Source organism: Ursus americanus, chromosome 5 (genome assembly GCF_024610735.1).
Source record: "Ursus americanus isolate L20-20 chromosome 5, mUrsAme1.1.p, whole genome shotgun sequence".
NCBI lineage: Eukaryota > Metazoa > Chordata > Mammalia > Carnivora > Ursidae > Ursus > Ursus americanus.
In genome coordinates, this window is record NC_142131.1 from 84969757 (window position 1) to 85041845 (window position 72089).

At 36.1% G+C, this 72089-nt stretch overlaps 1 protein-coding gene across 1 annotated transcript; it reads right to left on the reverse strand.

Moving 5' to 3' along the window:
* Nucleotides 1–15340: 15340 nt before the first annotated feature.
* Nucleotides 15341–16273, reverse strand: LOC123791165 (olfactory receptor 14A16-like). The gene has a single exon (XM_045795804.2). It carries the CDS (start codon nucleotides 16271–16273, stop codon nucleotides 15341–15343), a length of 933 nt encoding a protein of 310 aa, XP_045651760.2.
* Nucleotides 16274–72089: the final 55816 nt, after the last annotated feature.

Consider the following 72089-nt stretch of genomic DNA (forward strand, 5'->3'; position numbering starts at 1 on the left):
ACTTTCAATATGCAGGTGTCTTTAGGTCTAAAATAAGTCTATTGTAGGCACCATGAGGGTTGATCTTGTTGTTTTTTTATTTGTTTATTTTTAAATCCATTTGAATGGAGTATTTAGTTGATTTACATTCAAAGTAATTATTGATAGACATATTTATCACAATGTTATTACTTGTTTTGCCATTGCTTCTGGAGATTTTCTCTGATCCTTTCTTGTCTCTCTCACTTTTGGTCTCTCTCCTTTTCACTCAAACAGTCCCCTTTAAAGATTTCTTGCTGGGCTGGTTTAGTGGTCATGAACTCGTTTTGTTTTTGTTTGTCTGAGAATCTCTTTATTTCTCCTTTGATTCTGAATGATAGCTCTGCTGAATAAAGTATTTTGGCCACAGGGTTTTGTTTTGTTTTGTTTTGTTTCCGTTTAGCACTTTGATTATACCTTGCCTCTCTTTTTTGCCTTCCCAAAGCCAGAAGCAATCTGCAGCTAGCCTTATGGGTCTTCCCTTGTAAGTGAAGGACTATTTTTATCTTGTTGCTTTTAAGACTTTTTTCTTTATCAGTATATTTTTACAAATTTAATTAAAATATGTCTTGGTGTTGACCTTCTTTTATTGATTTTGTTGGGAGTTACCTGTGCCTCCTGGATCTGGATGTTTGTTTCCTTCTCCAGATTAGGGGAGTTCTGCTATTATCTCTTCAAATAAATTTTCTGCTCCCTTTCCTCTCTCTTCTTCTGGGATTGCTAAAATACAAATGCTATCATGTCTGATGGCGTCTTTGAGCTCCCTAAGTCTATTCCCTTGTTGTATAATTCTTACATCTCTTTTGCTCAGTTTCATCACTTTCCATTAGTTTGTCTTCTATGGCACTAATTTGTTCTTCTGCTTCTTCCACCTGTTGTTCATTGCATCCAGCCTTTTTCAATCTTATTTATTACACTCTTCATCTCTCATGGATTATTTTTTAACTCTTTATCTGTGTGGTAAGAGTTTCATGTGGTGAAACACATGGAGAAGAGCCTACAGCAGGCCTGTGAGCTGCTGACCACATAAAAGAAGCAGCTGACCCAGGATGACATGGAAACTGAGAATGGCCACACCCTAGAAAGCAAGAGGCTGGAGCCAGTGGCCCTGGCCTCTGAGATGCATTCCTGTAAGTCCCTACTTGGTCAGGTGGAATAGAACCTGCTGGTAGCCAAGCAGTGTTCAAGCTCACTGAACAGCTACTTCCAGGAGCACTGCCTGTATTTTGAGTGCCAGGAGGCTGAGGTGCACGGGATGGGCCAATGTTCTGACACCCTCCACCAGCAGTTTAAGCCCAGGGCCAGAGCGCACAGTGCACCAGGAGTGATGTGAAGACTACTATAGCAGCTATGACCACATGCTCCAGTTCTTGTCCCACATCCATGACTTCAAGCCCCAGGAGACAAACAGCCTCAACCAAATGGAGACCGAAATGAAGAATAAGAAGAGCATGCTAGATGAATTAATGAGAAAGGAACAGGTAGTACAAAAAGTCAATTCGCATTCCCAGCAGTACCTTAAGCTATCAAGGGCTATGAGTTAGAAATGGAGAAACTAATGTCCCTTCTTGGTTTGGGAAATGGTAGGAACAGCCATGTAAGAAAGCGAGCCAGGCTCCAGTCCCCTACTAAGAAAGCGAGGGAAAAGGACTTACTTACTGCTAAGTTTGCTGAAGTTAACACCATCAACAGACAGAGGCTGCAGAATCTGGAGTTTACAATGATTTTCCTCCTCAGCTGGAGGTGGGAATGAGCCTTGAGACCCTGCCAGGTTCAGAAGGAGCTGGATGAAAAGTTCAAGGAAATGCAGCAGCTGGAGAAGAGGATCAAAAGTGATTGGGAAGAAATCCTCACTCTACAGAATCACACCCCTCAAAAGGCAGTGGTGAAGAAGGTGTGAGACTCTGCTCAAAGAGAGTTTCCAGAAGATGAAAAGGACACTGGTGGAGGAGCAGCAAAGGAATCAGCTGATGCAGGAGGAGCTGGAGGTGCTGCAGCTGGGGCTGCAAGCTCTGGAATCAGGGAGGGAGGGCAAGAGTACATGGTCAAGGAAGTTTTGTTCATCAAATGGGACAGAGATCAGATAGACAAGGTGTTGAAGCTGAAGAAAGAGCTGGAGGAGCTGAGGTGGCATTAAGGTATCCAGGAAGCAGAGTAGGCCCTCCTGCAGCATCACATCTGCTGTTGTGTTTAGCAGCTCTATCCTTCAGACCAGTCATCTGCAGAGGCTCTCCTTGCCTGCTCTGTGTAGTGTTTGGTCCCTGGCCTGAATGTGCTGAGTTTTAACTAGGTGTGCTCTGGTCTGCTTGTTAAATGAAATCTGATCCCAACTCCACTAGAATTGGGGCCCTGCAGAACATTCTGGTCAGGAAATGTAGTGTGGGCAGGGATTCCTGTGGTCTTCTGGGGGAGGAGCCCACCATGCTGAAACCAGGCAAACTTGAATGAGAAAGGATGTCCAGCCAGATTGCAGGGGGGGGGGGCTTGATGTATGCAAGTAAGGCAGCAGATATCAGTGTGAGCTACTTCCCACAGGTGACTCTGTGTTTGTGCTCAGGGGAAGGTGAGGGAAATGGCAGAACCCAGCTCCTTTATTCAGGGAGAGGTGTCTCCATGACTGCTGCCTCTCAGGGAGGTGCTCCAAGATGAGTGAATAATCTCCCCACTGTGTGTCCAGGCACTCTTCAGATAGTTGTTTCCATATTGTCTGGTGCTGAGTTGTTTGTCTGACTTCTCTTCAGGAATAGCAAAGTGCCCTCCAGGTTGTATCCCAGCCAATCCCACTAACCTGTAAAACTCTAGGCTTTAAGCCTCACTGCTTACAAGAACTCACAACATTCGGTCCCTCTCATTTTTCCAGCAAATGGCTTTGGAGAAAGTTTTTCCTTGTCCTTTCCCCTGTGTACTCCTCTTTCTCCTGCCTTTCTCTGTGATCATGGCTCCCTCCCCTCTGTAGCACCTGAGGTTCCTTTCTTCTCCAAACCATGTCTCCCCACATCTTACATTCTTCAATGTGGCCTCTTCTCTCCTTTTGATTGTGGAATTTGCTGTCAATCTTCAGGTCGATTTCTGAGATATTTAGGATGATATGACAGATAACAGTTGTGTTCCTGGGACCAGGTAAACCTAGAGTTTTCCTACTATCTTCCTCCCTCTGTGTTGGATAATTTGCTGCAGCTTTTACATCAGCACTTGCTGCTTCATGTTGCACTGATATGTTATCAATACAACTCTTTTTTTTTTCCTTAAACCTCATGAACCAATCTCTGTTAGCTTCAAATTTTCTTGTGCTGCTTTCTTACCTCTCTCAGTCTTCATGGAATATTGGATTAGGCTTTAGCTTAAGAAAAGATGGTTTGGTTGGATCTTATATCCAGACCACTTAAACTTTGACCATACCATCAGTAGGTCTGCTTCACATATTTTATCAATCCTGTGTTCACTGGAGTAGCACTTTTAATTTCCCTTCAATAACTGTACTTTGGCATTCATAGCATGGCTAATTCTTTGGTACAAGAGAACTAGTTTTTGTCCTTTTTTATTTTAGAACCTTTTCTCAGTAAGCTTAATCATTTCTGCCTTTTAATTTAAAGTGAGAGATGTATGACTCTTCCTTTCATTGAACACTTAGATAACATATTTTTTAAGGTCACACAATGACTTTATTGACCTTTTTGCACACCTGTAGACCTTGTCCTCCTTTATAGAAAAGAGAGAGTACTTTGGAAAACACCCCCTGGACACCAAGGAAGTAATAATTCTTGTACAGCATCTGAGTACCTGCATAATTCTGTAGTTGACATCGAGACTGCAGGTAATGAAGAGAACTCACAGACCATTTCATTGCCTTACCTGATTTAAAAACTTTAAAAATCTCTCGGCCATAAGAAACCAGGGAGTTGGTCTTTGGACAAGAGTCCACCTTCTCAGATGGCCTGCCTCCCGAATAAAGCTCATATTTCTTTTCCTTTTTTTCTCTGTTTTTTATAATAATATTTTTATTATATTATGCTAGTCACCATACAGTACACCCCTAGCTTTTGAAGAAAAGTTCCATGATTCATTACTTGCATATAACACCCAGTGCACCATGCAATACATGCCCTCCTTACTAACAATCAGCAGCCTATCCCATTACCCCAGCCGCCTCCCCCCAAAGCTCTCAGTTTGATTCCCAGAGTCTATAGTCTTTCACGGTTCATTCCCCCTTCTGTTTACCCCCCCTTTCTTTATCCCTTTCTTCTCCTACTGATCTTCTTACTTCTAATATTCCATAAATGAGTAAAACCATATGATAACTGTCCTTCTCTGCTTCACATATTTCGCTTAGCATTATCTCCTCCAGTGGCATCCATGTTGCAGCAAATGTTGAGAAATCATACTTTTTGATGGCTGAATAATATTCCATTGTATATATGGACCACATTTTTTAAATTTTTTTATTTTAATTTTTTGATATAAAGTTCGATGATTCATTAGTTGCGTATAACACACTGCAACATGCAATACGTGCCCTCCTTACTACCCATCACCAGCCTATCACATTCCTCCACCACTCTCCCCTCCGAAGCCCTCAGTTTGTTTCTCAGACTCCATAGTCTCTCATGCTTCATTCCGACTTCTGATTACCCCCTTTCTTTACCCTTTCTTCTCCTACTGATCTTCCTACTTCTTATGTTCCATAGATGAGAGAAAACATATGATAATTATATTTCTCTGTTTGACTTATTTCACTTGGCATTATCTCCTCCAGTGCCATCCATGTTTGCGCAAATGTTGAGAAATCATTCTTTTTGAAAGCTGAGTAGTATTCCATTGTATATATGGACCACATCTTAATCTAGTCATCTGTTGAAGGGCATGTTGGCTCCTTCTACTATTTAGCTATTGTGGACAATGCTGCTATGAACATTGGGGTGCATAAGCCCTTCTCTTCACTACATCTATATCTTTGGGGTAAATACCCGGTAGTGCAATGGCTGGTTCATAGGGTACCTCAATTTTTAACTTTTTAAGGGACTTCCACACTGTTTTCCTAAGAGGGTGTACCAACTTGAGTCCCCACCAACAGTGGAAGAGGGATCCCCTTTCTCCACATCCTCTCCAACATTTGCTGTTTCCTGCCTTGTCAACTTTTGCCATTCTGACTGGCATATGATGATATCTCAAAGTGGTTTTGATTTGAAATTCCCTGATGGCTAATGATTTTGAACTTTTTTTCACGTGTCTGTTAGCCATTTTTATGTCTTCATTGGAAAAGTGTCTGTTCATATCTTCTGCCAAATTCATGATTTGTTTATTTATTTCTCGTGTATTGAGTTTGAAAAATTCTTTCTAGATCTTGGATACCAGTCTTTTATCTGTAGCATCAATTGCAAATATCTTCTCCCATTCCGTGGGCTGCCTCTTAGGTTTTTTGACTATTTCCTTGGCTGTGCAGAAGCTTTTTATCTTGAAGAAGTCACACATGTTCATTTTATCTTTTGTTTCTCTTGCCTTTGGAGATGTTTCATGAAAAAAGTCACTGTGGTCAATGTCATAGAGGTTGCTGCCTATGCTCTCCTCTAGGATTTTGATGGATTCCTGTCTCACATTGAGGTCTTTCATCCATTTAGAGTTTATCTTTGTGTATGGTGTGAGAGAGTGGTCAAATTTCATTCTTTTGCATGTAGCTGTCCAATTTTCCCAGCACCATTTATTGAAGAGACTTTCTTTTTTCCACTAGATGTTCTTTCCTGCTTTGTCAAAGATTAGTTGCCCAAAGAGCTGAGGGTCCATTTCTGGGTTCTCTATTCTGTTCCATTGGTCTATGTGTCTGTTTTTGTGCCAGTACCATGCTGTCTTTGTGATCACAGCTTTGTAGTACAGATAGAAATCTGGCATTGTGTTGCCACCAGCTTTGTTTTTCCTTTTCAACAACTCCTTGGCAATTCGGGGCCTTTTCTGATTCCACACAAGTTTAAGGGCTGTTTTTTTCCAGTTCTTTGAAAAATGCCATTGGTATTTTGATCAGGATAGCATTGAAAGTATAGATTGCTCTGGGTAGCATGGACATTTTAACTATGTTAATTCGTCTGATCCATGAGCATGGAATATTTTTCCATCTTTTTGCGTCTTCTTCAATGACTTTCAAGAGTGATTTGTAGTATCTAGAATATAGATCCTTTACATCTCTGATTAAGTTAATTCCAAGGTAATGTATGATTTTTGCTGCTCTTGTAAATGAGGTGGATTCCCTAATTTCTCTTTCTTCAGTCTCATTGTTCGTGTATCGAAATGCAACTGATTTCTGAGCATTGATTTTGTATCCCGCCACATTACTGAATTGCTCTATAACTTCTAGTAGTTTGGGAGTGGATTCTTTTGGGTTTTCTGTACAGAGAATCATGTCATCTATGAAGAGAAACAGTTTGACTTCTCTTTGCTGATTTTGATACGTTTTATGCCTTTTTGTTTTCTGATTGCTGTTGCAAGGACTTCTAGTACTATGTTGAATAATAATGGCAAGAGCGAGCATCTTGTTGTGTTTCTGTTCTTAAGGGAAATGCTTCCAGCTTTTCCCCATTGAGAATGATATTTGCTGTAGGCTTTTCATAAATGGTTTTTATGAGATTGAGGAATGTAACCTCTATCCCTACACTCTGAAGAGTTTTAATCAGGAAAGGATGCTGTATTATTCCAAATGCTTTTTCTGCATCTATTGAGAGGATCATATGATTTTTGGCTTTTTTCTTGTTGATAAAATCTATTGCACTGATAGATATGCGAATGTTGAACCACCCTTGCATCCCAGGGATGAATCCCACTTGGTCATGATGGATAATCCTTTAAATGTACTGTTGGATTCTATTAGCAAGGATCTTGTTGAGAATTTTGGTGTCCATATTCATTAGGGAAATCAGGCTGTCATTCTCCTTTTTGATGGGGTCTTTGCCTGGCTTGGGGATCAAGGTAATATTGGCCTCATAGAAAGAGTTCGGTGGCTTTCTTTCTGTTTCTGTTTTTTTGCAATAGCTTTAGGGGAATAGGTATTATTTCTTCTTTGAATGTTTGGTAGAATTCCCCGGAGAATCCATCAGGCCCTGGCATTTTGTTTTTTGGAGGGTTTTTCATCACTGTTTCAATCTCTTCATAATTAATTGGCCTGTTTAAAAAATCAATTTCTTTCTGTTTCAGTCTTGGTAATTTATAGGTGTCCAGGAAGGCCTCCATTTCTTCCAGATTGCTTAATTTATTGGCATAAAACTGTTGATAAAAGTTTCTAATTATACTTCCAGTTTCATTGGTGTTTTTTTGTGACATCTCCCTTTTCATTCAAAATTTTATTAATTTTGTCCTTTCTCTATTCTTTCAGATAAGTCTGGCCCATGGCCTATCAATCTTATTTATTCTTTCAAAGAACAAGCTTCTAGCTCTGTTGATCTGCTCTACTGTGCTCCTGGTTTCTAATTCCTTGATCTCTGCTCTAATCTTGATCAACTGCTTTATTGTGCATGGACTAGGACTGTTCTTCTGTTACTGTTCCACTTTCTTGAGGTGAGAATATAAAAACTGCATTGTAGATTATTCTATTCTTTTGAGTGAGGCTTGGATGGCTATGTATTTTCCCCTTAGGACTGCCTTTGCAGTGTCCCATAGGTTTTGGACCATTATGCTTTCATTCTCGTTGGTCTCCATAAATTCTTTAAATTGATTTTTGATTTCCTGGTTTCAAATCATTCTTGAGCAGGATGGTTCTTAGTCTCCAAGTGTTTTAGTTTCTTCCAAATTTTTGCTTGTGATTGAGTTCCAATTTCAAAGTATTGTGGTCTGAGAATATGCAGGGAATAATTTCAGTCTTTTGGTATCAGTTGAGACCTGTTTTGTGACCCAGAACATAGTCTATTTTGGAGAATGTTCCCTGTGCATTCGAATAGAATGAGTATTCTGTTGTTTGGGGGTGTAGTGTTCTATATATATCTATGAGGTCCATCTGGTCTAGTATGGCATTCAAAGCTCTTGTTTCTTTGTTGATTTTCTGCTTAGGTGATCTGTCTACTGCTGAGAGTGAGTGTTGAGGTCCCCTACTATTAACGTATTTTTATCTATAGGTCTTTTTAATCTCGTTCAGAGTTGGCTTATGTATCTTGCTGCTCCCCTGTTAGGGGCATATATATTTATAATTGTCATATCCACTTGTTGGATACAACCTTTAAGAATAATATAGTGCACTTCTGTATCTCTAACTGCAGTCTTTAGTATAAAATCCAATCTGTCTGATATGAGAATTGTTACTCCAGCTTTCTTTTGAGGTTCATTGGCATGAAATATGGTTTTCTATCCCTTCACTTTCAGTCTGGAGGTATCTTTATGTTCAAAATGAGTCTCTTCTAGACAGCAAATGGATGGGTCATGTCTTTTTATCCAATCTGCAACCCTGTGTCATATTATGGGAGCATTTAGGCCATTCACATTCAGAGTGTTTATTAAGAGATATGATTTTAATGATGTCATGTTTCCTGTGAAGTCTTTGTTTCTATAGATTGTAACTGTCTGTTCTATATCAGTCTTGGAAACTTTTTACTTTTATAAACCCCCCTAATATGTCCTGTAGTTCGGGTTTCGTGGTTACGAAATTGGACAATGACTGGCGATTCTGGAATGTCCTTATCTCTCCATCAATTCTGAATGACAGTCTTGCTTGATAAAGGATTATGGCTGCATGTTTTTCTCTGAAAGAGCTTTAAAAATGCCCCCCCCAACCCTTTCTCTCATTCCAGGTCTGTGTAGACAGGTCTTACATAATCCTGATACTTTTACCTTGGTAGGTGAGAAATTTCTTTTCCCTGGCCACTTTCAATACTGTATCCTTGGATCTAATATTTGTGAATTACACTATGATGTGACGTGGCGTAGGTTTGTCATGGTTGAATTTGGGAGGGGTCCTCTCTGCCTCTTGGACACAAATGCTTATTTCTTTTGCTAGATTAGGGAAGTTTTCAGCTACAATTTTTTAAAATATCTCTTCTAGACCTCTGTTTTTCTCCACCCCCTCAGGGATGCCGATGATTCTGAAATTGGAATGTTTAATTGAGTCAGTAATCTCCCATAAACTACATTCTTGAGATTAGATTTTTTAAATGATTTTTTATTATATTATGTTAGTCACCATGCAGTACATCCCCGGTTTCTGATATAAAGTTTGATGATTCATTAGTTGCGTACAACACCCAGTGCACCATGCAATACGTGCCCTCTTACTACCCATCACCAGCCTATCCCATTCCCCCAACCCCCTCCCCTCTGAAGTCCTCAGTTTGTTTCTCAGAGTCCATAGTCTCTCATGCTTCATTCCCCCTTCTGATTACCCCCCTTTCTTTATCCCTTTCTTCCCCTACCAATCGTCCTAGTTCTTATATTCCATAGATGAGAGAAACCATATGATAATTGTCTTTCTCTACTTGACTTATTTCACTTAGCATTATCTCCTCCAGTGCCATCCATGTTCCAGCAAATGTTGAGAACTCATTCTTTTTGATAGCTGAATAATATTCCATTGTATATATGGACTACATCTTCTTAATCCAGTCATCTGTTGAAGGGCATCTCAGCTCCTTCCACGATTTAGCTATTGTGGACAATGCTGCTATGAACATTGGGGTGCATATGGCCCTTCTCTTCACTACATCTGTATCTTTAGGGTAAATACCCAGTAGAGCAATTGCAGGATCATAGGGTAGGCCAACTTTTAACTTTTTAAGGGACCTCCACACTGTTTTCCAGAAGAAGAAAAATTCTTAAAAACTGGGTGTTATACACAAGTAATAAATCATGGAACTTTACATCAAAAACTAGGGATGTACTGTATGGTGACTAACATAATATAATAAGAAAAATAAAAAAAAATTAAAAACAGAAAGGCAAACAAGTCCTTAACTTTCCAGGAAAGACCCATGAGGATACCTGCAGGTTTCTCAACAAAAACATAGCAAGCCACAAGTGAGTGGCATGATATATTCAAAGAGATGAATGGGAAAAATCCAGCAAGTCAGACCTTTGAATAGAAAGAACACGAAGAGTTTCAAAAAATGTAAAGGAGTTTATGACTATTAAACCAGCCCTGCTGGGAACCTGGGTGGCTCAGTCGGTTGATTGTCCAACTGTTGGTTTTGGCTAAGGTCATGAATTCAGGGTCCTGGGATTGAGCCTTACATTGGACTCCCTGCTAGCAGTGAATCTGCATGAGGATTCCCTCTCTCCCTCTGCCCCTCCCCTCTTTTCTCTCCCTCTCTAAAATAAATAAATATTTAAAAATCCTTTTAAAAAAACCCAGCAAGAAATATTAAAGGGGATACTTTCAATGGTAAGGAAGGACAAAAAGTGACACAGAGAAGAAAGGAACAGAGAAAAATCTCCAGAAACAATGAAAAAATAGGTAATAAAATGACACTAAATACACATCTATCAATAATTACTCTGAATGTAAATGGACTAAATTAGCCAAACAGAAATCATAGAGCATCAGAGTTGATTTAAAAAAAACAAAATAAAACAACAACAACAAAAAAAAACAGCCTCTGGAAAACAAAATAGAGCTTCCTCAAAAAGCTAAAAATAGAAATACCCTGTGAACCAACAATTGTACTACTAGGTGTTTACACAAGGATAAAAAATATTTTGGCTCAAAGGGGCACATACACCCTGATGTTATACCAGCATTATCAATAATAGCCAAATTATGGAAAGAGGTCAGTTGTCCATATGCTCATCCAATGATGAATAAAGAAGGGGTGTGTGTGTATCATATATATGATAGAATATTAGTTAGCCATCAAAAAGAATCAAATTTTGACATTTGCAATGATGTAGATGGAGCTAGGGTGTATTATGTTAAGCAAAATAAGTCAATCAGAGAGAGAAAAATACCATATGATTTCACTCATATGTGAAATTTCAGGAAGAAAACAGATGAACAAAGAGGAAGGGGGAAAAACAGAGAGGAAGGTAATCCACTAGAGGATCCACAAGAGGATCAACTATAGAGAACAAACTGAGGGTTCCTGGAGGAGAGAGGAGTGGGTGATAGGCTAAATTAGTGATGGGTACTAGGATGACACTTTTGATGAGCGCTGGGTGTTATTTGCAGGTGATGAATTGCTAAATTCTATTTCTGAAATCAATATTACACTTTATGTTAACTAACTTGAATTTGAAAACTTGAAACAACAAGAACAACAAAAAACAAGACCCATAAATATGCTGCCTGCAAGAGACTCAATTTAGATGTAAAGACATGTGCAGATTGAAAATGAAGAGAAAAAGAAATATTTACATGCAAGTGGATATAAAAGAAAGACTGAGTAAAAATACTTATATCAGACAAACTAAATTTTAAACCAAAGACTGTAACAGGAGTTGAAGAAGGACACAACATCGTACTAAAGGGGACAATTCAACAAGAAGACCTAACAATTGTAAATATTTATGCACCCAACATGCAAAAACCCAAATATATAAAACAATTAATAACAAACATAAAGGAACTCATTGATAATAATACACTAACAGTAGGGGAATTCAACACTCCACTTACATCAATACAGATTACCTAAGCAGAAAATCAACAATGAAACAATGGGTTTTAGTGACACAACTGGGCTAGATGTATTTAACACATATATTCAGAACATTCTGTTTTAAAGCAGCAGAATACACAAGCTTTTCAAGTGCATATGAGATATTCTCCAGAATAGTTCTTATACTGTCACAAATCAAAACTCAAAAAGTACAAAACGATTGATATAATAGCATGCATATTTTTTTTTTACCACACAACTATGAAACAGGAAGTCAATCACCAGAAAAAAAAAATGGAAAGACCTCAAATGCATAGAGGTTAAACAACATGCTATTAAATAATGAAAGGATCATCCAGGAAAACAAAGAAGAAATAAAGAAATGCATGGAAACAAATGAAAATGAAAACAGAATGGTTCAAAACCACTGGGATACAGCAAATGGGATCCTGAGATGGTAGTATATAGCAAAACACGCCTACCTCAATAAAAAAGAAAGATCTCAAAAAATCAACTTAACATTACACCTAAAAGGCCTAGGGGAAAATATAAACAAAGCATGAAGCCAGCAGAAGGAGAGAAATAACAATGATTACAGCAGAAATAAATGATATTGAAACTAAAAACACAAAGTAAAACAGTTTAATGAAACCAAGATCTGTTTCTTTGGAAAAAAAAATATATATATTATATTAAATATAATATATATTAAATATAAATATATTTAATACAATATATATATATATATATATATATATATATATATATATATATATATATATATATATATATATAGCAGCATTATCAACAATAGCCAATTATGGAAAGAGCCCATATGTCCATCAAATGATGAATGGATAAAGAAGATACATATACTATATATGTGTATATGTATATATGATGGAACATTAGTGAGCCAAAAAAAAAAAAATAAAAATAAAATCTTGCCATTTGCAATGATGTGGATGAAACTAGAAGGTATTCTGCTAAGTGAAATAATTCACTTAGTGAAAGAAAAATACCATATAACTTCACTTATTTGTGGAATTAAAAATAATAATAAAACAAAGGAAAATAGGGATAAAAGAGTGAGAGAGGCAAACCAAGAAAGAGAGTCTTTATTATAGAGAGCAAACTGGTTGTTACCAGAGGGGAGATTGGTATAATATGGGTTAAATAGGTGATGGGTATTAAGGAGTACCCTTGTGATTAGCACTGGGTGTTGTACACAACTTTTGAATCACTAAATTGTACACCTGAAACTAATTTAGTGATTCATCGCTTACATACAACATGCAGCACTCATCACTACAATTGCCCTCCTTAAAAGCCATCTCCTGTTTAACTCCCCCCTGCACACTTGCCCTCCATTAAACCCTCAGTTTGTTTTCTATAGTTGATTCTGTTTCCTGGTTTGCCTCTCTCTCTCTGTCTCTCTCTCTCTCTTTTTAATATGGTCATCTGTTTTGTTTCTTAAATTCCACATATGTGTGAAATCATGTTGTATTTGTCTTTCTCTGACTTATTTTGCTTAGCATAACATTCTCTAACTCTTTCTACATTGTTGCAAATGACAAGATTTCATTTTTATGAGCAATATTCCACTTCATACTGGTATATATCATCTTTTTTATCATTCATCAGCCAATGGACTTTGGGTTCTTTCTATAGCATAAGCATGTGATGCTCTTATATTTCTTTGTGTCCTCTTCAATTTCTTTCATCAGTATTTTATAGTTTTCACAATACAGAAGTTTTACCTCTTGGTTGGGTTTAGTCCTAGATATCTTACAGTTTTTGGTGCAATTGTAAATGTGATTGATTCCTTTATTCCTCTCTCTGCTGCTTCATTATTGGTGTATAGAAATGCAGTGGGTTTCTGTATGCCAATTTTGTATCTTGTGACTTTACTGAATTTGTGTATCAGTTCTAGCAATTTTTCTCATTGTCTTTTGAGTTTTCTATATAGAGTATCATGTTATCTGCAAATGGTGTAAGTTTGACTTCCTATTTGCTAATTTGGATGCCTTCTATTTCTTTCTGTTGTCTGATTGCTTTGCTAGGACTTCCAATACTATGTTAAATAACAGTGGTGAGAGTGGAAACTCTGTCTTGTTCCTGAACCTAGAGGAAGAGCTCTCAGATTTTCCCACTTGAGGATTTTATTAGCTGTGAAGTTTTTCATATATGACCTTTTTCATGTTCAGGTGTGTTCCCTTTCTCCCTAATTTGTTGAGTTTTCTTTTTTAATGAGTGAATGTTGTATTTTATCAAATGTCTTTTCTACATCTATTGAAAGGATCATATGGTATTTATCCTTTCTTTTACTAATGTGGTGTATCATGTCCTATGATTTGTGAATATGGAACAACACTTCCAGCCTAGGAATAAATCCCACTTGATCATGGTGAATGATTCTTTTAATATACTGCTGGAATTACTATTATTTTGTTGAGAATTTTTGCAACCATGTTCATCAAGGATATTGGCCTGTAATTCTCTTTGTTAGTGGGGTCTTTGTCTAGTTTTGGAATCGGTACTGCTGGCCTCATTAAATGAATTTGGAAGTTTTCCTTCCATTTCTATTTTTTTAATAGTCTGAGAAGAATAGGTATTAACTCTTTTTTAAATATTTGTTAGAACTCCCCTGTGAAGACTTCTGACCCTGGATTTTTGTTTGTTGAGAATTTTTTTTCTGATTCAATATCTTTGCTGGTATTTGTACATTCATGTTTTTCATTTCTTCCTTTTTGAGTGTGTTACTGTACATGTTTCTAGGAATTTATCCATTTTTCCAGATTTTCTGATTTTTTGGCACATAATTTTTCATAATATTCTCAGGCAATTGTTTATTGCTATTTCTCCTCTCTCATTTGTGATTTTATTGATTTGGGTCCTTTTTCTTTTATTTTTTATAATTCTGGCTAAGGGTTTATCAATTTTATTTTTTTTCAACCTGGCACTTGTTTTAATATTAATATAAGCCCTCTATAATTAAGATATGTTTTATTGGCTTTCCTCTGTTTTTATCCGCCAAGAAACAGACTCTTAACTATAGAGAACAAACTAATGGTTACCATAGGGGAAGTGGATAGGGGGATGGGTTAAATTGGTGATAGGAATTAAGGAGGGCAAATGTAATGAGCACAGGTTGTTATATGTAAGTGTTGAGTCACTAAATTCTACACCTGAAACTGATATTACACTGTATATTAAGTGACTGGAATTTAAATAAAGACTTGAAAAATTATTACTGCAAGCATATGTATCTCTTTAAAGTAAAGTTAAATTTTTGTATATCCGTGTCTTCTCACTAAATTTCAAGGACACATGTGATGCCAGAAAATAGAATATAATAGGCGTGAGTAAGAAAAGCGGAAGACAGATGGACAAGAGCAGTGTTGTTTTTTGTTTGTTTGTTTTGTTTTGTTTTTGTTTTTGTTTTGTTCTGCCTTGTTGGTGAAGTGAAATCAGCATAATTTGAAATTAAACACTAAAACATGCACAATTTAGTGACATTTAATACATTCACAATGCTGTACAGGTATCACCTACCTTTGTCTATTTCTTTTCATTTGAGAATGCATTATGCATATTATGTCATGTCATTATACATATTGCTTTTCCTAAGAGTTTAATGAATACAATGAGATTTTTTATGATATTCGTACTCTACATATCCAATGTTATCACCAGACTATGCAACAGATTGTTCATATAATTATGTCCATGAATATATAGATCATGTTGTCTGTGATATTAACTCCTTATTTTGATAGATTGTATCTGTTCATTATCAATTTCCTTAGTGCCATCTTTATATCCTTATTTCTCAGACTGTAGATGAGGGGGTTCATGGTGGGTGGCACCACAGTATAGAATACAGAAATGAGCAAGTCTAAGAGTGATGGAGATTTGGGTAAAGGATGCAAATAGGCAAAAAATCCAGAAGAGAGAAACAGAGTCACAACAAGGAGGTGAGGCAGACATGTGGAGATAGCTTTGTGCCTGCCTTCTTTGGAGGGCATCCTTAGCACGGTGGAGAATATATAAATGTAAGAAATATCAATAAACACAAAACAGCCAAAATCTAACACCAGGCTGAGCCCAATGACTACTAATTCCCCAATATTATATGAACAGGCAAGAGAGAGCAGTTGTGGGACATCACAGAAGAACTGATGAATTTCAGGAGGCCCACACATGGGTATGGAAAAGGTAGAAGCTGTATGCAGAATTGCATTGAGACCTCCACTGAACCATGAAGTGGTGACCATCTGCACACAGGCTCCGTGGCCCATGATGATGTCATATCTGAGAGGATGGCAGATGGCAACATAGCGGTCATAGGACATGACTGTGAGGAGTGCTACTTCTGTACTGGCTAAGAGAAAGAAGAAAAATACCTGTGAAACACATCCAAGGAATGAAATTGTGTTATGATTCATTAGAGAGTTCATGATGGATTTGGGGACAGTGATGGAAATCAGGCAGAGATCCAGAAAGGACAAGTTTTTCAAGAAGAAGTACATAGGGGTGTGGAGCCGATGATCCTTGGTGGTAAGGGTGATAATGAGAAGATTCCCCAGTAGAGCTGCCAGGTAAGTTAGCAAAAATAGCACTGCGTGTAAGATCTGGAACTCCCTAACATCAGAGAAGCCCATGAGGAAGAATGTGCTCTCGGAGGTGAAGTTGTCCATTTCTCTTGATGTTTAATCAGTTACTCTAAAAAAAATAAAGTAAGCAACTTAAGACTCAGTTGAGAAGAATTTACTATTGTATTTTCTCAATTTCCCTTTCTCTTACTGTCATATGCAACTATCAAAATATATAAGACCACGTGAGACTAACACCAGAAAGCCTCCATTGACGTCATTGAACCACAGTTGATCACACTGCAGTATGACTGAAAGGGGTGTCAGTCCTTTCCAAGTCATCTACCTCATCCACCTATCTAGATCAAGAACTACACTCTGTATCTCACTCAGATGGAATTTTTCATAATGTATATTGTGATAGGTAATGAGGAAAGCCATGGAATGTGAGCAATCAGTGCCAAATATAAATTTCATCTTACTCATTTACTAGCTTTTTAATTCTTAATAAATTATCTGAGTATCAGTTTATTCTATGTACAGAGTGAGGTTTCTCATCTGATTGAATTGAATAATGCATATAAAAACACCCAGCCAGGCACCTGGATGGCTGTGAGTTCAGTGTCTGACACTTCATTTCAGCTCAGGTCATGATCTCAGGGTCATTATTTCAAGCCCTACATTGGGCTCCATGGGAAAAAAAAAAAAGCAAAAACAAAAACAAAAAACACAGCATAATTCATTAACAAGAAGGTCTTTAACAAGCATCATTTCTTCTACTTATCCAGTTGCCATCTGCCTTCAGTGTGCCTGAGTCAGAAAATTTTGAAAAACTGCCAAATGGTAATATTTTTTTCTTTGTGTCTTAAACTTTCTTTTTTTCTTCCTTTCTTCCTTCCTTCCTTTTTTTTCTCTTCTCTTTTCTTTTATTTCTCTCATCTCTTCTTTTCTTTTCCCTTCTTTTCTTTCTTCCTTTTTTTTTTTTTTGCATTAGATCATTGTTGCATTGTATTGTCTTTGAGCTGTTTTGCAATTCTTGAAATTGTAGGTAACTTCTAATAATATAATTTATTCTTGTTCATAAAAAATACTAATTGGGTACATTCCTATGTAATGCCATTGACTATTGCTCTGTACTCAGACCCATTCTGTATTTATTTGTAAATTCATTTCCACATTTTTTTCCTACCCTCATATGTGTGATATCTATAATTTTCCCTCTGAACCACATGTAATATCTTGCTAGTTCCCTTATTCACCAATAGAATTTTTGATCTGTGTTTATTTTATATTTGAGTAACATTAATGATATCCCCCCTTTTTTTCTTTATATTTTAGTTATCATATGGTGCAATATTGGTTTCTGGAGTACCATTCAGTGATTCATCATTTACGTACAACACTCAGTGCTCATCACAAATTCCCTCTTTAATACCTATCACCCGTTTAGCTCATCCCCCACCTCCTCCTCCATCAACCCTCAGTTTGATCTCTATCTTTAAGAGTCTCTTATGGTTTTTTCCCCTCTCTCCCTCCACCGCCCCATGTTAACGTGTTTTCTTTTTGAAATTCCACATACGAATGAGATCATATGGTATCTAATTTTCTCTGACTTATTTTACTTAGCATAATATGCTCTAGCTCCATCCAAGTCATTGTCAATGGCAAGATTTCATCTTTTTGGTGGCTGTGTTTTCCACTGTATACTACTTTGTCTGTATCCATTCATTAGTCAAGGGACTTTTGGGCTCAAACCATAGTCTGGCTATTGTTGATAATGCTGATATAAACATCATGGTGCATGTCTCCCTTCAAATCAGTTTTTTGTATTCTTTGAGTAAATCACTAGTAGTGTAATTGCTGGGCTATAGGGCAGCTCCATTTTTAAGTTTTTGAGGAACCTCCATACTGTTGTCCAGACTGGCTGCACCAGTTTCCATTCCCACCAACAGTGCAAGAGTGTTACCCTTTCTTAACATCCTTGCCAATGCCTGTTGTTACCTGTGTTTAATTGGAGCCATTCTGAAAGGTGTGAGGTGGTATCTCATCATCATCTTGATTTGTATTTCCCTGATGATGGGTGATGCTGAGCATCTTTTCATGTGCCTGTTAGCCATCTTGATGTCTTCTTTGGAGAAATGTCCATTCATATCTTCAGCCCATTGCTTTTTTTTAGCTTCTTTTTTTAATAATATTTTTAAGTTATATTACGTTAGTCACCATACAGTACATCCCTAGTTTTAGATGTAAAGTTCCATGATTCATTACTTGCATATTACACCCAGTGCACCATGCAATATGTGCCCTCCTTAATACCCATCACCAGCCTATCCCATTCCCCCGCCCCTCTCCCCTCTGAAGCCCTCAGTTTGTTTCCCAGAGTCCATAGTCTCTCATGGTTTTATTCCATTTTTAAAACTTGTCCTGTAGCACCTGCCATGGACAGCAACTGCTCATACTAAAACTCAGATGTTATGAAAAGACATTAGAGATCTTATATAAAAACATTTAGGCAGTTTATCAAAACACAGATAAGAGTAAACCACTACACAATCTTCATCCTTTGTCCCATTTTGTTTGATTAAAAACTTTGTATAGGTAGAACTGAAGTATTTGAATTGTACAGCATAATATTCATTCTTTTTATTATATGTTAGTCACCATATGATATGTTAGTCATCATTAGTTTTTGATGTAGTGTTCCATGATTCATTGTTTGCATATAACACCCAGTGCTCCATGCAATACATGCCCTCCTTAATACCCATCACTGGCCTATCCCAATCCCCCATGCCCCTCCCCTCTGAAGCCCTCAGTTTGTTTCCCAGAGTCCATAGTCTCTCATGATTTGTTCCCTCTTCTGTTTACACCCCCTTCATTCTTCCCTTCCTTCTCCTACCACTTTTATTTTATAGGTGTTGGAAGTTTTTATCTTCTCAGCAGATTCTCCAACACTGTTGCTTTTGCCTTTTAGGAAAAATTCCATTGAATCATTTCTGTAGCCACATGTCCCATTTAATTATGTGCGACAACACACTCACCTTCTGATTCATACCTGATTGACCAGCTTTCCTTTTTTACTTTCCTCATTCTCTCCATTCTCTATGAGTTACCCTATCCTCTACATAGCTGAGAAGGGTAAATGATCCTGTGTTTCTCCACCAAGCTCACCTATCCTTTCCTTCTTTGCTGAGAGAGGAAGTTCCTTCTTCCTTCAGAAAGTTGTAGTGCAGTTGTAAATTGGAAGCACTAGATGTCCCTTAGTAAGACACATTTAATTTACATATTTATTAGTGTCATCCAGAGGAGATTCCAGTATAAGACCATGTGAAGTAGATCCTGAATTTCGCCTTGTATTTTGAATGCCTAATCTAATAACCGTTAATTAAGTGAATGTAAAAATGTGTTTCTTAAACTGTATTATTGATTTTCAAACCAAACTTTGTCTTATTCTTTATAAAACTTCTACCCCAAGGGGTTGTTCTCTATTTTTCCCTCCATCTCCTGAAGTTTGAATTCCATTATTCAGATAAGCATACAAAAATTCAGCAAAAATCCTGGTGTCAATTTTTTGTACTTGTATATGTTCTATGAAAAAAATACTGGAAACTCATATTCTGCTAAAAATCACTATATGTAATCACAAAATGATGAAAACACAATGCAGTTCACTGTGTGTCATGGAACATATGAAAACTTTGAGAAATATGTAGACTTCTGCTTTTAAAATCAATTCCATCTAGGATGATATCCTCCAGACTTCTCACCTGGAAAAGCATTTTCTTCTAGAATTATGTGGTAGGAAAATATGTTCTTTTTGTTGAATAATTAAGATGTAAATTCAGAATAAATAAGTTTGAGTTCAATAACTAGCTTTCCAGAGGAAAACTGAGTTTGTTAGTAAGAACTTATTGTGATTGCTGGAAACACCAAAGTACACCTTGAAGATAGAAGAGAAGTAAAAGTAATTAAGGTGATTATTTTTCCACAGTTTTATTGACAGATATGATGTATTACATTATGTAAGGTCATACTATCAACATAATCATCTATGTATCTGGTTATCATTTTAATTTCTCCTATATCACCTTTATACTTCCTTAAAGAGTGTTTGATGCATGCTATCTTCCAATTATATCTACCTATGTTTTCCCTTACCCCACCTGATACCATTTGTCATAAAATTAGCTAACCAACCAGCAAACAAATAATGAATTTTTTGGTAAATGACCTTCTATTATCCAAGGTCAATATGACCCTTTTATTCTTTATGTCTGTGAACTCCCCTTTGAGATTTACAGGAAATGATTTTTTTTTTCTAACAAGCTCTCTACTCAGTTAGACTAGTGGTTCATGAAGTGTGTGGCCCCTGGGTAAGAATATCAACATCACTTGGAAACTTACTAGAAACACAGATTTTTGGGCCATCATTCCAAACATACTGAATCAGAAGCTCTGTAGAGAGGCCAATTGACATGTGTTTATGCAAGCTAGATTTACAGCTGCCTGCTTTACTGTATCCCAGTTCAAAACATTTTTTTCTCTGCTTTACTGGCAACCTTTTTTACGTGTGTGTGTGTGTGTGTGTGTGTGTGTGTGTGTGTGTGTTAAGTAGTTTATGACTTAACTTTGATGGTGATTTTTTTTTTTAATCATAGAAACAGAAAAGATTGGTGATTTCCAGGGATGGGAGTGGAATGGCAGAAAAGGGTGAAGATGGTCAGAAGGTTACAAACTTTCAATTATGAGATGAAGTTCTGGAGATCTAATGATCAGCATGAAGACTATAGTTAACAGTACTGTTTTGTATATTTGAAAGTTACCAATACAGTAGATTTTAAAAGCTCATGCCACACACAAAAAAGGGATGCTATGAGGTGATGAATGTGTTAACTAACCTTACTGTGGCAATTATTTTGCAACATATATGTATATAAAATCACTACATTGGTATATATCAATAATATCTCAATAAAGCTGGAAAAACAGGGAGTCACTGGAATTAATTTTATTTCTCTTCTCTTCTGTTTTTTTTATTTTTTTATTTTTGAGGATTTATTTATTTAAGAGAGGGAGTGAGTGAGGAAGAGGGGAAGAGGGAGAGAGAAATTCCCAAGCAGGCTTCAAGCTCACTGCCGAGCCAGATATTCAACTGACTGAGCCACCCAGATGCCCTGCTTCATTTCTATTTTTAAAGTTTCTATTTTCAAGGTTTCAGCAATCAAAATAAGTTCTCAGCAACAACCTCAACTTTCTTCTGGAGACACAGTTATTTATCTCAAAGTTGTTTATTCTGAATTGCATTTTAATTATCCAACAAAAGATAACATAGTATATTCCTACCATCCAATTCTAATAACCATGTAAGATAGTATTTATGGGACCAAATGAGTTCAGGCACTAAATGCTTCAGGAATTCTGAGGAAATCACAGTGGATTGGATGTGTAGTATGGGAAATTAAATGATTAGTCTTTGGAATAATGATACTATATAAAAGGAAGAATGGAATAGAAGTTCCCTAAAGCCAGGGAGGCAATGTGTAAAAAGCAGGACATTGGCAACCTGAAGAGTGTGAAGGTTGAATGATTTATAGCAAAGGTGTGCAGACATGATGTGGGGTAGGAATGTGCAGAGTTGCAGGACATTAGCCGAGCAGTATGTCTACACTGACAGCAAATGGCACTCAGGGTTTAAAAAGAATGGCATAATAACAGTGGTATTTGTGAGAACTTAACTGTTCTTTATGTTTAGTCACTTTTGAAAGGAAGTTTTTGTTTGTTTTGTTTTGTTTGTTCTTCTTGTTGTTGTTTTGAGAAAGAGAAAAAGTGAGTGTATTATTTTAATTGTATAACTATGAGTTATTTAATGAAGGTCTGGAATAAGTGTCCCCCAACAGCTATGAGATGGAAAGAGAAAATGCAAAATAATTTAAGAGAAAGATGTGAGGAAGTTTTGAATGTGTTATTGAATAAATAAAAGTGAAATCAAGATTCAGGTAAAATTATAGGTATGGACCTGTGGTTATGAATTGATTCAACTTTGCTCCAAAAACAGCCAGAAGATAGAATGTGATTGTCTGTGCCCAACTGATATCTGCTTTTTTACCCATCCACTGCAGGGCTCTTACTTATGTTCTGAACTCTAGTGTTATAGCAAACTGCCCTTCTAATTAAAGACTTGGAAGAAAAAGTTTACAATAGAGTTATTTGTTTTTTGTTTTATTTTCTTTTGTTTTTTACCTCAGAGATGATGGACAGGTTGTTTTATGTCTTGACATAAAATGGTTAGGTATATCTTAGTTAATTACAAAAGAAAATAAAAAAGTTATCACTGGTATTAAGAAATTCTCTGCATTAACATTGCATTATTGGAAGTGTTTCATAGCAGGGAAAAAGCCATCTTTTGTCCCTTGAAATATCAGCACACTTCCCACAGCCTAAATCACCCTGGCCTCCACACTGGCCAAGAATAGAGTCAGAGCTAGCCTCTCTTGACTTCTTTGGACCCACCACTGTTAGGAAAACCTGAAGCTGTAAATGTTGAAAGAACTGTTAAATGTTTAACTATCTTTGACAAAGCCAGGGAATTAGATTTTTTTTAAATTTTTATTTTAATGATTTTTACTAATAAGCTAAAGCAGATATTTGTAGAAATAAAATTAAAGTATCTTATATTTTGAGAAGCTTCTTAAAATATTTCTAGACTCATAAATAGTTTTAATGTTAACTGCCCACCTTTGGTTTTAAATAGCTGAAAGTTCAAATCCATGTATCCTCTGAAGGAGGATTTATTGAGCATCACCCTCTTCTACTCTATTCCTCCTAAGTATGAGAGATAGGTGTGTTTTTTGTTTGTTTTATTTTATTTTATTTTATTTTATTTTATTTTATTTTATTTATTTTATATTTTGTCTTGTTTTGTTTCATTTTGTTTTGTTTTAGAATACATGGATCTGGGAAAGTATGGCTAGCTGAGCGCAAGAATGAATCACAGTTTATGAAATGCACTGTTGGGAAAGTACAATCTTGCCTAATTACCTACACCAGCTGCGTTCTAGGGTTTTTCTTATGTATTATTGAATATGACTTACATTCCTGCTAAAAGCAACACATTAGATGGATGGATTGAACCTGTGGAGAGCTTAAGAAACTAATCCCATACACATCACACAGGGTAGAGGCAGTATTTGAACACAGTTTGCCTCGCTCCTAAGGTTTTTAAGCTAGAGTGTCTCATGCAATGTTCAAACGTAGACTAGCTTGCATCACTAGTGGTCATCATTAAAAGCTTTTGCAGAAGCTTTACTTTAACCTTCTTCAGGGTGCTTCTCTTTATGAAAACAGACTTCATGTCTCAGTTCTTTAGAGAATGGGACACATCAAAGTCCAGTGGATGGTAAAGGGTTGGTTTAACGGGGTCTCCACCTTTCTCCCTTTCTTTCTTTCTTTCTTTCTTTCTTTCTTTCTTTCTTTCTTTCTTTCTTTCTTTCTTTCTTTCTTTCTTTCTTTCTTCTTTCTTTCTTTCTTTCTTTCTTTCTTTCTTTCTTTCTTTCTGGACTTTTGGAGGGTATTACTAACAGCTAACGTTCATAATATTTTTACTCTGTCCTCTTCACTCGTGTTAACTTCTCTGAGCTTCAAAACAGATTATCACACACAGTTTAAAGATGAGAAAATGAGTACTTACAGAGTATAATCATCTCACTAGGGTTTCAAAGCAAAATAGCAGCCATAAACAGGGAAGGTGTGACCATAGTCAGATTCTTTCAACAGCAAACATGATCTTATACAAAATTTTGTCTGGACAGGGTACACTCACAATCACAGGTTCCTATCCATGCTTTTTCACTGTTCTCACATGATTCTCTGTTGATTGGGTAAGTACCCTGGGAATAGAGCCAAATTAATTAAAAATTTGTCCTTGGGAAAAAAAAGGGACTTTATAGATTTACCTCATTTAACATCATAGTTGTAATGAAAACTAAAAACACACAGATTATTATCCTGACTTTACCTGGGATATCTTTCTTTAACAATATAATTGGAAAAAAAATGTTTCATTACTTTAAGGTGCATATGATTAATTTACAGTGAGGCTGGACAAGTTTTAAAGTGTATATGAACCATTTGCCTTGGTTTTGTGTGAGAAGTCTTTTTATAACTTTTTCCTATATTTATTGATATTTATTTCTTTCTTTAAGAAATATTAGGAAACTTGGAAATTATTAGTCACATGCTTCTCAGATATAAAGACAGTTATCTTCTTTTTCTATTTGTTTTTACTTTTTTTGCAATAATATTTTGCACATGAGGTTTAATTTAGCGAAATTAACTAATCAATTTCATCATGACTTATGGCTTTGAGGTATTGTTTAGAAAGCATTATTTTCTCTCTTTCTATATTTCAGATTATACTATTAAAAAACAACAACAACACCCAAAATACAGGGACACCTGGGTGACTCAGTTTGTTAAGTGTCTGACTCTTGATTTTGGCTCAGGTAATAATATTAGGATTCTGGGATCAAGCCTCACATTTGGCTCCCCACTCAGTGGGGAGTCTGCGTGAAGACACTCTCCCTCTCCCTCTGCCTTTTCACCCACTCCCACTCTCTAAAATAAATTTAAAAATAGATCAGGAGTTAAGATGGCTGAGGAATAGGGGAACCCTTTTTCAGCCTATCCCCTGAGTCAAGTTGGATAGGTACAAAACCATCCTGAACATCCACAGAATCAGCATGAGAAGCAGGAAGATACATCTGGATATCTACAAATGAACATCTCCAGTGCTGAGTACTGAGGTACGAAGCAGGGAGCCATGAAACCACGCACAGATATCGGAAGATGAATAGAAGGGGGAGGGAGCTGCCGCGTTTGGGCACCGGGAAGCAGTAGCAACCTGCACGGGGGAGCAGGGAGACTCAAAAACCGGCACCCGCGAGAGAGCAGTCTGAGATCGTGAGCCGGGGAACGCGCAGGACCAAACTGAAACGTAGCTCTGGTGTGCTCACTGGAACCGGACTGAGACAGGGAGCTCCAGAGCACATGGGGGCGGCTGGCATCTGGGGGCTGGCAGTGTTAGAAACACAAAGTGCAGAGATGTGCCAGCCCTGGAAAGGAGGGCTGGGACGCCGGGTGTGGGGCACACATCCCAGGATGCTGCAGGGTTGAGCAGTAGTGACTGAAACAGAGTTAAAGTGACCAGAACATCAGTGGAGAACAGTCCGCGATCCCTCTGCTGTGAGAGAGGCTGAGATTCGGCCACTGCTGCTCTGACTCTCAGAAGAAGCACAGCAAACTGCCAGGGAAAGCTGCCAGAGAACAAAAGCCTGGAAATACTGGCTCACATTGTGCCCATCCCCATCACCCCTTGCAGGTGACACAGACACTCTACCCAAACAGGGTTGCCTGAGTATAGGCACGGCAGGCTCCTCTCCCAGAACGAAGGCTGAAAAATCAAGAAGACCACATCCCTAAGATCCCTATAAAACAAGGGCACACTGCCTGGGTCCCGATCAATAATTTGGGCTCTGGGCAACCCTGCAAACTCTCCTCATCAGAATAACGAGAAGGAGAAATCCCCCCCAGCAAAGAAAAGACAATGAGCCTGTGGCCTCTGCCACAGAACTAATGAATATGGATATAACCAAATTATCAGAAATGGAATTCAGAGTAACAATGGTCAAGATGATGTGTAGACTTGAAAAAAGTATTAATGAAAGTGGTAATGAGAATATAGAATCCCTAAGGGCAGAAATGAGAACGAATCTGGCAGAAATTAAAAATTCTATGAGCCAAATGCAGTCAAAACTAGAGGCTCTGATGGCCAGGATAAATGAGGCAGAGGAACGTATTAGCGAATTATAGGATGGGTTAGTAGAAGAGAAAGCTAAAATAGAATCTAGACTAAAAAAAATCCATTCTCAAGACTGTAGGTTATGGGAGAATATTGACTCAATGAAACGTTCCAATGTCAGAATCATCTGCATCCCCGAGGGGGTGGAGAAAAACAGAGGTCTAGAAGAGATATTTGAACAAATTGTAGCTTAAAACTTCCCTAATCTGGCAAAGGAAGCAAACATTCATGTCCAAGAGGCAGAGAGGACCCCTCCCAAGCTCAACCATGACAAACCTATGCCACGTCACATCGTAGTGCAATTCACAAATATTAGATCCAAGGATACATTATTGAAAGCGGCCAGGAAAAGAAATTTCTCACGTACCAAGGCAAAGGTATCAGAATTACGCCAGACCTGTCTACACAGACCTGGAATGAGAGAAAGGGTTGGGGGGGGGGGCATTTTTAAAGCTCTTTAAGAGAAAAACATGCAGCCAAGAATCCTTTATTCAGCAACGCTGTCATTCAGAATTGATGGAGAAATAAAGACCTTCCAGAATTGCCAGTCATTGATCAATTTAGTAACCATGAAATCAGACCTACAGGAGATATTAAGGGGTGTTCTATAAAAGTAAAAAGGCCCCAAGGGTGATACAGAACAGAAAGTCACAATCCATAGAAACAAAGACTTTACATGGCATCATTAAAATCATATCTCTCAATAATCAGTCTCCATGTAAATGTCCTAAATGCTCCCAAAAATGCCACAGGGTTGCAGATTGGATAAAAAGACATGACCCATCCATTTGCTGCCTACAAGAGACTCATTTTGAACCTAAAGATACATTCAGACTGAAAGTAAAGGGATGGAATACCATCTTTCACGCCAATGGACCTCAAAGGAAAGCTGGGGTAGCAATTCTCATATTAGACAGATGATTGGGTTTTAAACTAAAGACTATAGTTACAGAAACAGAAGGGCACTATAATATTCTTACTGGTTGTACCCAACAAGTGGATATGACAATTATAAATATATATGCCCCCAACAGGGGAGCAGCAAGATACACAAGCCAACTCTTAATCAGAATAAAGAGACATATAGATAAAAATATGTTAATAGGGGCACCTGGGTGGCACAGCGGTTAAGCATCTGCCTTCGGCTCAGGACGTGAGCCCAGCATTATGGGATCGAGCTCCACATCATGCTCCTCCACTATGAGCCTGCTTCTTCCTCTCCCAATCCCCCTGCTTGTGTTCTCTCTCTCGTTGGCTGTCTCTATCTCTGTCAAATAAATAAATAAAATCAAAAAAATATATGTTAATAGTAGGGGACATCAACACCCCACTATCAGCAATAGCTAGATCACCTAAGCAAGAAATCAACAAAGAAAAAAGAGCTTTGAATGCCATACTCGACAAGTTGGACCTCATAGATATATATATATAGAACACTCCCCCCAGAACCAAGGAATACTCATTCTATTCTAATGCCCATGGAACATTCTCAAGAATAGACCATGTATTGGGACACAAAACAGGTCTCAACCGATACCAAAAGACTGAAATTATTCCCTGCATATTCTCTGACCGCAACATGTCAAAATTGGAACTAAACCACAAGGAAAAATTTGGAAGAAACTCAAACACTTGGAGACTAAGAACCATCCTGCTCAGGAATGATTTGATAAACCAGGAAATCAAAAATCAATGTAGACAATTTATGGCTATCAAGGAGAATGAAAATACAATGGTCCAAAACCTATGGGATACTGCAAAGGCAGTCCTAAGGGGAAAATACATAGCCATCCAAGTCTCACTCAAAAGAATAGAAAAATCTAAAGTGCAGTTTTAATATTCTCACCTCAAGAAGCTGGAACAGCAACAGAGGGACAGGCCTAATTCACACACGAGGAAGCATTTGACCAAGATTAGAGCAGAAATCAATAAATTATAAACCAGGAGTACAGTAGAGCAGCTCAATAGAATTAGAAGCTGGTTCTTTGAAAGAATTAATAAAATTGACAAAGCACAGGCAAGACTTATCCAAAAGAATAGAGAAAGGACCCAAATTAATAAAATTATGAATGAAAAAGGAGAGGTCACAACCAACAACAATGAAATTGGAAGGATTATTAGAAACTTTTATCAACAGCTATATGCCAATAAATTAAGCAATCTGGAAGAGATGGAGGCCTCCCTGGAAACCTATAAACTACCAAGACTGAAACAGAAAGAAATTTATCTTTTAAACAGGCCAATTAATTATGAAGAGATTGAAACAGTGATAAACAACATTCCAAAAAACAGAACTCCAGGCCCGGACGGTTTTCCTGGGGAATTCTACCAATCATGCAAAGAAGAAATAATACCTATTCTCCTAACGCTATTTCAAAAAATAGAAACAGAAGGAAAGCTACCACACTCATTCTATGAGGCCAATATTACCTTGATCCCCAAACCAGGCAAAGACCCCATCAAAAAGAATTACACCCCGATTTCCCTAATGAATATGGACGCCATAATTCTCAACAAGATCCTGGCTAATAGAATCCAACAGTGCATTAAAAGGATTATCCATCATTACGAAGTGGTTTTCATTCCTTTGATGCAATTGTGGTTTAATATTCACAAATCGATTGGTTTCTGATTTTATCCAGAAAGAAAAATTCAAAAATCATATGATTCTCTCAATAGATGCAGAAAAAACATTTGAGAAAATACAGCATCCTTTTATGATTAAAACCCTTCAGAGTGTAGGGATAGAGGGTACATTCCTCAATGTCATAAAAACCATCTATGAAAAGCCTACAGCAAATATGATTCTGAATGGTGGGGGGGAAGCTGGAAGCCTTTCCCTTAAGATCAGGAAAACAACAAGAACGCCCTCTCTCACCTCTATTATTCAACATATTACTGGAAGTCCTTGCAACAGCAATCAGACAACCAAAAGGGATAAAAGTATCCAAATCGGCAAAGAAGAAGGCAAAATGTCTCTCTTCTCAGATGACATGATACTCTATATGGAAAACCCAAAAGAATCCACTCCCAAACTATTAGAAGTAATAGAGCAATTCAGTAATGTGGCAGGATACAAAATCAATGCTCAGAAAATGGTTGCATTTCTATACAGGAATAATGAAACTGAAGAAAGAGAAATTAGGGAATCCATCCCATTTACAATAGCACCAAAAACCATACATTACCTTGGAATTAACTTAACCAGAGACATAAAAGATCTATATTCTAGAAACTATAAATCACTCTTGAAAGACATTGAGGAAGACACCAAAAGATGGAGAAATATTCCATGCTCATGGATTGTAGAACTAACATAGTTAAAATGTACATGCTACCCAGAGCAATCTACACTTTCAATGCTATCCTGATCAAAATACCAATGGCACTTTTTAAAGAACTGGAACAAATAGTCCTTAAATTTGTATGGAACCAGAAAAGGCCCTGAATCTCCAAGGAACTGTTGAAAAGGAAAAACAAAGCTGGGGGCACAACAATGCCAGATTTCGAGCTGTACTACAAAGCTGTGATCACAAAGTCAGCATGGTACTGGCACAAAAACAGACACATAGACCAATGAAACAGAATAGAGAGCCCAGAAATGGACCCTCGGCTCTTTAGGCAACTAATCTTTGACAAAGCAGGAAAAAAACATCCAGTGGAAAAAGAGTCTCTTCAATAAATGGTGCTGGGAAAACTGGACAGCTACATGCAAAAGAATGAAACTTGACCACTCTTTCACACCATACACACAGATAAACTCTGAATGGATGATAGACCTTGATGTGAGACAGGAATCCATCAAAATCCTAGTGGAGAACATAAGCAGCAATGTCTATGACATCGGCCACAGCAAATTTTTCATTACACATCTCCAAAGGCAAGAGAAACAAAAGATAAAATGAACTTGTGGGACTTCATCAAGATAAAACCTTTTGCACAGCCAAGGAAATAGTCAAAAAAAGTAAGAAGCTGCCCACGGAATGGGAGAATATATTTGCAAATGACACTACAGAAAAAGGACTGTTATCCAAGATCCACAAAGAACTCCTCAAACTCAATACGTGAGAAAAAATTAAACAAATCATAAAATGGGCAAAATATATGAACAGACACTTTTCCAATGAAGACATACAAATGGCTAACAGACACATGAAAAAATGTTCAAAATCATTAGCCATCAGGGAAATTCAAATCAAAACCACACTAAGATACCACCTTATGCTGGTTAGAATGGCAAAAATTAACAAGGCAGGAAACAGCAATTGCTGGAGAGGATGTGCAGAAAGGGGTTCCCTCCTACATTGTTGGTGGGAATGCAGGTTGGTGCAGCCACTCTGGAAAACAGTGTGGAGGTCCCTTAAAAAGTTAAAAATTGAGCTACCCTATGACCCAGCCACTGCACTACTGGGTATTTACCCCAAAGAGACAGACGTAGTGAAGAGAAGGGCCACGTGCACCCCAATGTTCATAGCAGTATTGTCCACAATAGCTAAATCATGGAAGGAACCGAGATGGCCTTCAACAGATGACTGGATTAAGAGGTTGTGATCCATATATACAATGGAATATTACTAAGGTATCAGAAAGAACGAGTTCTCAACATTTGCTGCAACATGGACAGCACTGGAGGAAATAATGCTACCTGAAATAAGTCAAGCAGAGAAAGACAATTATCATATGATTTCTCTCATCTATGGAACATAAGAACTAGGAAGTTCGGTAGGTTAAGAAAGGGGTAAAGAAAGGGGGGTAATCAGAAGGGGGAATGAAGCATGAGAGACTGTGGACTCTGAGAAACAAACTGAGGGCTTCAGAGGGGAGGGGGGTAGGGGAATGGGATAGGCTGGTGATGGGTAGTAAGGAGGGCACGTATTGCATGGTGCAGTGGGTGTTATATGCAACTAATGAATCATCGAACTTTACATCAAAAACCAGGGATGTACTGTATGGTGACTAACATAACATAATTTAAAAAAACCTAAAAAAAGAATAGCAAAGCAATAAATGAAAAGGAACAGAATAATAAATTGATTTGAATAAATAAATAAATAAATAAATAAATAAATAAATAAATAAATAAATAAAATTTACCAAGAATAGCAGGATAAATTTTCTCTTTCAAGTCCTATTATTTCCTTCTCTCATTTAGAAGTATTTTAAAAGTTTTTTTTTTTCTCATGGCATCATTGTAAAATTCTTCTTAGCTCATTTTCCATGAGTGTTAACTAATAAAACAATCTCCTTTGGGTCCGCTCCTCCATTATCTTTCATATGTATTAACAGTCTAATTGTCTTTAGACTACAACTGCTTTATTGATTTAAAAATTTTGACACTATTAAATAATTGCTTGACCATGTTATTTGTAGTTTTCTAGGCAAACAATCTTAATCCTCTAAGAATAAACATAATTTAAACTTTTTTTCCAATTTCAAACCTCATATATATTTCATATATTTAGTTATATGGGCAAACAGAAAATTATTGAATAGCAAATTGACTTTTTTTATTTCTGACATTTTTGGAAGTATGTACCATGTTCTACACTTCATATATTTTATAGGGATAAATTCATTTCAAAGATATTATTTTTACTAAAAATTAGTGTTGTTTATGATGACATGATTATTCTTTATTTAATTAATGGTGAAATACATTAATATATTTCTTGTCAATAAAACCGATTTGATCCCTGAAACAAAATATTTTCTGTGCTATAGTGTTTAGTAACTTTTGGAAAACAGCTTTTACTGCTTTAGTTGAGTCTGTTCCCTTGGTACTCCAGATAAAATATATACTTGCATATTTTTTTGAATATGTGTTTTGTAAGTTTTTAAAAATACAGTATAAGAAGGAAACAATACAGAATATTTCAAAATCAGTTTTATTAGTCTTAATATCTCTCTTGCACAATACAAATGTGTGGGATAAGCATGCTACAACAATGATGAATCTTGAGAATATTATGTTCAGTAAAAAATTCCTGATTCAAAAGGGCACATATTATATGATCCATTGGTATTAAAACATTCAAAAAAATATAAATCATAGAGACAGAGAGGAGATTAGTGGTTGTCAGGTACTAAAGTTAGGGGAAAATTGGATGTGAGTGCTATTGGGTAGAGAATTTCTTTTTTGAAGTTATGGAAATATTCTAAATTTAGATAGTGGTAAAGGATTTACAACTTTCTGAAAATATTAAAATTCACTGAATAGCACACTTTAAAACGGTAAATTTTGTGACATGTGAATTCTACTTAATAAAGTTGCTATATTGAAAACAAAAACAAAGTAACCATCTTCTATTATGCATTATACCAAATTTCAGACTGTTCTAATGTCTAGATCAATATAATTCGTCTAGTAACTGGCACACACACACAAACACACACGTATATGTATATCTCAAATGTATATATGATGTTATTATAAAGGGTCACCCAAGTTGCTCAGTCAGTTAAATGTCTGACTCTTGATTTTGGCTCAGGTCATGATCTCAGGATCATGAGATGGAGCCCTGCGTCAGACTCAATGCTCAGTGGTGAGTCTGCTTGGGATTCTCTCTCCCTCTCCCTCTGTCCTTCCTACACTCTCTCTCTTGCTTGCTAGCTCTCTCTAAAATTAATAAATAAGGTGTGCCTGAGTGGCTCAGTCAGTTAAGTGGCTTTCTTCACTGAGGTCATGATCCCAGGGTCCTGGGATCAAGCCCTGCGTCAGGCTTCCTGCTCATGGGGAATGTGCTTCTCCCTCTGCCTGTTGTCCCCTTCGTGTCCTCCCTGTCTGTCAAATAAATAAATAAATAAAATCTTTAAAAATTAAATTAATAAATCTTTTTAAAAATGCTGCTATATAAAAACTTGTTTTATTTTTAATACCAAAATCTGTACTTTTATTCATATGTCATAATTTACATAATTTCTCCCCTACCAATGGACATTTGAATTGTTATAAATTCTATTGATTCTATTTTTATTTTTTAGATTCAATTTGCAAGAAAAATGGTGTACATATAGAATGATGAATAATTCTGACATTATAAAAAACAAAATAATCTACTTAAATATACATCAGTGAGGGGAGAAACCAGAATCTATTTATGTTTGTTGGTACATTGCCTCATCTAAATATATTTTCCATGTATATTTAATGATATGATAAAACGATGTATAATGAATTCCAGAGTCTCATTCTATTTAATCATTTCTTAGATTGTGTGTGTGTGTGTATACTCTAATAAGTTGGGAGACTTTTTTCTCTCACTCTATCCCTTGTTAGGCAATTATGTATTTTATAATTTCTTTAAATTTTTTTTTCCTATATAGCTGACTTTTCTAACACAGAGAAACAGGCTCTGAGAGTTAGACTAAGTAAGAAGACAGAGGAATTTGTCCCAAATGAAAGAATAGGACAAGATCATGACCAGAGATCTAAGTGAAACAGATATAAGTAAAATGTCTAATAGAGAATTTTAAGTAATGATCATAAAGATACTTGATGGACTTGATAAAAGAGTCAAAAGCATTAATAAGACCATTAACATCAGGATAAGGAATAACATAACAGACATAAAGGGCACAATAAATGAAATCAGGAAAAAAATTTGATGAAAAGCACAACAAGTTAGAAGAATCAGAAGAATGAATCAATGACCTAGAAGTCAGAGTAATGGAAAATAATCAAGCTGAACAAAAGAAAAAAAATCTGTAAAGTGAGAATAGACTAAGAACCCACTGATTCCATTACATAATAACATTCCTATTATAGGAGTTCCAGAAGAAGAAGAGAGAGGAAAGGGGACAGAAAAATTATTTGAAGTAACAATAGCTTAAAAGTTCCCTGCTTTAGGAACAGAAACATATCTAGATCCAGGAGGCATAGAGAAACCCTTAACAAAATCAACAAAAGCAGATCCACACAAAGACATAGTGTAAATAAAATGACAAAAAAGTAATAAAAAAACTATTAAATGCAGCAATACAAAAGAAGACAGTTATATGCAAAGGAAACATCCTCAGGCTCTCAGCAGGTTTTTCAGCAGATGCTCTCCAAGCTATAAGGGAGTGGCTTGATATATTCAAAGTGCTGAATGGGGAAAATTTGCAGACGAGAAGGCTATCATTCAGAATAGAAGGAGAAATAAAGAATTGCTCAGACAAACAGAAACTAAAGGAGTTCATGACCATTAAAATAGTCTTCCAGAAAATACTATAGGGGATTTTGTAAGGAGAAAGGAAACAATAGAGTGAAAGTATGAAGTTAGGAAATACTTTTTTTGCAAAGAAAAAAAATTCTAGGAACTCACAAAATAAATGATGTAAAATATGATACCATATATCTAAAACATGGGAGGTAAGGAGTAAAGAATGGATTCAAACTTAGATGACCATCAACTTACTATAGAGTTCTATATGAACACAATGTCAGGTACAAACCTAATGGTAATCACAAAAAAAAAAAGAACCACTAATAAATATGCACAGAATAAGAAGGAAAAAATCCAAATATATCACTAAAGAAGAAGCAAAATATTAAAGAGAAATAGACCAGAAAGGATCAGAGAAAATCACCAGAAACAGCCACAAAGCAAGTAATTTAATGGCAATAAATACATATTGATCAGTAATCACTTTGAATGTAAATGAACTAAAAATTCCAATCAAAATAACAGAATTGATAGAAAAATAAGACCCATCTATATGGTACCTATAAGAAACTCATTTTAGCCTGAAAGACATCTGTAGGTCAAAGTGGAAAAAAAAAAACAAAACTCTTGACTCTGGGTAACAAACTGAGGATTATGGAAAGGGAGGTGGGTAGGGAGATGGGGTAACTGGGTGACGGGCATTAAAGAGGGCATGTGATGTGATGAGCACTGGGTGTTATACCCAACTAATGAATCTTTGAATGTTATATCAAAAACTACTGAAATACTATATGTTGGTTAATTGAATTTAAATATACAAAAATAAACAAAAATAAGTGAAGAGATGAAGAAAAATTTATCATGCAAGTGGACGTCAAAATACAGCCAGAGTAGCCAATACTTATATTAGACAAACTGGACTTTAAAGTAAAGGCTGTTAACAAAAGACAAAGAAGGACACTATGTAATCATAATAAGAAAATCCAACGAGCAGTTACAATTGTAAATATTATGCACCTAACATGGGAAGCACCCAAATACATAAAAAGTTGGTAACAAACATAAAGGAACTAATTGATAATAATACAATAATAGTAGGGAACTTCAATACCCCACTTACGTCAGAGAACATATCATATAAACCAAAAATCAGCAAGGAAACAATGGCTTCAAATGACACACTGGGCCAGATGGACTTATCAGGTATATTCAGAACATTCCACCCTAAAATTCAGAATACATATTATTTTCAAGTATACATGGAATATTCTCTAGAAGACATCATATATTATGTCACAAAAGAAGTCTCAACACATTCAAAAACATCAGTCACACCATGTATCTTTTCTGACCACAATGCTATGAAACTAGAACTCAATAACAATAAAAAAATCTGGAAAGAGCACAAATACATGGAGGTTATACACCATGTTCCTAAACAATGATGGGTCAACCAAGAAATAAAAGAAATAAAAAAAATGACTGGAAACAAATGAAAATCAAAATCAAAATACCATCAACACTTTTTCACAGAGCTGGAACAAGCAATCCTAAAATTTGTATGGAGCCACAGAAGACCCTGAATAGCCAGAGGATTGTAGAAGGAAAACCAAAGCTGGAGGCATCGTAATTCTAGATTTCAAGCTGTATTGTGAAGCTGTGTTCACCAAGACAGCATGGTATTGGCACAAAAACAAACATATAAATCAGTGGAAGAGAATAGAGAACCCAGAAATGGGCCCTCAACTCTATAGTCAACTAATCTTCAACAAACCAGGAAAGAATATCCAGTGGAAAAAGGACAGTCTCTTCAACGAGTGGTGTTTGGAAATTGGACAGCCACATGTAGAAGAATGAAACTGGACCACTTTCTAATACCATACATAAAGATAAACTCAAAATGGATGAAAGACCTCAATGTGAGACAGGAATCCATCAAAATTCTAGAGGAGAACACAGGCAGCAACCTCTGTAACCTTGGCCACGACTTCTTGCTAGACACGTCTCCAAAGGCAAAGGGAACAAGATTTTTTTAAAAAATGAACTATTGGGACTTCATCAAGATAAAAAGCTGATGTTCAACATCACTTATCATCAGGGAAATACAAACAAAAACATATATGTATCTATGACATCTTCTTTATCCATTCATCAATGGAAATTCACACATACACACACACACACACACACACATATATATATATATATATATAATTCATATATATAATTCATATATATACAACTCAGTATGAGATGGTTTTGGAAATTGAAAAGAAATGGCATTGACTTGGGGAAATCCTGTTCCATGTCACACCATTACAGATACTTGAAGCACGAGCAGGTAGTCTCCTTAAATAGGGGAGTAAGGTGAGCTTCCCTTGGCAAAGGAGCTTCATGTAGTTTGTAGACTGAAGGCTCTTGGCTGCATCATATTATGGCACTGGCATATTCTTATCCAAGTTCACTGTTTCTTTCCTCCACTAGTTTCTTAAACCTGATCTTCAATTATGTAGTCATGCCAACACAAGTATAAAATTTGTATGGAGCCACAGAAGACCCTGAATAGCCAGAGGATTGTTGAAAAGGAAAACCATAGAGAAAAACATTACGGCTAAAGTCTTCCTAGATTCTAGCCAGGCCTTGATTTGAGGTTTTTTTTTTTTTTTTCATGTAAACTCTCCAGTTATCAAAAGTTTACTTTTGTCCCATGGTCATTGTAAACTGTATACAGAAGGATAGACACTGACACTGATTTCCCAACAATCTCCATTTCAATATTTCCCAATCACCCAAAAATGATAGTTAAGTTTAGGAATGACTTCCCTTGTTATTTATTTTTTTTAATTTTTTTAAAGATTTTATTTATATATTCGATAGAGATAGAGACAGCCAGCGAGAGGAACACAAGCAGGGGGAGTGGGAGAGGAAGAAGCAGGCTCATAGCGGAGGAGCCTGATGTGGGGCTCGATCCCAGAACGCCGGGATCACGCCCTGAGCCGAAGGCAGACGCTTAACTGCTGTGCCACCCAGGTGCCCCTCCCTTGTTATTTATTAATAGTATTCCATTTCTTCATATAAAATAGGAATAATACAATCTAATAATTCTGACTTTAATGATATGTTTACTAATGTTTCTCCTTACACAAAGAGATTCACTGGTCATTTCAATTATTTACAATAGAATTAATTCAATTTAAAAATGGTAACGTAGCAGCAGATCTGATTGCTATACTGGGGACAATTGCTGCCAATTTTCTACTGCTTGCTCTGATCAGCTGATTCCAATCAGATCCCAGCACATTTGTGCCTGAAAAATACCTGTTAGCACTAGATATTGTGACATAGATTAATGTGATATAGAGTAGATGTTGTGGTAGAGAGTAATGTAGAATGGACCTGAACACACAATGCACATTTGAAGATTCATAATTTTTACTTTCTTATTTTTATTTTTTTATAATTTTTATTTTGTTATATTAGTCACCATACAGTACAGCCCCAGTTTTTGATGCAATGTTCCATGATTCATTATTTGCATATAACACCCAGTGCACCATGCAATATGTGTCCTCCTTAATACCCATCACTGGCCTATTCCAATCCCCACCCCCTCCCTTCTGAAGCCCTCAGTTTGTTTCCCAGAGTCCACAGTCTCTCATGTTTCATTCCCCCTTCTGTTTACCCCCCACTTCATTCTTCCCTTCCTTCTCCTACAGATCTCCCTGCTATTTCTTATGTTCCATAAATGAGTGGAACCATATGATAATTGTCTTTCTCTGTTTGACTTATTTCACTTAGCATTATCTCCTCCAGTCCCGTCCCTGTTGCAGCAAATGTTGTGTAATCGTTCCTTCTGATGGCTGAGTAATACTCCACTGTATAAATGGACCACATCTTCTTAATCCAGTCATCTGTTGAAGGGCATCTCAGCTCCTTCCATAATTTAGGCATTGTGGACAAAGCTGCTATGAACATTGGGGTGCATATGGCCCTTCTCCTCACTATGTCTGTATCTTTGGGGTAAATACCCAGTAGTGCAATGGCTGGATCATAGGGTAGCTCAATATTTAACTTTTTAAGGGACCTCCACACTGTTTTCCAGAGTGGCTGTAACAACTTACATTCCCACCAACAATGTAGGAGGGATCCCCTTTCTCCACATCCTCTCCAACATTTCTTCTTTACTGCTTTGTCAATTTTTGCCATTCTAACTGGGGTAAGGTGCTATCTCAATGTGGTTTTGATTTGAATTTCCCTGATGGCTAATGATGTTGAACATTTTTTTTTATGTGTCTGTTATTCATTTGTATGTCTTCATTGGAAAAGTGCCTGTTCATATCTTCTGGACATTTTTTGATTTGATTGTTTCCAGTGTAATGAATTTGAGAAGTTCTTTGTAGATTTGGATACTAGTCTTTTATCTGTAGTGTCATTTGCAAATACCTTCTCCCATTCCGTGGGCTGCCTCTTAGTTTTTTGGACTGTTTCCATGGCTGTGCAGAAGCTTTTTATCTTGATGAAATCCCACAAGTTCTTTTTTTCTTTTGTTTCTCTTGCTGTTGGAGATGTATCATGAAAAAAGTTGCTGTGGCCGATGTCAAAGAGGTTGCAGCCTATGTTCTCCTCTAGGATTTTGATGGATTCCTGTCTCACATCGAGGTCTTTCAACCATTTGGATTTTATCTTTGCGTATGGTGTGAGAGAGTGGTCAAGTTTCATTCTTTTGCATATAGCTCTCCAATTGTCCGAGCACCATTTATTGAAGAGACTGTCTTTTTTCCACTGGATGTTTTTTTTCCTGCTTTGTCAAAGATTAGTTGTCCAAAGAGCTGAGGGTCCATTTCTGGGTTCTCTATTCTGTCCCATTGGTCTATGTGTCTGTTTTTGTGCCAGTACCATGCTTTCTTTGTGATCATAGCTTTGTAGTATAGCTTGAAATCTGGCAACATGATGGCTCCAGCTTTGATTTTCCTTTTCAACACTTCCTTGGCAATTCGTGGCCTTTTCTGGTTCCACAAAAATTTAAGGGCTGTTTGCTCCAGCTCTTTGAAAAATGTCATTGGTATTTTAATCGGGATGGCATTGAAAATGTACATTGCTCTAGGTAGCATAGACATTTTAACTATGTTTATTATTCTGATCCAAGAGCATGGAATATTTTTAAATCTTATTGTGTCTTCTTCAGTGTCTTTCAAAAGTGATTTGTAGTGTCTAGAATATAGGTCCCTTACGTCTCTGGTTAAGTTAATTCCGAGATAACGTATGATTTTTGGTGCTATTGTAAATGGAATGGATTCCCTAATTTCTCTTTCTTCAATCTCATTGTCCATGTATAGAAATTTAACTAATTTCTGAGTATTGATTTTGTATCCCGCCACATTACTGAATTGCTCTATAACTTCTAGTAGTTTGGGGGTGGAGTCTTTTAGGTTTTCTATATAGAGTATCATGTCATCTGTGAAGAGAGACAGTTTGACTTCTTCTTTGCCAATTTGGATACCTTTTATCCCTTTTTGTTGTCTGATTGCTGTTGCAAGGACTTCTAGTACTATGTTGAATACTAATGGCGAGAGTGGGCATCCTTGTCATGTTCCTGATCTTAAGGGAAAGGCTTTCAGCTTTTCCCCATTGAGAATGATATTCACTATAGGCTTTTAATAGATGGTTTTTATGAGATTGAGGAATATACCCTGTATCCCTACACTCTGAAGTGTTTTAATCAGGAAAGGAAGCTGTATTTTGTCAAATGTTTTTTTCTGCATCAATTGAGAGGATCATATGGTTCTTAACTCTTTTCTTGTTGATATGATCTATCACACTGATTGATTTGCGATGTTCAACCACCCTTGCATCCCAGAGATGAATCCCGCTTGGTCTTGATGGATAATCCTTTTAATGTACTGTTGGATCCTATTAGCTAGGATCTTGTTGAGAATTTTGGAGTTCATATTCATCAGGGATATCATTCTGTAATTCTCCTTTTTGATGGGGTCTTTGCCTGGTTTGGGGATCAAGGTAATACTGGCCTCATAGAATGAGTTTGGTAGGTTTCCTTCTGTTTCTATTTTTTGAAACAGCTTCAGAAGAATAGGTATTATTTCTTCTTTGAATGTTTGGTAGAAGTCCCCGGGGAACCCGTCAGGCCCTCAACTCTTGGTCTGGGGGAGGTTTTTGATCACTGCTTCAATCTCTTCAAAATTAATTGGTCTGTTTAAAAAATCAATTTCTTCCTGTTTCAATCTTGGTAGTTTATAGGTTTCTAGGAAGGCATCCATTTCTTCCAGGTTGTTTAATTTATTGGCATAAAGCTGTTGATAAATGATTCTAAAGATCCTTCTTATTTCATTGGTGTTGGTTGTGATCTCTGCCCTTTCATTCATCACTTTATTAATTTGGGTCCTTTCTCTATTCTTATGAATAAGTCTGGCCAAGGCTTATCGATCTTATTTATTCTTTCAAAGAACCAACTTCTAGTTCTGTTGATCTGCTCTACTGTGCTCCTGGTTTCTAATTCATTGATCTCTGCTCTAATCTTCATCACCTGCCTTCTCTTTCATGTGTTACATCTGTCCTTCTCTTCCTGTTCCATCTTCTTGAGGTGAGAATGTAAAAACTGCATTTTAGATTTTTCTATTATTTTGAGTGAGGCTTGGATGGCTATGTATTTTCCCTTAGGACCGCCTTTGCTGTGTCCCACAGGTTTTGGACCTGTGTGTTTTCATTCTCACCAGTCTCCAGAAGTATTTAAACTGATTTTTTAATTTCCTGGTTTACCCAATCATTCTTGAGCAGGATGGTTCTTAGTTTCCAAGTGTTTGAGTTTCTTCTACATTTTTCCTTGTGATTGAGTTCCAGTTTCAAAGCATTGTGGACTGAGAATATGCAGGGAATAATCTCAGTCTTTTGGTATTAGTTGAGACCTGTTTTGTGACCCAATATATGGTATTTTCTGGAGAAAGTTCCATTTGCATTAGAAAAGAATGAGTATTCTATTGTTCTGGGGTGTAGTGTTCTATGTATATCTATGAGGTCCATCTGGTCCAGTATGTCATTTAAATCTCTTGTTTCTTTGTTGATTTTCTGCTTAGGTGATCTGTCTATTCCTGAGAGTGGAGTGTTGAGTTCCCCTACTATTACATATTTTTATCTATATGTCTCTTTATTCTGGTTAAGAGTTGGCTTATGTATCTAGCTGCTCCCCTGTTGTGGGCATTGATATTTATAATTGTCATGTCCACTTGTTCTATAATCCTTTAAGAATAATATAGTGTCTTTTTGTATCTCTAACAACAATCTTTAGTTTAAAATCTAATCTGTCTGATATGAGAATTGCTACCCCAGCTTTCTTTTGAGGTCCATTGTCATGAAAAATGGTTTTCCATCCCCTCACTTTCAGTTTGGATGTATCTTTAGGTTCAAAATCAGTCTCTTGTAGACTGCAAATGGATGGGTGATGTCTTTTTATCCAATCTGCAGCCCTGTGGCGTCTTATGGGAGCATTTAGGCCATTCCCATTGAGAGTGATTATTGAGAGATATGATTTTAATGATGTCATGTTTCCTGTGAGTCTTTCTTTCTATATATTGTAAATTTTTGTTCTGTATACCTCTAGGGGCCTTTTTCCTTTTATAGAACCCTGCCTTAATATCTCATGTAGGGCTGATTTGGTGGTTACAAATTCCTTCAGTTTCTGCCGATCCTGGAAGGTCCTTAACTCTCCATCAATTCTGAATGACAGCCTAGGTGGATAAAGGATGCTTTGCTGCATGTTCTTCTCAGATAGAGCTTTGAAAATACCCTGCCAATCCTTCCTAACCTGCCAGGTCTCTGTAGGCAGGTCTGACGTTTTTCTGATATTTTCCCCTCTGTATGTAAGGATTTTCTTCCCCCTGGCCACTTTCAATATTGTATCCTTGGATCTAATATTTGTGAATTGCAGTATGTCATGACGTGGTGTAGGTCTGTTCTCATTGACCTTGGGAGGGATCCTCTTTGCCTCTTGGACACGATTGCTTGTTTCTTTTGCTAGATTAGGGAGGTTCTCAGCTACAATTTGTGGAAATATCTCTTCTAGACCTCTGTCTTTCTCCTCCCCCTCAGGGAGCCGATGTTTCTGACATTGGAACATTTCATTGAGTCAGTAATCTCCCGTAATCTACATTTTTGAGAATGGATTTTTTTTAAAGATTTTATTTATTCATTTGACACAGAGACAGCCAATGAGAGAGACAGCCAGTTAGAGAGAGACAAACTGGGGGAGTGGGAGAGGAAGAAGCAGGCTCCCAGCAGAGGAGCCTGATGTGGGGCTCAATCCCAGAACTCCGGGATCACACCCTGAGCTGAAGGCAGATGCTTAACAAATGAGCCACCCAGGCACTTTGAGATTGGATTTTTTTGACGCAAGTTTCTGTTTTATCTTTCTCTTCTACCATCCCATCCTCCAATTCACTAATTTGATCTTCTGCCTCATTTACCCTGGCCATCAGAGCATCTAGTTTTGACTGCATTTGATTCATAGCATTTTTATTTTCTGCCAGACTCACTCTCATTTCTGACTTTAGAGATTCTATATTCTCATTAATATTTTCATTTTTTTTTCAAGCCTCACATCATCTTGACCATTGTTCCTCTGAACTCCATTTCTGATAATTTGGTTATATCCATATCCATCAGTTCTGTGACAGAGGCCACAGACTCATTGTCTTTTCTTTGCTGGGGGGGGGATTTCTCCTCCTTGTCATTCTGATGAGGAGAGGTTGTAATATTCCATTGTATTTATGGACCACATCTTCTTAATCCAGTCATCTGTTGAAGGGCATCTCGACTCCTTCCATGATTTAACTCTTGTGGACAATGCTGCTATGAACATTGGGGTGTATATGGCCCTTCTCTTCACTACGTCTGTATCTTTGGGGTAAATACCCAGTAGTGCAATGGCTGGGTCATGGGGTAGCTCAATTTATAACTTTTGAAGGGACCTCCACACTGTTTTCCAGAGTGGCTATACCAACTTGCATTCCCACCAACAATGTAGGAGGGATCCCCTTTCTCCACATCCTCTCCAGCAATTGTTGTTTCTTGCCTTGTCAATTTTTGCCATTCTAACTGGCATAAGGTGGTATCTTAGTGTGGTTTTGAATTGAATTTCCCTGATGGCTAATGATTTTGAACATTTTTTCATGTGTCTGTTAGCCATTTGTTGTTGCTATATTTTCCAAATGTTATTACAGTGTGTCTTGATGTTGGCCTTCTTTTGTTTATTTTGATGAGAGTTCTCTGTCTTCTACATCTAGATGTCTGCTTCCTTCTCCAGATTAAGGAAGTTTTCACCTATTATTTCCTTAAACAATTTTTCTGCCCCTTTTTTCTCTTTCTTATTCTTTCTGGACTCTTATAATTCTAATGTTATTATGTTTGATGGAATCACTGAGTTCCCTAAGTCTATTCTTACAATCCATAATTCTTTCTTTCTCTTTTTCAACTTTATTATTTTCCATTACTTTGTCTTCTTGGTCACTAATCCATTCCTCTGAGTCTTCCAGCCTGTTGTTTTTAGCATCAAACCTGTTTTCAATCTCATTTATTGCACTTTCAACTCTGATTCATTCATTTGTTTTCAATCTCATTTATTGCACTTTCAACTCTGATTGATTCTTTTTTACCCCTTTTATCTCTGTGGTAAGAGTGTCACTGATATATTCTATTCTTTTCTCAAGCCCAGTGAGTATCCTTATGATCATTGCTTTGAATTCTCCATTAAAGAATTTATGTTTTATTATCTTAGACTGTTTGGCTAGACTGTTTGGCTTAGACTCTTGCTGTGACCTTATCTGATTCTTTTGTTTGGGATAAATTCCTACATGTTGGTCTTTCTCTAAGTCTCTGCTAACTTCTCTGTGTTAGAAATGTCAGTTATGTCTCTTACTCCAGAAATTAATGGACTTACAAAGTGGTCATGTAGTGCCCAAGACCTAGCGCTTTAGAGAATGCCTCTGGTTCATGCTGTGTGTGCTCTGCTGTTGTGTTCCATTTGCTCCATCCTTCAGACCAATCATGTGCAGAGACTTTCCTTGCCCGCAGTGGGCAGCTTTGGTCCCTGGCCTGAATGTGGTTAAGTTTTTTTTTTTTTCTTTCGTTCTTTATTTTTTTTATTTTTTATTTTAATTTTTTTTTAATTATTATATTATGTTAGTCACCATAGGAATTGTGACTAACCATCCCTGGTTTCTGATGTAAAGTTCTATGACTCATTAGTTGCGTATAACACCCAGTGCACCATGCAATACATGCCCTCCTTACTACCCATCACCAGTCTATCCCATTCACCCACCCCTCTCCCCTCTGAAGCCCTCAGCCCATAGTCTCTCATGCTTCATTCCCCCTTCTGACTACCCCCCTTTCTTTATCCTTTTCTTCCCCTACTGATCTTCCTAGTTCTTATGTTCCATAGATGAGAGAAATCATATGAAAATTGTCTTTTTCTGCTTGACATATTAACTGTGGTTAAGTTTTAACTTGGTATGCTCTGGTCTCCTTGTGAAATGAGACCTGTCACCATCTCCACCAGGAGGAACTGAGGCACTGCACAACACTCTGATTGGTAGACATGATGTGTGCAGGGATTTGTTTTTGTCTTCTGGAGAAGGACCCCTCCGCACTGGGACTGAGGCAAGCTTGTTTGAGAAGGGCAGTCCTGTCAGATTGAAGGGGATTGGAGCTTGGTGTATGCAAGTTAGGCAGCCAGTATAGGTGCTACTCTGCTTCTCATGAGTGTCTCTATGTTTATACTGAGGAGTGGGGGAAGGAAATGGTGCCAGCCAGGTTCTTTGTTCAGGAGAGGTGCCACTGTGGATGGTGCTTTCCAGAGATGCACTCCAAAACAAGAAAGTAATCTCCCCACTGTGTGCCCCAGGTGTTCTTCAGCTTGCTGTTTCCACACTATCTCCCCCCAGGTTTTTGGCCTGTCTTCTTTCCAGAAGCAGGGCAGTGCCTCAGGGTCTGTCTGAGACAAGCCTGCTGACTTTTAGATCTCCAGGTTTTAATCCCTGCTTTTTGCCAGAACTCACAAAATACAGCTCCTCTTATTTTCCAAATGAATTCTTTTGAGGAAATGCTCACCAGGTGTGTTCCCCCATGTACTCCTCCCTCTGTCACCCTTTCATGTAACCAACCCTTCCTCTCCTCTTTAGCTCCCTCAATTCCCCTAATCATGTCTCTACACCTCCTACATTCTTTGATGTGTCCTCTTCTCTCCCATTTGTTGTGGAGTTCTGTCAGTCTTCAGTTCAATTTCTGGAGTATTTAGGATGATTTGATAGTTACCTAGTTGTGTTTGTGGATGAGATAAATGTAGCATCCCCCTATTTCTTCACCATCTTCCTCTTTCTCTCTTTTTGAAAGTGTTACCTTTAAACATCATCTGTCCTATCCCCCCATCTCACATCTCTGGTAATACCATTTTGCTCCACATTCTTAGGAGTTTTTTCCACATATAATTTATATTATAGAGTATTTGCCTTTTATTTTTTCTGTCTGGTTTATCTTACCAAAATGTACTCAAGATTCATTGGTGTTCTTGCAAATGGCAAGTGTCCTACTTCCTCATTGTTGAATAATAGTAGTGTGTGTGTGTGTGTGTGTGTGTGTGTGTGTGTGTGTAAAACCCATTCAACCATTGATGAATTGTCTCAATATTTAGGCCATTTTGAATAATGCCACATATATCTCTTTGATACAGTGATTTCATTTCCTTTGGGTATATAACCAGAAGTGGAATGCTGAACCATATGATACATATATTTTTAATTTTTGAGGAGAAGCTCCTAATTGTTTTACATAGTGACTGAATCAATTTATAATCTCATAAGCAGTGCAGGTTTCCTTTTGATCCACATACTTGCCAACATTTTTTTTATTTCTTGACTTCTTGATGATAGCTATTCTAACAAATGTGAGGTTATACCTTATTACAATCTTGATTTGCATTTTTCTAATGATTACTGATGTTGAACAGCTTTTTATATATCTGCTGACCATTTGGATGTCTTTTTTGGGTAAAAAAATATCTAGAAACTTCCTCTACCCATTTTTAAAATACAATCATTTCCTTTAATGGATTGTATGAATTCTTCGTGTATTTTGAATATTAACCCCTTCTGATATATGTTTTGTGAGCATTTTCTCATTTTGTAGGTTGTCTTTTCATTTCATCAACTGTTTCATTTACTGTGCATATTTTAAGTATACTGGAGTATCATTTGTTAATTTTTACCATTTTTGTTTTTTACTGCTTTTGGTATCATACCCAATATGCCAAGACCATTGGTGAGGTGCCCTTTCTTTCTTTTTTTTTAATAATAATTTTAATTATGTTATGTTAGAGGTCCCCTTTCTTTATGTTTTCCCCTAGTTTTATTGCATCAGGTCTTGTGTTTAAATATTTGATCATTTCAAATTAGTTTTTTATAAAGATTTTATTTAGTTATTTGAGAGAGAGAATGGGAACAGGGAGAAAGGCACAGGGAAAAGCAGACTCCCTGCTGAGTGGGGAGGCTGATGTGGGATCTCAGGACACTGAGATCATGACCTGAGCCAAAGTCAGACACTTAACTGTTTGAACCACCCAGATGCCCCCTTTTTGAATATTTTTTGTGAGTAGCATGAGAGAAGGGTCTAACCTCATTATTCTGCAAGTTTATCCAGTTTTCCAAACTTTTGTTAAAGAAACTATCATTTCTCTTGTGAAGTCATCAGAGAGGGAGAAAAACCACGAAAAGACTCTTAACTATGGGAAAGAAACTAAGGGTTGCTGGAGGGGAGATGGGTGGGGGGATGGGGCTAATTGGGTGATCGGCATTAAGGAGGGCACGTGATGTGATAAACACTGGGTGTTAAACACAACTGATAAATTGTTGAGCACTACATCTGACACTAATGATGTATTATATATTGGCTAATTGAATTTAAATTTAAAAAGGTCTTTTTTTTATCCTTTCCCCATTGGGTGTTCATGACTACCTTGATAAATATTAGTTGATCATACATGTGGGGGCTTAGTTCTGAGCCCTCTGTTTGGTTCCACTTCTGCGCCTATACCGTATTATTCAATACCATAGTAAATAAGATGAAATCAGAGAGGGAGAGAAACCATAAGAGACTCTTGACTACAGGAAACAAATTGAGGACTTCTGGAGGGGAGGTTGGTGGGGGTTGGAGTAATAATTTGAGTGATGGTCATCAAGGAGGGCACTTGAGGTAATGAGCACAGATGTAGTATGCAACTGCTGAATCACTGAATTTTACCTATGAAACTAATAATAGAGTATATGTTAATTAATTTGAATTTAAATAAAAAATTTAAAAAAGAGGAAAGAAAGTGTTCAGGAGAATTATCTAAAACTTGGGAATAAAGTAAAAAGATGATTGCCTGACATTTTAAATGCCACACAGGAGCATTTCCTGAGCCTGCCTCAAGGTCATCTGAATCTCAGGGAATATAACTTTGTCTGATTTGTTATTCACAAATTGATTAGATCCCATTTATTTTGCAGCTTTGAAAAGTTAGATTAAGTTGCATTAAACTAAGACTTTTTTTCCCCCTTGTCTAATAGAGAAGATAATCCACACCTTACCTTTTTATCTCCTCATGGGGCATTAATCAGCATTTTATCTGACTTTGCATTCTTATTTTAGCATTTCTTTTCTCTACTGACTATATAAACCAAATTTCTCATTAAAAAGAAAAAAGAAAGAAAGAAAAGGGAGAGAAAAGAGGAATGACTTAGCACACCATGGTATTAAATCATTTTCCAGAAAGCAATTAACAAGATTGCATTAATAAGGTTTTTCATATCAATAATACCTTTAAAATAAATTGAACAAACTATCCAGTTACAAGGCACAAAATGGATGAAAAAAAAAGTGCCCCAATTATGTGCTACCCACAGGTGATCACATTAAATTTAAGGAAATGCATAGGCTCATAGTGAAGGGTTGGAACAAATGTACCACGTGAATGGAAAATAAAATAAGTGTTAGCTATAATTATATTGGACAAAATACATATTCAGTCAAAATCTGTAATAAAATAAAAAGAAGGTTATTATACAATGATAAAGAGATCGATAATTCAAGATTATATAATAATTGTAAATATAGGGGGTGCCTGCATGGCTCAGTTGGTTAAGCATCTCGGTTTTGGCTCAGGTCATGATCTCAGGATTGTGAGATCAAACCCCATGTCTGGCTGCACTCTCAACATGGAGTCTGCTTGAGATTCTCTCCATCTCATTCTATTCCTCCCCCTGTTTATGTGTTCTCTCCCTCTCTCTAAAATAAATAAGTAAAATACTTAAAAATAATAATTGTAAATATATACAGACCACATCAGAACATCTACATATACTAAGCCAACACTAACAGATCTAAAGGGAAAAATAGACAATAGAGTATAAAAAGCTTTGATATCCTAATTTCAGCAATGAATAAATCATGCAGACAGAAAATTCAATAAGTAAACATTAGACTAGGACTGCATTTTAATCTAAATGAGCATAACATACATATACAGAACATTTTATTCAACTGCACCAGAATATGCATTCTTCTCCAGGTCACATGGCACAATCTCCATTGTAAATCACAAATTACTTCATAAAACAAATGTTAGCAAATTTAAGAAGATTAAAATCATAACTGTATATTTTCTCAACCACCATGATATAAAACTAGAAAATAAAAAACATGAAAAAAGTGGAAACTTGGAAAATTCACAAATATGTGAAAATTAAACAACTTACTCCTGAGCAACCAATGGAAAAACAACATATCAATAGCTATGAAATTCTAGTAACGTAGTGTTAAGAGAAAAGTTTATAGTGAAACACCTAAATTTAAAACAACAATGATCTCAAATAAAAAGTTTATGTTTACTCCTCAAGGAAGTAATAAAGAACAAAGACCAAATTAAAAAAAAAAAGGTTACAGCAATCAGACAACAAAAAGGGATCAAAGGTATTCAAATCGGCAAAGAAGAAGTCAAAATGTCTCTCTTCGCAGATGACATGATACTCTATATGGAAAACCCAAAAGAAGACACTCCCAAACTATTAGAAGTTATAGAGCAATTCAGTAACGTGGTGGGATACGAAATCAATGCTCAGAAATCAGTTGCATTTCTATACACGAATAACGAGACAGAAGAAAGAGAAATTAGGGAATCCATCCCATTTACAATAGCACCAAAAACCATACGTTACCTTGCAATTAACTTAATCGGAGACGTAAAGGTTCTATATTCTAGAAACTATAAATCACTCTTGAAAGACATTGAGGAAGACATAAAAAGATGGAAAGATATTCCATGCTCATGGATTGGAAGAATTAACATAGTTAAAATGTCCATGCTACCCAGAGCAATCTACACTTTCAATGCTATCCCGATCAAAATACCGAGGACATTTTTCAAAGAACTGGAACAAATAGTCCTTAAATTTGTATGGAAACAGAAAAGGCCCCGAATCTCCAAGGAACTGTTGAAAAGGAAAAACAAAGCTGGGGGCATCATAATGCCGGATTTCGAGCTGTACTACAAAGCTGTGATCACAAAGACAGCATGGTACTGGCACAAAAACAGACACATAGACCAATGGAACAGAATAGAGAGACCAGAAATGGACCCTTGGCTCTTTGGGCAACTAATATTTGATAAAGCGGGAAAAAACATCCGGTGGGAAAAAGACAGTCTCTTCAATAAATGGTGCTGGGAAAATTGGACAGCTACATGCAAAAGAATGAAACTTGACCACTCTCTCACACCATACACAAAAATAAACTCCAAATGGATGAAAGACCTCAATGTGAGACAGGAATCCATCAAAATTCTAGAGAAGAACCTAGGCAGCAACCTCTACGACATTGGCCAAAGCAACCTTTTTCATGATACATCCCCAAAGGCAAGAGAAACAAAAGATAAAATGAATTTATGGGACTTCATCAAGATTAAAAGTTTCTGCACAGCCAAGGAAACAGTCAGAAAAACTAAGAGGCAGCCCACGGAATGGGAGAATATATTTACAAATGACACTACAGATAAAGGACTGGTATCCAAGATCTACAAAGAACTTCTCAAACTCAATACACGAGAAACAAACAAATCAACAAATGGGCAGAAGATATGAACAGACACTTTTCCAATGAAGACATACAAATGGCTAACAGACACATGAAAAAATGTTCAACATCATTAGCCATCAAGGAAATTCAAATCAAAACCACACTGAGATACCACCTTACGCCAGTTAGAATGGCAAAAATAGACAAGGCAAGAAACAACAATTGTTGGAGAGGATGTGGAGAAAGGGGATCCCTCCTACATTGTTGGTGGGAGTGCAAGTTGGTACAGCCACTCTGTTAAACAGTGTGGAGGTCCCTTAAAAAGTTAAAAATTGATCTACCCTATGATCCAGCCATTGCACTACTGGGTGTGTATCCCAAAGATACAGACGTAGTGAAGAGAAGGGCCATATGCACCCCAATGTTCATAGTAGCATTGTCCACAATAGCTAAATCGTGTTAGGAGCCGAGATGCCCTTCAACAGATGACTGGATTAAGAAGTTGTGGTTCATATATACAATGGAATATTACTCAGCTATCAGAAAGAACGAGTTCTCAACATTTGCTGCAACATGTGCGGCACTGGAGGAGATAATGCTAAGTGAAATAAGTCAAGCAGAGAAAGACAACTATCATATGATTTCTCTCATCTATGGAACATAAGAACGAGGATGATTGGTAGGGGAAGAAAGGGATAAAGAAAGGGGGGTAATCAGAAGGGGGAATGAAACATGAGAGACTATGGACTATGAGAAACAAACTGAGGGCCTCAGAGGGGAGGGGGGTGGGGGAATGGGATTGACCGGTGATGTGTAGTAAGGAGGGCACATATTGCATGGTGCACTGGGTGTTATACACAACTAATGAATCATCGAGCCTTACATTGGAAACCGGGGATGTACTGTATGGTGACTAACATAATATAATAAAAAATCATTAAAAAAAATGAGCATCTATATGTTAGTAGGTACATGCATGTGCTTGATAGTAATAAATATAAATAAATACACTAAAATATTAATAAATATGTTAAACATAAAAAAGTTAAAGAAAAGTTAAAACACAAATAAATAAAATAAATACCAGAAAAAAAGAAGAGTTAAAAATTTCAATGAAAGAAAGAGCTCCCTATTAAAAAGAAAAAAAAATTGAAAATTTTCACTAAAAGAGATAAAAGGAGACAACACAAATAAATTAAATAATAATGGTAAAGATGATACTAAAACTGATACCCAAGAATTACAAAGAATTAAACTAGACTACTATCACCAATTTATACCCCAAATAATTGGATAACTAGAATAAGTGGTTAAATTCCTAGAAACATATGACTTATCGGCAATGAATCATGAAGAAATAGAAAAGAAAAATATCTAAACAAACCAATAACAAGCAAGAATATTAAATCAGAAATCAAAATCTTCCAAGAAAGAAAAACCTAAGGGTGCCTTGGTGGCTTAGCCATTAAATCTGCCTTTAGCTCAGGTCATGATGCCAGGGTCCTGGGATTGAGCCCCACATTAGGCTCCCCGCTCCATGGGAAGCATCCTTCTCCCTTTCACACTCCCCTTGCTTTTGTTCCCTCTCTCGCAGTCTCGCTCTGTCAAATAAATAAATAAAATATATAAAAAAAGAAAAACCCATGACCAAATGGTTTAAATGGTGAATTCTAATGAACATCGAAAGACTAATGTGAAAATCTCAACTCATTCCAAAAAATTGAAGAGGACTATAACTTTCAATATCACTTTACAAACCCAGCATTTTCCAGCTACCAAAACCAGATAAGGACTCTACAAGAATATAAAATTATAGGCCAATATTCCAGTTAAATGTAGATACAAATATTCTGAAAAAAACATTAGCAAACATAATTCAGTGATATTATAATAGAAATATGCTCCTTGATCAAATGAGATTTATTCCTGGCGTGTGAGGATGGTTCAGCATATGCCAACTAAACATGACATATCCTGTTTAAAGATAAAAAATAAATCACCTCAGTACATGCAGAAAAAGTATTTGACAACATAAGAAGACATCCTTTCATGATATAAATGTTCACCAAACTGGGTAGAGAAACAAGGTAAACCTTGTTTACATCACACTACCTGAATTCAAATTGCTTTATAAAGCATACCAATCAATACAATATGGCACTGGCATAAAAACAGAACCATAAAGCAATAGAACCTACAATCAAGAACCAACAAAATGAAAGCCATATATGACAAACCCACACCTGACATCCTATTCAGTGGTAAAAAAGATGAAAGATTTTCCATAAATTCAGGAACAAAACTAGTGTGCCCACTCTCCACTTCTTTTCAACATAGTGCTGAATATTCTAGCCAAATAAAGTAGGCAAATAAATAAATAAATTAATTAATTAATAGAATGCATCCAAATTGGAAAGGAAGTAAAATTGTCTATCTGAAGACCATATGATCTTTATATATAGGAAATCCTAAAAACGACATCAAAAACTATTAGAACTAATAAAGATAGTCAATTTGCATGATACAGAATACACATGCAAATTCAGTCATGTTTCTATACTAACAATGAAATATATGAATCTTTTTATAAATCCCATATACAATAGCATTAAACATAATAAAACATTAAGCAATAAACAAAAAGGAAATAAAAAATCTATACTTTTAAATTATGACACATTAATTAAAGTGATTGAAAAAGGCACAAATAAATGAAAATATATTCCATGTTCACTGGAAAAATTAATTGGAAAAAATGAATATTACATTTCCAAACTATCCAGAACATCTATAGATACTATGCAATCTTAATCAAAATCCAAATGGCATTTTTCATATAAATTAGAAAGAATAATAATTCTAAAATTCATAGAACCACAAAAAGACCCAAATAGCCATGGTGCTTGAGAAATGAGAACAAACCTGGAGGCATCACACTACCTGAATTCAAATTGCTTTATGAAGCATACCAATCAATACAATATGGCACTGGCATAAAAACAGAACCATAAAGCAATAGAACCTACAATCAAGAACCTAGAAATAAATCCATGAATATACATTGAATTAAAATTTGGCAAAGAGCCAAGAGTATTCAATAGAGAAAGGATATTCTCTCCAATAAATGATGTTGGGAAAGTTGGGTGTTTGCACAGAAAAAAAATTAAAGTGTTATCCCTATCTCACACCATTCAGGAAAAACAACTGTAATTGTATTAAATGTAGAGATGTAAGAAAGTCACAGGATAGAAAAAAAAAAAACAATAGAGAAAATGCACCTTGACATTGGTCTTAGCAATGATTTTTTTGTCTATGACACTTAAAAGCAAAGGCTACAAAAGCAAAACTAAGCAAGTGGGACTATAGTAAATTAAAAAGCATCTGCACAGCGAAAGAAACAATCACCACCAACAAAAGTGCACCATGCAGAATAGAAAATATTCACACATTATCTATCTGTTATGGGGTTAATATGGAAAATATATAAAAGCCATAAAAATAACTAAAAATACCATTGAATCTAGTAATCCCACTCCTGGTTATATAACTACTATCACTATATTGAAGGTATAGTTCAATGTCCATGTTCATCATAGTATTATTCACTATAGTCAGAACAAAACATAAGCAATACTTAAAACATAAATATTCATGAACATAAACAAAAAAATGAAACATAAACAAACATAAAAACAAGGTAAGCATCCCTTACAATATGTGATATATACAGACATCTATGTATCTGTAGATATAGATATGTATTGTTACGTATATAAAAAAGGAAATCCTGCCATTTGCAATAACATGGATGAACCTTGAGAGTATTATTCTAAGTGAAATAAGTCAGACAAACATGGAAGACAAATACTGTATGACCTCGTACGCACAAAAAGGCCCTCAAATGGTGTCACTTCAGCCAAGTCTCCAAACTGGGGCTTAATATTGAATCTAACAGCAATTTTCACCTCCTCCATAAGTGGAGTCTTAACTGGTCAGTCAAGAATTTTCTGGTCAGTACCACAATCCTTTTTCATCCCCCAAAAGAAGAGCAGATAACCCACATATTAAGACCAATTATTCCAAAATGAAAGTAAGCTCACCTAAAATAATTTTTAAGGACTTTCTTGTCCTGCCTTTAAAAATCTTTCCCTTTTGGTAGACCTTTGGAGCTACCCTCTGCTTGCTGCTGATTCATAAATCATTTAATAAAGCCAATTAAATCTTCAAATGTACTTGGTTGAACAGTGTTTTTTAACACACAAGTAGAATTTTAAAAAGCTGAGCTCATAGATACAGAGTGCAGAATGGTGGTTGCCAGGAGCTGGCAGGTTGGAGTAAATGGGAGATGCTGGTCAAAGGGTACAGATATCCAGTTATAATATAAAGAACTTCTGGGGATCTAATACACAGCACAATGACTATAGTTACAAATAGTCTTATATATTGGAAAGCTGTTGTGAGTAAATCTTAAGTGCTCTTACCACACACACAACAAAGGTAATTTTGTGATGTAACAGATGTATGAACTAACTTTACTATGGTAATCATTTTGTAATATTTTTTTAAAGATTTTATTTATTTATTTGACAGAGACAGCCAGCGAGAGAGGGAACACAAGCAGGGGGAGTGGGAGAGGAAGAAGCAGGCTCCCAGCAGAGGAGCCCGATGTGGGACTCGATCCCGGAACGCTGGGATCACGCCCTGAGCTGAAGGCAGACGCTTTAACGACTGCGCTACCCAGGCGCCTCATCATTTTGTAATATTTAAACATATCAAGACATCATGTTGTACACCTTAAATGTACTCAATATGGTATGTTAATTATAGATCAATAAAGCTTAAACAATACTACCAAAAATGTTAAAGTAATATATGTATATATGTTAATATAATAATATGTAATGTATATACATACAGTATATAATTATTAGAATTATATATAATATATTTATAAAATAATGTAATATATATAACATATATATATAACGTTTGGTTATATATAACATCATATATGCATATATGGTTATTGGGTTATATATTACAGTACATATGTACATATATGTATATGTATGTACAAGGTATTATGTAATATATAACCCTATATGTCATATACAAGTTCATATATCACATATATGTTCATGTCAAATATAATGTTATATATATGATATATATGACATTACATACACATGCGTATATATGTGTATAAATATATACATATATATGTATATATATCAACATTAATTTTTTTTTACAATTCTTATATCTGGTTTAAGATCTGGTTCTTGACAGTAATCTATAATTGGTGACATGTAAAATAGTATTGAGAAAATCACCCTCAGTGTTTCATATGGGAAAACAAAATTATAAAAATTATAATCTTTCAATTATTTTATGTCTGTGTTCACAAGTAAAAAGGATGTTTAGGAGAAAAAAATAGAAATAACGACAAAGTAGAAATATTTGAAAATATAATGCTTCATAATATAAATAGTTACTAATCTCATTTAAGTGAGGTAATAAGTAAGGAAGGGTGGTGCCCAAGTGAATCCAAGCTTTAAGTACATGCCATTACAAAATACAATGTTTTCCGTTATATTTCAATAGTTTTGATGCAATATTTATTATTTTGCAAATTTGCACCCATATTAATAGAGGAGAATTCTCTACTTTTCCACAAAGTCTTGAAATCTCTGGTAAAAACAGCACATATAGTCTTTATTACAGAGCTTTTTAGCACCAGCTTAAACAACTTCAGATGTGATGAAATAAATTCCTTAGATAAATATGCCATAAAACTTAGAGCATGCTAGACACAAAGAAAAACAGTACCACACTTAATTTGGATGGAGGACATTTATTTACTCATAAAGGAACAATTAAATCTAGAAGATTTAGACCATCAGGTGCTATTACCATCCTTTCATACCTGATATTTTACTTTAGAGAATATGTTAATTGAAACTCTTGGGAAATTTAACAATTTCCTAGTCTCTGTGGTGAAAAATTCTGTAGTTGGGTTATTGTGAATATAACCAAAAGGAAGGATAAAATTATAAATCTTCATTATCTTCTAGAGAAAATGTCTCTGGGGTGCACAACTGATGTTAAATATCTGCTTAGTATCTCTTTCTCATGGGAAAATGAACAGATTGTGTCGTTGAAGCTACCAAGAACGTGTAAAGGTTCTACATGCTTCTTCATTTACCTCATTTAGTTCCACATTCTCCAGTTGCATTATTGTGTTGAACTATCAATTTGTCATGCACAAGCTTTATCATTGCTACAGAAGACAAAACTGTTGGATTTATTAAACCCATTTTGTTAATGAGATGAATCAGAAGTGAAAGCAGTGAAGGGCATTCAAAAACAAAAACATTAATTTAGGTAAGTTATTTCAGATTTTTACAAATGCCCCCTCACTGACTCCATGTAATGCATATAATCTCTATGTGGGGGTCCTTTAGGATTTATAGAATTAGTAGTCTCCTGCCATTGTAGAAGTTAATTCTAGGTGTTTAGTACACAGATGCCTACACAAATTCTAATAAGGCTTAGAGGTATTGATACTATTTACTATCTGAAAACTATAGCTATGGGTGCTAGTTTTCATTTTTAAAAGAGTATTAAGATAGAAGCACCTATGTGGCTCAGTCAGTTTAGAGTTGACACTTGGTTTTGGCTCGGGTCATGATCTCATGGGTCATGAGACAGAACTCCAGGTCTGGCTCCATGCTCAGTGGGGAGTCTGCTTAAAAAGTTTTTCCCTCTGCCCCTCTCCCACTTGCACCCCTGTGCTCTCTCTAAAATAAAAAAATAAATAAAATTAATAATTTATTTTATTTTTATATAACTTATTTTATACATTACATATATAATATATATTAATTCGATTATTTATAATTTATTATAAAATAATGCATTATATATATATTTTTTTATTTTAGAGAGAGAGCTCGAGAGTAGGAGCAGTAGGGGAGGGGCAGAGAGGGAAGCAGACTCCTTGCTGAGCAGGGAGCCTGATGCTGGGCTTTTTCCCAGGACTCTGGGATCATGACCTGAGCCGAAGGCAGACAATCCACTGAACCACCCAAGTGTCCCCCAAAAATAAATTGCCTAGAAAAATGAGAGTGTTAAGATAAATGTTCTAACAGTTCTACTTCTATAAATGTACACAAAGCTCTTGTAGAAATATTTACATATATATGACATTACAGATTTCTGAATTTCTGTGTTCCCTGTAATATGAGATAAACTGCTCATTGATTTTATGCTGTTGAGACTACAAAGCATCTAAACAATATCAATTAAATTTATGTGATAAATTCAACCTTTCAAATAATATGTTTATGTCATGAAACACAGCTATGCAGGCAGTACATACATCTGGTTTTAGTGTGCACTTCCTAAATATGCATGTCATACACATAATCTGCAATAAATATTACATAGTTTGTCTATACCAGAGATAGAACATAATATTTGAGAGAGAACAACTCCATCCAAAGCTTGATAACTGAAAAGAACACAATTAATTTGGGCCATAAATATAGTCAGAAATCATCATTATTTTCATGGACTCCTTGGGGACTAATTTTACTTAGTATTCTTTGAAGTTTCTATATTTGAGATTTTTGATCTTTAATATATGGGAGTTTGACTATTTTCTTTACTTTTAAGATCCATACAATGATGCGTACTTTGTTTTTCTTCTTTTATTTTTAAGATTTCATTTATTTATATGACAGATAGAGAGCACAAGCAGAAGGGGCAGTAGAGGGAATGGGAGAAGCAGACTTCCTGTTGAGCAGGGATTCCAATGCAGGGCTCCATGCCAGGACCCTGGGATTATGACCTGAGCTGAAGGCAGATGCTTAACCAACTGACCCTCCCAGGCATCCCATGTTTTTTCTTCTTTTAGAGGCCATATGTGTTTCAATAGAACCATACAATTACCTATGTTTGGAAGATCACTTTCTATCAATAAATATAAGACAAATCATTGTAATTTCAAAAGACGGATTAGCTCTAAGGCCTCCAAAGTCCCCTGAGATATTTTGATTAATAAATGTGTACAACCAGTATGATATGAGAAAAACTGACGCTCTGGTTACATTTGATTTTTTGTAAAAGGACTCTTCACAAAATTACGTTACAAAAACCCACACACTTTACTGTTTCTTGAAACTGATATATTAAATATTGCAAGCTCAACTTCTATCCACTCTAAAAGCATTACTTTGACTCCAAAAATAAACCTCTCATTCAACTTTAAGAATATAGTTAAAACCTTCAAAAAGGTAGGCATATGTGACACAGATAACACAAATGACAGGATGTCTGATTTTTTAAAACATTTTATTTATTTATTTATTTATTTGAGAGAGAGATAGCCAGAGAGACCATGAGCAGGGGGAGAGGGAGAACCAGGCTTTCCACTGAGCAGGGAGCCCAATGTGGGGCTTGATCCCAGGACCCTGGGATTATGACCTGAGCCAAAGACAGAGGCTTAACTGACTGAGCCACCCAGGTGCCCCAGGATGTCTGATCTTAATACTCCCTCTGTGTAATCATTGCCATAATTGCCCTCCTTTTGGATATAATGTAATCTCTATTTTATTCACTAAATTTTCATCCTAAAATAGAGATGCAAGCTATTGTTCTACATTACAATACTTTTATATTTATCTTATTTTACCAGAATCATTAATTCAAACAGATAAGATGTGTTTATTGTTAAAGTAATTGTTTTATTTGATAGTCTATGAATCAGAAAAATGTCAATGGGAGATTTTATGTCAGAGCTACAGATATAATAATCTTCAAAGTCTTTTCTCTCCAGATTTTTCATGTGGAATTATGGAGTTTTTATTAATGTATTTCAAATCATTTGTTTGTTAATTAATAATTCCCTGGTATGGATTTACTCTCAGAAATGGAGAGAACCAGCCCCAGCTTATTGAGGAGTCACAAACTGTCGCAATTTTTCCAACTTTCTCCTCTTCCTGACTTTGCTCCCCGAATCATGTTTCCTCCCCATCCCAAACCCATAGATGCCAAATTCCCCAACTCAGCTCCAAACCTTGCTTCTGCCAAATTTCCTGGTTCCAAATGTGTGGATTGTTTCTGTACTTCTCAGATCCTTCTCCCAGTTGTCCAGAATAGCTGAAGGTTGATCTAGTTGCATTTGAAAGATGAGGCAAGTTCCTGTACCCCCTACTACTCCACTATTTTGGAACCTCCTGGGGGGAAGGGAATGGAGACAACCAAAATTTATATATTACTCCAATTTATTTTATAAATAACTTACTCAGAGTTGCCTGGGTGGCTCAATCAGTTAAGTGTCTGAGTCTTGGTTTCAGCTCAGGTCCTGATCTCCAGGTTGTGGATCCAGCCCAGCCTCAGGCTCTCTGTTCAGCTGGGAGTCTGCTGCCCCTCTCCCTCTGCCCCTCTCCCTGCTTGCTCTCTCTCTCTCAAATAAATAAACAAATATTTTAAAAAATGAAAACAGATAAATAACTTACTCATTCTTTTCTGAAAATGGAAGCACATAGTCTTTATAACATAAAACTAGATAAGCCACTCCCAGTCTTCTTTACTGTATTAGCCACAGTTTCATGACACAAATTATTCATTTTTAAGAATTATTCATTCATCAAATTATCCCATTATTTAAATCTATGTTATTTAAATCTACTTCAAGGCAATATCTTTTGAAAAGATTGCAATACAAAAATAAACATGACATAGACTTTATTATCCACTGTCTTGAAGGTTAATAATGAGAGAAACATGCATTAAGGGATAATTAAGTTACTACAGTTTAATTTTTCCGATAAAGACAATGGGTTCTGGGACACAGAACTGAAATAATCTAGAATGAGTCTTCTGGAGATTGTGAAGTCAGAAGAGAGTCAAATAGATGTTATAACTCTTACTTTTGATATAAATACAAAAGCAAGAGGGTTTAAATATTTTTAAATTTGGCATTTTCATGGTAAAATTTAAACCTCTTATGAATTGAAAAAGACCATTTAGCCAGGAAACTTGTGTTGAAATATCAGTTCCACTTATTTATAACTGTATGATCATGGAGAAGTCTTAAAATCTTATGAGTCTCAATTTCTTCTCTGGTAAAGATAGATAATATTTCCAAATGACAAATTTAAATGAATTAGATGGTGTATAGAAGAGCTCAGTTTGAATGTGATAAAATGTTTATTAATAGAGAATGACATTATTTTTGAACCAACTTGATAAGAAACCATGACCATGGCATGTTCTCAAATAAATCTTATTTCTTATATTTTCAGAGTGGACACCTCAGATGGGTTGATGGCCTGATTAATTCTGTTAGATGAACTTCATGCTGCTATATTTATCACAAGAGTTACATGCAGATGATAGAATTTATGAAGAGGCTAAACCAAACCTCCATTTGGGAGTTCATCCTCCTGGGGCTTTCTGATGATCCAGCCAAACAGCCCCTCCTGTTTTCCCTGCTCCTCTGTATTTACCTGACCACCATGGTTGGAAACCTTCTGATCATCCTAACAATTATATCAAATGCTTGCTTTCACTCCCCCATGTATTATTTCCTTAGCAATCTATCTTTGATTGATCTCTGTTTGTCTTCCACTACTGTTCCCAAAATGCTTGTAGACATCCAGACAGGAAATCCTACTATCTCTTTCAATAACTGCATGATGCAAATGTCCCTGTTTATCTGCTTTTCAGGGATGGAAACACTACTTCTCCCTATTATGTCTTATGACCGTTTTGTGGCCATCTGCCTTCCTTTATCCTACTTATCCATTATGACTCCCAAATTGTGTGCTTGTCTGGTGGCCAGCTCCTGGTTTTTTGCAATCTTGAGTGCACAGATACACACCATCTTATTGGTTCAATTACCTTTCTGTAAGGATAACAAAATTCCTCAGTTCTTCTGTGATATTGGTCCACTACTAAAATTGTCCTGTTCAGACACCCGTATCAATGAGATATTTATTTTTATTGAGGGGGGACTGGTGGTGGTGGTAAGCTTTATCTGTATTTTAGTTTCTTACATACTCATTGGTTTTGCTATAGTCAGAATGCCATCAACCACAGGAAAGTTTAAAGCATTCTCCACCTGCTCTTCTCACATCTGCGTGGTCCTCTTGTTTTTTGGTACAATCATTGGTGTTTATTTATGTCCCTCCAACCCCCATATAGTTGAAAGAGACAAAGCAGCAGCTCTCATGTATACTGTGATTACTCCCTTGTTAAACCCTTTCATCTACAGCCTAAGGAATAGTCATCTGACAGGGGTTCTTAGGAAAACCATTCGAAAGAAATTGTTTCTATAACACATTTCAAGGTGTGGGGACTTTTCAGGTAAACACAGATGAGTCAATGATTTTATTAATTGTTGCTCATTTTCATCTTCATTTTGTGAGTGAAATGACTACTGATAGTTTCTTGACTAAATTATAATTTTGTGTGTAGCAAGAAAATTCATGAGCTGTATCTTAGCACAATTACTACCTTAAGTTTTAGAGTATATAATTCGGAGTTTCAGAAATATGTAGATGCTGCAGAAAAATTCTATATCGTGGAACTTCTGCAAATCCTACCAATCCTAAAGTGTCAAATAAACCTAAAATATGACTCAAAATTTAATCATTGGACATGACCAGAATATTTTACAAAACATTAATTAAAAAAGGAACGGCTCTATTTTTTGATATCAGTTTTGATACTGGGTTTTCATTGATTCTTTTGGATATCATCAGTGTATACTCTTATCAGAGCAAATAAAAATATATTTACTAATTTATTTCCTATTTGCATTATTTGTATTTTTATTTCAATTACTTTGGCTAATAATTCTAATACATATTAGAAAGCAGATATAATGGACAATCTGCCTTATCTATAATGAACATAAATGTTCATATATATATATATATATATATATATATTATGTTGGTATGTGTGTATGTTATCTAGCATCACTTATTGAAAATATTGTTTCTCTTCCACATTGCCAATATATATATATATATATATATATATATATATATATATACATATAGTCTCTCTAAACAGTCCATTGTACTGCACTTTTCAACTAGTGAATCTTGCACCAGTACCTCACTATTTTAACTCTTTTGATCTTGTAATAAAACTTACAGGCTTCTAGTTTGAGCTACAATATGTAAAGAGCTTAGAATTTGTTACCTTACAGTAAGAAAAAAAGCTGACCCAAAAAAAGGCAAAAGTTTCTTTTTTTTTTTTAAGACGTTATCTATTTATTTGAGAGAGAGAAAGAGCATACAAGCAGGGGGAGCAGGAGAGTGAGAAGTAGGGTCCTTGCAGAGCCAGATGTGGGCTCAATCCCAGGACCCTGGGAACATGATCTGAGCCAAAGGCAGATGCTTTAACTGACTGAGCCACCCAGCAGTCCCAACAATTTCTTTGACCTAAAAGAAAATTAAGACTTCAAAACAAAACAAACAACAAAAACAACAAAACAACAACAACCAAAAAACCCCACCAAAATCTCAAACTACAGGTGAATCCAGAGCAAAGATCTCATCTGAAGAAGAACACATTAAAACCATAAATGTTAGAGACATTTAAATTGTAATTTTGTTGTCTGTTTTTTTTCCCTTTTATCTATATGGAAAACCCAAAAGACTCTACCCCCAAACTACTAGAAGTTATAGAGCAATTCAGTAATGTGGCGGGATACAAAATCAATACTCAGAAATCAGTTGCATTTCTATACACGAACAATGAGACTGAAGAAGAGAAATTCGGGAATCCATTCCATTTACAATAGCACCAAAAATCATATGTTATCTTGGAATTAACTTAACCAGAGACGTAAAGGATCTATATTCTAGAAACTACAAATCAGTCTTGAAAGACATTGAAGAAGATACAAAAAGATGGAAAAATATTCCATGCTCATGGATCCGAAGAATAAACATAGTTAAAATGTCTATGCTACACAGAGCAATCTACACTTTCAATGCCATCCCGATTAAAATACGACATTTTTCAAAGAACTGGAACAAAGAGCCCTTAAATTTGTGTGGAACCAGAAAAGGCCCTGAATCTCCAAGGAATTGTTGAAAAGGAAAAACAAAGCTGGGGGCATTACATTGCCAGATTTCAAGCTATACTACAAAGCTGTGATCACAACGACAGCATGGTACTGGCACAAAAACAGACACATAGACCAATAGAACAGAATAGAGAACCCAGAAATGGACCCTCGACTCTTTGGGCAACTAATCTTTGACAAAGCAGGGAAAAACATCAGTGGAAAAAAGACAATGTCTTCAAGAAATGGTGCTGGGAAAATTGGACAGCTACATGAAAAAGGATGAAACTTGACCACTCTATCACACCATACACAAAGATAAACTGCAAATGGATGAAGGACCTCGATGTGAGACAGGAATCCATCAAAATCCTAGAGGAGAGCATAAGCAGCAATCTCTATGACGTCGGCCACTGCAATCCTTTTCATGACACATCTCCAACGGCAAGAGAAACAAAAGATAAAATGAACTTGTGGGACTTCATCAAGATAAAAAGCTTCTGCACAGCCAAGGAAACAGTCAAAGAAACTAAGAGGCAGCCCAAAAAAACTAAGAGGAATGGGAGAAGATATTTGCAAATGACACTATAGATAAAAGACTGGTATCCAATATCTACAAAGAACTTCTCAAACTCAATACACAAGAAGGAAATAAACAAATAATTAAATGGGCAGAAGATATGAACAGACACTTTTCCAATGAAGACATACAAATGGCTAACAGAGACATGAAAAAATGTTCAAAATCATTAGCCATCAGGGAAATTCAAATCAAAACCACATTGAGATATCACCATATGCCAGTAAGAATGGCAAAAGTGGACAAGGCAAGAAACAACAAATGTTGGAGAGGATGTGGAGAAAGGGGATCCCTCTTCCACTGTTGGTGGGAGTTCAAGTTGGTACACCCTCTTTGGAAAACAGTGTGGAAGTCCCTTAAAAAGTTAAAAATTGAGCCACGCTATGATCCAGCCATTGCACTACTGGGTATTTACCCCAAAGATACAGACATAGTAAGGAGAAGGGCCATATGCACTCCAATGTTGACAGCAGCATTGTCCACAATAGCTAAATCATGGGAGGAGCCAAGATGCCCTTCAACAGATGACTGGATTAAGAAGATGTGGTCCCTATATTCAATGGAATATTACTCAGCCATCAAAAAGAATGATTTCACATTTGCAGCAACATGGATGGACTGGAGGAGATGATGCTAAGCAAATTAAGTTTTAGCAGAGGAGGACAATTATCATATGGTTTTACTCATTTATGGAACATATGAAATAGGAAGATCAGTAGGAGAAGAAAGGGAAGAAGGAAGGTAGGATAAACAGAAGGGGGAATGAACCATGAGAGACTATGTACACTGGGAAACAAACTGAGGGCTTTAGAGGGGAGGGAGGTAGGGATTGGGATAGGCCAGTGATGGGTATTAAGGAGGGCACATATTGCACGGTGCACTGGGTGTTATACTCAAGTAATGAATCATGGAACTTTATATAAAAAACTTGGGATGTACTGTAGGGTGACTAACATAACATAATAAAGAAATTTATTATAAAAAATAAAATAAAATAAACAAGAAAAAAAAGAAAAATGTAATTTTGATACATATATATTTTTGGAAGATCAGTGTGAACTATTACATGAGAGAATATCCTGAGAACCACATTCTAAGGAAGGGTAACTACATTTTTGGGGGTATTATTTCCAATAATCTCACCAGATACTTACAGAGAATATCCAAGAAAAGGTTTTATTTGGCTGCAACAAAGAAAAAGGAAGAAAAAACATTGTGAAACACACTAACAAACTTCCTCAAAAGTCTTCTTTTAAGGATAAAAATATGCCAGAGCTTTCCAGCTAAGAAAATGGCATTCTTCCCAATCTACTCTTTCTAGATGTATAGACTCATCAAAGACAGGTGGGAAAATGAAGAAGCACAGCAATTCAGAAAATAGGAATGTTGAGACAAGGGAATAGAATAGGTGGCAGAGGAGATCAAACAATATCAATGCCCTAGATAAATACTCATGATAGTTACAGCCCAGAAACACAGGCCCCCTGTAAAAGTAAAGCACTAAAATAATCAGAACAACTTTTAAAAAGGAAGAAAACCTGAGGACTTGTCATACCTAACTGTAACACATTCTATAATACCAAAACAATGAGGGAAAGATAGTATTCATGTGCAGAAAAGTTTACAAAACAATATAACGAGATAAATGTCCAGGAAGAAACACATATTTATTAGAACAATTAAAAAAAAGCCTATGGAATTCTGAAGATTCTATTTATTTATTTGACAGAGAGATAGTACAAGCAGGGGGAATGGGAGAAGAAGTGGGGGGCCTGATTTGGGGCTCAGACTCGTGTGTCTCAGTTGGTTAAGGATATATTATTTAAAAATGTATTTTTTTAGGGGAACCTGGGTGGCTCAGTTGGTTAGGCATCCAACTTTTGATTTTGGCTCAGGTAGTGATCTCAGGGTCCTGGAATCAAGCCTTACATCAGGCTCTGCACTTAGCATGGAGTCTGCTGGAGATTCTCTATCCCCCTCTCCCTCTGCTCCTCCCTCTGCTCCCTCTAAAATAAATACATAAAATCTTTTAAAAATGGTTTTATAATTAGATACTCATACCAAAAAATCAACCCTTACCTCTTATAGTAAACAGAAGTATTTAAAGATTAATAATAGATATAAACATGAAAGAGAAATCATAAAGATTCTAGAAGAAACCCAGGGAAAAATAACCAAACACTGAGGATAGGCAAAGATTTTGTGGCCAGGATACCAACAATAATTGTTAAACACAAATTGATTGATTAGGTTTTATCAAAAATGAAATATTTTAATTTCTATTTATCTTATTTTATTTATTTTATTTTTGTTGTGTTAAGTTTTTATTGAAACTCCAATTAGTTAACAAATGGGGTAACACTGGTTTCAGGAGTAGAATTTAGTGATTCATTACTTACATATAACACCCATTGCTCATCACAAGAAGTGCCCTACTTACTAACCATCCTCCAAATTAGCCCATCTCCCCAACAACATCCCTCCATCAAACCTTAGTTGTTCTCTATAGTTAAGAGTCTATTAAGGTTTACTTCCCTCGATTTTTTTCTTTCTTTCCCCTTTGTTCATCTGTTTTGTTTCTTAAATTCCAAATATGTGTGAAATCATATGGTATTTATCTTTCTCTGACTTATTTTGATTACCATAATACATTCTAGCTCCACCCACATCATGGTAAATGGCTAGATTTCATTCTTTCTGATGACTAATATTCCATTGTACATACAGACCACATCTTCTTTATCCATTCATGTCAATGGACATCTGGGCTCTTTCCATATTTTGGCTATTGAGTTTAAAGCCACTTTAAACATAGGGGTGCAGGTACCCCTTCTGATCACTATTAGTACTTGGACTGGAAACAGATCAACTTCAATGTGGAGTCACACTCAGAACCATTCCAGATTTGTGACCCAGCTAGATGAATCGAAATGATGTATCATCTCTACTTGAAATCTTGCTAAGTACCAGTAGTAAATATTGTACATAAGACCAGATAAGAGTTACAATGACATGATATTGTCCCAAATTACCTTTCTTGAAACATCTTTGATATCTGTACTTTTCAAGCTTTAGATCACGGGGTTCAGATTTGGAGAGGCACAGCACAGGGAAAAGATAACAAAACATCCAGAAGAGATGGAATATCTGACTTGAGCCTCAAATAAGGTGCACTGGCAGTGGAGAAAATAAGATTATGATTAAGAGATGAAGTAGATGGTAGAGAAGTCTTTTGCTATACATTGTGCTGATGGGATTCTCAGGACAGCCAGAAATATGTAGGGGTAGGACATTATGATGGAAATAAAACACCATGACCTAGGAAATATGACAGTTGTAACAGTTTTTTGCAATATGTGTGCCAAAGCATGAGATCTTTTTAGAAGAAGAAACATAGCAAAAAAATTACTGTAAGAGAAAGCTGAAAAAAGTTAAGAAGATTTACATGCCCACACTTATGCCCCCACTGAGCCACAAGCTGCTGCTAGGTGCACACAGAACTTCCTGTTTATGATGACCTCATAGTGCAAGCAATGACAAATGACCACATAATGGTCATAGGCTATCACTGTTAGACCAGCTCTGAATATGCCATTTAAAGTACCAAGTCTCCTCTGTGACAGCGCAAAAAAGAGTTCGCCCTGGTTTGTGCTGGTAAATTAATAATAGATTTAAGTAAAGTGACAGATTTAAAAAGGGATCTAAAAGTGGGAGGTGCTTCAGGAAAAAGCACATAAGAGTGAAAAGATTCTGGTTATGAGAGGTTATGGTGGTGATAAGGGTATTTCCCATTAGAGTAGTAGACCAATAAGAGTAGAATGGCATGTAAAATTTGAAGTTGCATATCAGAATCCTATGAGGATGAGTCTGTCATACTAGTGTGGTTGGCCATCTCCAATGTGGAGGTTCCTTCAGCTGAAGAAGGTAAGGATAAATATTAGGAATGATAAATGTGTTACTATCAAGATGAATCAATATCCCAATTATATTTTCAGTGTAGATAAGTTTTTGTAAAGTAGGAATATCCCATTCCCTTGGCAGAAGTGCATGATTGTTTAACAACTAGAAATATCAAATTGATTTTTGGACACTTTATATTTTCACATAAGCATACTACACGTACTAAAAAATTTAAGAAATCCCTTAGTGAAAAAATTCAGTTATTTATCCTGATTAAAATGTAAAGTTTTCTCCATTATTCAACATCAAATATTTCGGTTCAACAAACACATAAAGACAAGCAGAAAAGACATGAAAGAATGCTGTTTTATGTTTAAGCTCAATTAAAGAAGCTTATGTTTGACATGGAATTCCCTTCAAACTCTCAATTGTATTTGTTTACCCTTCTACCAATTTGTTCTTTTGAACAAGAAATGTGGATATAAAAACTCTGTCTATTATAAAAACAGCCAACGGGGAAATCTCTGCCTAATCAATATTAAATGTATATTTTTTACATTATATTTTGTTTCATTCAGTTTTCTTGGCTTGCCTTCCTTATATTGAATTACAATAAATTTAGGATGATTGTGAGTTTATCTATAACTGTAATGAAATATAGTATGAATGATACATAAAACACAGAAGCTAAGCCCTAAGGTTGTTCTCATCTGTTTTTGTTTGTTTGTTTTTTAGATGAGGGAGATAAATCACATTACAACAGAAAGCTATAACATTCCAAATAATAGAAAATAACAATATTGTGTTTGAAGTTAGGGAATCATGCCTAGATTTTCAATCTTTTGAATGGTATTTTTTATGGCTTTCATTATTATACATTGTGCTAATGTTCAGACTAATACATTTGAAATTAAGAATAAGTTTCTATTTGCATAATACTGTATTCTGATACAAACATGCAAATTGATTTGAAGACTAAACTATTATTTGCCTTTCAGTCTTCTCTGTTAAAAAAGTAAACTGTAAAAGTGAATATAAGTATATTTTTTTAAGGCAAGGAGGTTGGGAATATTAGAGATTTTAGAGAATATAACATATGTTTTGAAAATGAACAAAAACAATGATTTAACAATGTTACACATCAACTATTGAGCCACATTAAAAAAGCAACCTTGTGCCACAATAAGGTAATAATCCAGAGGAATCTTTCTGACTCTACTTAGAAATTAAGTCTATAGAAAGAATATGAACAAGAGAGAGAAAAAAATATTGCAAAAATAAATACCACTAACTAAAAAGACGGCCAGGGGAATTCTACCAAAGATTCAAAGAATAATTAAAATCTATTTTCTCAAACTGTTCCAATAAATAGAAAAGTAAGGAAAATTTCCAAATTCATTCCATAAGGCCAGCATTATGTTGATCCAAAACCAGATAAAGACTCCACTAAAAAACAAAACAAACAAATAAAAACACTATAGGCCAATAACCTAAATAAATATGCATGCAAAAATTCTCAATAAAATGCCGGTAAATTGAATCCAATAGTACATTAAAAGAATCATTAACCACGATCAAGTGGAATTTATTCCTGGGTTGCAAGGGTGGTTCAATATTTGCAAATCAAGCAATGTGATATACCATCTTAATAAAAGAAAGGATCGGAACCATATGATCCTTGCAGTAGATGCAGAAAAAGCATTTGACAAAGCATCATATGCATTCATGGTAAAACAAACAAACAACAACAACAACAGCAACAACATAGGTTTAGAAGGAACATACCTCAACAACGAAAAAAATCATCTTTGAAAACCCACAGCTAATAACATCTTTCATGGGGAACAATTTAGTGTTTTTCCTCTACAGTCAGGTACAAAACAGGATGCCCACTCTCACCACTTCTATTTACTTTAGTACTAGAAGTCCTAGTCACAGAAATCAGACAACAAAAAGAAATAAAAGACAGGGGTACCTGTGTGGCTCAGTTGGATATGCATCTGTTTCAACTCCGGTAATCATCTCAGGGTCCTGGGATCCAGCCCAGCATTGGGCTCCCTGCTCAGCTGGGTGTCTGCTTCTCCTTCGCCCTATGTTCCTCCCACCACTCATGCTCTGTATCCCTTAAATAAATAAATAAAATCTTAAGAAAAGAAATAAAAGACAACCAAATTGTCAAGGAAGAAGTCAAACTAGAAACTCTACCAAAACAGAACAGATACACAAATTCAGAAAATTCATAGGATACAAAATCAATGTACAAAAATATATTCCATTTCTGTAAACCAATAATGAAGCAACAGAAACAGAAGTTAAGGATTTAATCCCATTCATAATTTCACCAAAATCATAAGATAGCTAGGAATAAACCTAACCAAAGATATGAAAGACCCATATCCTGAAAACTTCAAGACACTGATGAAACAAATTGAAAATGATACAAAGAAATAGAAAACTATTTCATTCTAATGAATTGGAAGAACAAATATTGTTAAAATACCTATACTACGCAAAGCAATGCACACATTTAATGCAATAAGTGCCCTCCTTAATTCCCATCACCTATTAAACCCATCCACCCACCCCCCTTCTGGTAACCATCAGGTTGTTCTGTATAATTAAGAATCTGTTTATTGGTTTGCCTCTAACTTTTTTTAAATCTCTTTACTCCTCTGTTTTATTTCTTAAATTCCTATGCTAAGTGAAATAAGTCAAGCACAGAAAGAATTATCATATGGTTTCAGTCATTTATGAAACATAAGAAATAGGAAGATTGGTAGGAGAAGGAAGGGAAGAATGAAGGGGGGGGTAAACAGAAGGGGGAATGAACCATGAGAGACTGTGGACTCTGGGAAACAAACTGAGGGCTTCAGAGGGGAGTGGGGGTGGGGGAATGGGATAGGCTGGTGATGGGTATTAAGGAGGGCACATATTGCATGGTGCACTGGGTGTTATACGCAAGTAATGAATCATGGAACTTTACATCAAAAACTAGGGATGCACTGTATGGTGACTAATATAATAAAAAATTATTACACAATAAATTTTAAAAATCCACATACGAGTAAAATCATGCTTTGTCTTTGACTCTCTAGCTCCATCTATGTCAATATTTTTTGTATTTCTTTTTTTTTTTTACTTGAATTTGTAACATTTAATCTTTGAATAGTAAGGACTATGGTACAGAGACAGAAAGTAATAAAAACCAAACCAGGAAATCGTATTTCCTGAGGGCTGTTTTGTGACCTAATATGCAATATATTCTGGAGAATTTTCCATGTGCACTTCAAAAGAATGTGCATTCTCCTGCTTTAGGATAGAATGTTCTGAATGTATCTGTTAAGTCCATCTGGTCCAGACTGTCATTTAAAGCCAATGTTTTCCTATTGATTTTCTGTTTGGATGATCTTTCCATTCATGTCAGTGGGGTTTTAAAGTCCCTTACTATTATTGTATTATTATCAATGAGTTTCTTTATGTTTATTATTAACTGTTTTGTATATCTGGGTGCTCCCATGTTAGGTGCATAAATATTTACAATTGTTAGATCTTCTTGTTGGATTGCTCCTTTATTATGATATAGTCCCCTCCTTCATGTCTTGTTATAATCCTTTGTTTAAAGTCCAGTTTGTCTGATATGAGTATTGCTACTATGGTTTTCTTTTGACATCCATTTGCATTATAAAAGTTTTTCTATCTCCTCACTTTTTTAAAAAAGATTTTATTTATTTATTTGACAGAGAGAGAGGCAGTGTGAGAGGGAACACAAGAAGGAGGAGTGGGAGAGGGAGAAGCAGGCCTCCCTCTGAGCAGGGAGCCCGATGCAGGACTCGATCCCAGAACACTGGGATCATGTCCTGAGCCAAAGGCAGATGCTTAATGACTGAGCCACCCAAGCACCCTCTATCCCCTCACTTTCAATCTGCAGGTGTCTTTAGGTCTATAATGAGTCTCTCGTAGGCAGCATATAGATGAGTCTTTTTTTTTTTAATCCATGCTGACTCTATGATTTTTGACTGGGGCATTTAGTCCATTTACGTTCAAAGTAATTCTTGATAGGTATGTAATTATTGTCCTTTTATTTCTTGTTTTGTCATTGTTTCTGGAGATTTTCTCTGATCTTTTTCTTGTCTTTGTCACTTGTGGTCTCCCCTTTGCACTCAAAGAGTCCTGTTTAATATTTCTTACAGAGCTGGTTTAGTTATGAGCTCCTTTATGTTTGCCTGGGAAACTCCTTC

What these genes read in the sequence shown, in the direction of transcription:
- LOC123791165 (XM_045795804.2), bottom strand. Translation starts at nt 16,273, where the DNA reads ATGGACAACTTCACCTCCGAGAGCACATTCTTCCTCATGGGCTTCTCT.